General features: G+C 34.4%; 2 protein-coding genes across 3 annotated transcripts; one reads left to right on the top strand and one right to left on the bottom strand.

The window, feature by feature from the left end:
* Positions 1-37,284: 37,284 nt before the first annotated feature.
* LOC130934701 (uncharacterized) lies at positions 37,285-38,665 on the bottom strand. The gene is made up of 4 exons (XM_057864242.1): positions 38,592-38,665; positions 38,148-38,499; positions 37,977-38,065; positions 37,285-37,579 (listed from the first exon to the last, which is right to left on the bottom strand). The coding sequence occupies exons 1-4, from the start codon at positions 38,663-38,665 to the stop codon at positions 37,285-37,287; spliced, it is 810 nt and encodes a 269-aa protein (XP_057720225.1).
* Positions 38,666-51,273: 12,608 nt separating this feature from the next.
* Positions 51,274-70,689, top strand: LOC130932787 (E3 ubiquitin-protein ligase BRE1-like 1). Of its 2 annotated transcripts, XM_057862200.1 has the most exons (19): positions 51,274-51,782; positions 52,690-52,851; positions 52,968-53,052; positions 54,906-55,133; positions 55,231-55,392; positions 59,118-59,311; positions 59,385-59,468; positions 59,582-59,701; positions 59,831-60,017; positions 60,107-60,267; positions 60,355-60,426; positions 63,235-63,311; positions 65,891-66,085; positions 66,725-66,797; positions 66,932-67,018; positions 68,923-69,060; positions 69,133-69,335; positions 69,440-69,605; positions 70,133-70,689. In XM_057862200.1, exons 1-19 carry the CDS (start codon positions 51,657-51,659, stop codon positions 70,262-70,264), a joined length of 2,652 nt encoding a protein of 883 aa, XP_057718183.1. In that variant the 5' UTR covers positions 51,274-51,656; the 3' UTR covers positions 70,265-70,689. The 2 variants fall into 2 exon arrangements, with proteins under 2 accessions (XP_057718183.1, XP_057718184.1); XM_057862201.1 differs by lacking the exons at positions 69,440-69,605; positions 70,133-70,689 and having other exon boundaries at positions 69,122-69,335.
* The last annotated feature ends 1,400 nt before the right edge of the window (positions 70,690-72,089 follow it).

The raw sequence follows: 72,089 nt of genomic DNA, 5'->3' as shown, positions 1-72,089 counted from the left end.
ATCACCTCTGTTCAAAGAATGCATGTTGTTATTGCATTTACTATGGTTGCTGCTTAAACTGCATTTGGTTTATCATGATTAGTTTGTTTGGCATTTGGTTTATAATGATGTTTGATTCATTTTGATGCCTGGCTGTTGATTCATCATTGATAAACTTGTTGGATTGAAAATTTACTTTTGGCAGTTCCTTTAAATTGTGTAAAATATCAAAACTGCCTTGTTTTGTTCTTCAAATATTTTTCATCATGTTGTTTTGCTCTGATATCCTAAACAGGAAAATGTTTGAAAAATATTTGGATACTTTTTGTTGTTTGAGCAGTAAATCAGTTTATGATATCAAATGAGTTTTGATTATCAATTAAAACTGCTCATAAATCAAGCATTTAGCATCATGTATAAATATGCTAAATAACATTGTTACTTTAAGCTTGATTCAAATGTTACAGGTTAGTGCTTCCCTTGGTAAAATAGCATACATTAAGGGGGAGCCATGTGACATTTAGAAAGGGGGAGAAATTCAAATTCAAAGGGAGTATTCTTTACTCAATCTCAAAATTTCTTTCCATTTCAATTTTAATAATGTTTGTCATCAAGGGGGAGATTGATGAGTTTGGAAAACTCTAAACTAAATTGATGATGATCAAACATTATTAACAGCAAAATTATTAAGTTAATCTTGATTAATGTGTTAATTAAAATAATTTTGTTGTGCAGGTTTAATATTGGGCCGAAAACAATTTTCTGGTGCAAGCCCAAAATACATTCAGCCTTTGGTTTTGATAAAATATGATGAATATGGCTGATTTGATGTTACTTGGGCTCAAATAATTTTGATTGATCTAAGCCCAATTGTGTTACATGCTTTCCAATTGCTTTGTGCAAGTTCCAAATTTCATCAGGAAAGCAAATGTTACTATTGGGCCAGAAATTTAAATAATGTCACAAGCCCAATTTGTTGAGCATGCATGGTCCGAAAGAAAAAATGGGATTGGGGCACATTGATGAAAAACCCAACTCTTTGAATTTGGTTGCTTGCCTCCAACGGATTTCATTTCTCACTTTGGATGGAATTCAAATTTAATTTAATGCATTGGAAACATAAGAAAGAGAGAGAAGATTGATTTGATGGCTATTATGACTATGCACGCCACTCTAAGGGAAGTAAAAGCAAGCTATTCTCAAATTAATGTGTTTAACCACTCTACATTGCTTTTCTTCAGATTCTTTAACTCTCTCTCATCTCTTTCCTCTTCTTTCTTCGGTCCTTGTCCAGGAAACAATGGAAGAAATGTTCTTCAACCAAGAAAAGGAAGAGGCTGCATGCATCAAGACCATCAAGCTAATGATGGCAAGAAAACACACTAAAATAAAAATGAGCTGTGGCTGAGATTTTCACCAAATGTGGTTAGATTTGGTGAGGTAATCTTGAGCTTTTCATGCTCAAAAAGGGACGTTGAAGATTCGGCCAAGAGAAGAAATTCTTGAAGCATGGCTTGTCTTTGATTCTGATCAACCACCACAGGGAGTAGCAAGAGTGGCGAAGTGATGGTTGAAGGCAGAGATTGAAGCAGATGAAGTCATTATCATCATGAGGCATTAAGGGCCAGAAATCCATCTTGGAGAGCAAGCCAAGGATGGAGAGCCCGGATTGATGAAGGGTGATGATCAAGAAAGGACTAGAGGTAATTGCATGTTGGTTAATGCATGGTTATCTCTTCTCTCTCTGTGTGGCCGAACCGGTTCTGTGTTTGTTGAAGGAGGAAGAAGTTGGTTCGGTTTTGGCTTCAAGTGTGGAGGCTTTCCTCTTCTTTAAAAAGGGGAAACAACCACTGTTTGAAGCAAGGAGAAAATTTGAGAGTGCAAGGCATAGAGTTCTCAGAGCTACCTGAGCTAACAGTTTTTTCTTCTCCTTCAATGTTCTCTGTTTTGTAATTTTTCTGTTTAATTTTGTCATGTCTTGAGTCTCATGGAAAAAGGCAAACAAGTGAGGTTTGTATGAAAAAGCCATAGAGCGGAAAAAGGCAGAGAGTGCAAAATTAAAAGAAAAAGCCATAGATGTCTTAGAGGTCCTTTGTTCATCTATGTTGTGTATCATGATTCTGTGGGAATCCCCTTGTAAGTTGGGTTAGCACTTTACAAGTTGTAATCAGATTGATTATAGTGAAATTCCATCATGTTTGTGATGGAGACTGGATGTAGGCTGCACTGCAATTAGCAGACGAACCAGGATATATCTGGGTGCAATCTTCTTCTCCTTTCTACTCCATTTCTGTTTTCAAAAACAGGAGCAAAATACCAGAATTATCTCGTGCCAAGTGACGAGACAAAAAGAAAAGTCTCGTGGCAAGGGACGAGACAAAACAAAGTTGCTCGTGTCCAGTGACGAGCAAAAACAGAAAAGTCTTCTCTGAAGGTCAGCAAGTGTTTCAAGCAAAAAAGGGGCTAAGATTCAACCCCCCTTCTCTTAGCCACTGAAACCATCACTCCTTCCTTCCCCTCTCAAGCTGAACTATTGGCCATCAATGAATCCCTATGAGCAGAGAATAAAAAAATGGCCGATCTATTGTGTCAGAAGCAAAACAGCCAAAGTAAGGGAAGGAGAGCACAAGAACACTGAGAACAAAGATGACCAAGACGAACACTCGTCGGAAGCCAAGCCTATAATAACAACCTCCACGAAGCCAACGGTGAAGAGGACCAACCCTTTTTCAAAAGACATCATGAGCTTCCATATGCCCAAAAACTTTACCTTACTAATGACACTAAAACCTTATGAATGAATTGGCGATCCCAACATACATGTTACCAAATTTTACATAATGATATTCATGAACGATGCATCTGATCCAATACTCTGCCGCACATTCCCTACCTTTTTAGATGGTTCTGCCTTGATCTGGTTTTTAATTTACCTGCAGATTCTATATCAAATTTTGATGAGCTGGACGATCTCTTCGTCAACAATTTTGCCACGTCAAAGATCTATGTGCATGACTCAGACTACCTCAGCACTATAAAACAAGGAAATATGAAAGCCTTAAAAACTACATGGCGAGGTTCGCCAAGGCAACTATGGAGGTACCCAACTTCAACCCTGAAGTCCACTTGCATGCCTTCAAAAGTGGACCCCGCCTTGGAAAATTTCAGGAAATCATAATTATAATGAAACCGAATACATTGGCCAAGTTTTGAAAAAAGGCAACAAGTCAGATCGAAATAGAAGAGCTCCAACAAATCTAGAAAGCAAAGAGGCCTGACGCTAACAGAGAGAAGAAAAAGCGGAACAAGTACTCGAATAATAAAATATATCCAAAGCCCTTCAAACTAACACCAAAATTTGATACATACACCCCTTTTAACACCAAGAAATAAGAAATTATCAAAGACATCTTACATTCAAAGTTGATCAAACCCCCCAAATAAAGGAGGGACATACCAAGATCAGCGACACGTGGACAAGTCCAAATATTGCACCTTTCATAAAAGATATGGACATATACCACAGACGACTGCGTTATAGCAAAGGACCTCCTCAAAAAGCTAGATCGCCAAGGCCTGTTAAACAAATACATTGACAGCCGATGACACTGACGAAATGCAAAAGACCTCGTCTAACACTCCAAATCAAATGACAATCATAGAGACAAAGGAAAAAAGGAAGATGAAAACTCTAACCCACCTTGCAGAATTATTAACTGTATTTCTGGTGGTTTCGCAGGTGGGAGATGTAGCAACTCGGCCAGAAAAAGGTCCTATAGGACCATGATGTCAATCACCAACTCTGCACCGACCTATACTACCCACATGGATGTCCCAGACGTCACATTCAATCCTTCAAATTACAAAACAATAGACAAGAACCTAGACGACCCCGTGGTTATCTCACTTCAAGTCGACGAGCCATTAGTAAAAAAAGTCCTTATAGACCCAGGCAGCAGCGCCAACGTATTGCTTTATTCTACATACCAAAAAATGAAGTTAAGTGACAAAGCTCTGCAACCATCTACAGGGGAACTGGTAGGTTTTTCAGGTAAGCGCGTTCCAATCCGAGGTTATACATGATTACAAACAACATTAGGCAATTATCCTGATTGTAAAACTCTAGACATTCAATACTTGGTCGTGGACTACAAAAGCCCATATAATATTAGTCTAGGCAGACCTTTTTTAAATGCTTTTCATGCTATTGTTTCCACTGTACACTTGTGTGTCAAGTTTTTTTCACAGGATAACAAAGTCATCACCATCCACGACGACCAGAAGAAGGCCAGACAATATTATAACGCCAACCTAAAAGCAAACCCTTTGAGACAGGTCGACCAGCAGTATGTACAAGTAGTCTATAACTTGGAGAGTCTGCCTGCCTTGATAGACCTGGATACTCGGGCAAACCAGCAAGACCGCCCTATGCCTACATACACCTTAACAAAAATAAAATTAACAACTGTTGAAGACAAACACACCTATATTGGAGATGCTTTACAATGACAAGCAAAGGAACACCTTATCAAACTATTGCAGCAAAACATCAACCTGTTTGCCTGGACTCCAGCAGACATGCCAAGCATTAACCCAAATGTCATCTGCCACAAACTTACCATCAATCCGACCTATAGCCCAGAAAAAGCATCAACTTGGTACAGACAAGAAGGAAGCCTCCTTAGAAGAAACCTAGAAACTACTCAATGCTGGATTCATAAAGGAACTCAGATTCACAAGCTGGTTAGCAAATGTAGTCATGGTTAAAAAACACAATGGTAAGTGGAGGATGTGTGTGGACTACACTAATCTCAACAAGGTATGCCCAAAAGACGCATATCCTCTACATTGTATTGACAAATTAGTTGATAGCTCATCTGGTTTTTGTTACTTAAGTCTTATAGATGTATATTCTGGCTATAACCAAATACTTATGTATATGGTTGACCAAGATAAAACCACTTTCATTATTGACTATGGTAATTTTTATTATAAGATTATGCCATTTGGGCTCAAAAATGCAGGTGCAACTTATTAAAGGCTAATGGACAAAATCTTTGCTAACCAATCATACGAAATATAGAGGTATATGTAGACGATATGGTAGCAAAGACCAAATCCACTAATGATCATATCAATGATCTAAAGAAAATATTTCAACAACTCCGAATATACAACATGAAACTAAACCCGGAAAAGTGTGCTTTTGGAGTTCACAGCGGCAAATTCCTCAGTTTCATCTTTCATGCTAACCTACCGAGGCATAGAGGCCAATCCAGAAAAATGCTAAGTTATATTGGAAATGAGGAGCCCCAAATCAATTAAGGAAGTCCAACAACTCACTAACCGATTGGCAGCACTGTCACGATTCCTACCTCGGATTGCACACTGTTCACACCATTTCTTCAAAACATTAAGAAAACAAAAAGAATTCATTTGGTCAGACGAATGCGAACAGGCATTCACTGAGCTAAAGGACATATTATCCTCACCACCTATACTCCAAAAACTAGAGCATGGTAAACTTCTCTACCTATATTTATTTGTTACTAATCATGCTATTAGTTCTGTTTTGGTAACAGAAACAGATAAGCAGTAACAACAAATATACTTCGTCAAAAAATCTTTGCAGAATGCCGAATTAAAGTACTCAAAGCTAGAAAAACTACGTCTGCCTCTTGTCACAACAGCAAGACATCTACGACACTATTTTCAAAGCCACACTATCATATTCCAAACAGAATACCCCCTTAGACAAATCCTAACATGACCTAAACTCGCTAGAAGACTAATCAAATGGTCCATAGAGCTCTCAGAGTATGATATCCAATACCAAGCACGAGGAGCCATCAAGTCTCAAGTACTATCCAATTTAATGGCCGAACCTATACTCAACGAATCCCTTTCACATGATGAGATATGGACATTATACGTCGATGGGGGCTTTCAACATGCAAGGCTTTAGAGATGAGATATTACTCAAAAATGGCAAAGGAATGACTATAGAACAATCTCTATAATTCACTTTCCATACCAGCAATAACCAAGCAGAATATGAAGCACTTATAGCTGGTCTAAAATTAGCAAATACCCTTGGAATAACACACCTCAATGTCAAATGTGATTTTCTATTGGTTGTGCAATAAGTAACAGGTAATTTTCAGGTAAGAGATACATTATTAAAAAAATATAACTCTATTGTCAACAATCTTATCACTTGTTTTCTAAAATTTGAAATATTCCACATACCTCAGAAGCAAAACTACCGTGCTGATATTCTATCCAAACTAGCGACTGTTCGAAGCCTAACTCATCAGCCAAGCTTATCATAACTAACACTGGATGAGCCCAGTGTCCAATTAACAAGTGTGTTGAGTATTTTACAAGAAGAAGATTGACAAAAACTATTTATATAATATCTACAAACAGGAATGATACGAGAGAATATCCAAGACAAAAGATAATTTAAAAGGATATCCAACTTTTTTACAATGGTGGGAGCTGAGTTATACAAAGGAGGTTTCACAAGACCTTTATTAAAATGCCTAAACAAAGAAGATGCCAACCTCACCATGGACGAAGTCCACGAAGGTGTATGTGGCACACACGTAAGATGAAGGAGCTTGGTTTCCAAAATACTAAGAGTTGGGTACTGTTGGCCTACACTACAAAGAGATTGCATGAACAAGGTCAAACACTGCGACCATTGCTAGCATCACGCACCAATCATTCACAACCCGACCGAGTAATTACACACATCAGAGGTAAGCTGGCTCTACAGAAAGTGGGGGCTAGATATCCTCGGCCCTTTTCCACAAGCATCAGGTTAGGTTAAATTCGTAATTGTTGCTATAGATTACTTTACAAAATGGATAGAAGCTATGCCTTTAGCAAAAATCAATTCTAAAAAATGATATCTTTTGTGTGGAGAAACATCATATATAGATTTGGTATACCTCAGTCCATTACCACAGATAACGGCAGATAATTTATAGACCACAAATTCATAACTTTTTTACAAAACTTTAGAATCATTTATCAATTTTCATCTGTAGAACACCCCAAAATAATGGTCTAGCTAAAGTTGCCAATAAAGTCATATTGCAGGCACTTAGCAAAAAGCTGGACAAGTCTAAAAGACAATGGGCCGAGCTCATTCTAGAAATTATGTGGAGCTATAACACAACAGAACAATCATCAACTAAAGAGACTCCCTTCAGACTCATATATGGTTGTGATGCCATGATACCAGTTAAAGTATCACACTAATCCAGCCGAACACAAGGATTCACCGACAATGCAAATGCCGAGCTAATAGTGACCAAGCTCGACCTGGTAGACAAATTCCGAGATAAAGCACTAATTCAACAACGTGCAACCTAACTTGCTATAGCTCAGAAGTATAATAAGAAAATTAAGCCAAGGTCATTCCATGAAGGAAACCTCATGCTAAGAAAAAACAGAAAAAGCACAAAGACTACAAGGTCACGGGAAACTAAGCGCCAATTAGGAAGGACCTTTTTGTATATCCAAGGTAATTGGAAAAGGAGCATATAAACCGAAAACTTTAGAAAGCACCGATCTCCTAAGTACATGGAATATATCGTCTTTAAAATTCTACTATAGTTAGGTTTATAAGTCGGGCCAAGTGATGTACTCTTTTTTCTACTACCAGATTTTATCCCTAAGTTGGGTTTTGCTGGAAAGGTTTTAATGAGACACACCCCTCGCACCTTCAAATCATAAAGGTCTTATCATCATTCAATAACACAATTCTTTACTCCAATTCCATGTACAATTACAATTCATAACATAGTTCTATCTGCCGAGCAACAACAATAAGCATCTACTATTTATGTACATCAATCTGATACCTGCGGATATAAACAAGCCATGTATATCACATTCTAAATTTTTGCAATGTAACTCGAGACAATAATATACTATCATACCTGTATAGCAATGTCATACACACATTCATATATAAACGCCTTATAACTACAATCATTCACGCCAATATCTCACAAAACATACAAAAGCAAAAATATGCTTCTACCAAATACCAGTCAAATTTACACAAACCAACAATAAAGCAGTATTTGGCTGAGTTGCACTCAAGCCATCAGTTCTCCAACATACAAATACACGCAAATTAAAGCAAACCTAATTTACTACTAATTCAATTTTTTCACAAACTGATTTCATGGTGCACCAGGATTCTCGCCTTCTCTTTCTTGATCTTGGTCTTCATCCTCTATCAATTTTACACCAACTACGACCTTGCACGGGTCCATTGCAGTCAAGTCCATGTTCGGAGCCAGGAATTTCACTTACTTTACAGCTCTTTTGAATCTAGCAACAAACATCTCTAGACCATGATCTTTTTTCCCATTCTCCAATTCCGTCTTTTCAACACCCAATACCACTAACCTAGCTTCCAGATTCACTTTCTCTTTTCCCAATTTCTTCACTGTTTCCTCAACTGAACCTACCTTCTCCTCCAATACCTTAACTTTCTCTAATACTTCTTGAAGCTTGTTACCTTTCTCTACATTATCTTGAATCACCTGCTCCATGCTGGCTTTGTCAAAAACATCCCTTGCATGCTTCAGCTCCTGAGTACGACGAATAAATATCAATCGCAATTCCATAACCTACAAAACAAACACAAAAACATATAATAAACACAAAAATTGACAAAAATACAACTGTCTATAAATATTTCTATCTTAACCTACAAATATTGCGCAACGCCAACATCACCAACATCATGGATGTAACCACTCTACCCCACGAGGTCTGTGATTGCTTATTCTTCACAATGTTTGCTGACGCATATAGGTATATATATATGTAGCATAGATAACGAATTAGAATTAAAATGCGTAGTGCTAAAACTTTTTTTAATGCTCCCAACTCCCAAATGACGAGTTTTGGTAATTAGATAATTATGCTATAGTTAATTTATTTCTTTTAAAATTAACTACATCTTAATAATTCTTAAGTAATGAATTAGTAGAGAAATTACTCTAGATGCGTTACCAACTATTAACCCGATTTTTTCTTCCTCTCTTTCAAAGTCATGGCTTTCTCTTTCTTCTCTCAGTTCAACCAAACCAAGCTTCTCCTAATTAAACCAAACTAAAGGGAACTCTGATTAAACCCATCTTCTCTTCTTCTCTCACTACCGAACGCTACTCCAGGAGGAACCATGGTCACTGCTTCATACAATGAATGTTGTGAAGTGTTGTTGTAAGAGGAGGAAGCCACGAAGTATTGCCTTACCAGCTCATCCTTCTCCATCTTCTATACACATATATAGCAAAGTCAAGCCTTTCAATTCCTCCAGAAACCACACGAAGAGGAGAAAGGAAGCAAAAGTGGCGCTGGATCAAGGAAGGGATGGAGGAGGACGTCAACAGAATATATCACCATCTAGGAGAAAGAAGAAGATCATCGAAGGAACTGCAACCCAAAGCCAAAGAAGAAATCCTACCCTTTCTTCTTTCTGATTCCCTTGAGATTTTTCTCATTAGGTAAGAATCAGTAACTCTGTGCCTTATTGTTCTTTTAATTCAAAGATTTTATCCTTTGTTAAGCTTCAATTTCTATAAATGAGGACCAACCCAATCCAATTCATCCTATCACAAAATTAAGCTTCCTTCTCTTGCTCCAGGAGCAGCTCGACCATTTGGCCTTGTGAAATGACAAAATTCTCTAATTCCGTTTGTTAGGATTTTCTGAATTAAGGTAGTTAAGGACAGACCTTGGTTTGTGAATTCTCGAAGAAAGGTAAGGATTAGAATTGCATATTAGCTATGGGTGATTGTTTAGACGTAATTTTTTATGGATGATGATGAGTTAGTGTGATTGATGCTGCTGAAATTCTCTTAATTGGTTGAATTGTTGTTGTTAGATGTAGTGCAGATTTTTAATGTTGTGAAAGTGTGATTATATGATGTACAGTATGTAAATTTCTTATATATATAGAATTGAGGCTTTTGGACAAAGTTATGATATAATTTATGTAGATATGGTAATGAGTAATGACAATTATTGATTGGTATAAGTTGGAAGCTTAGAGGACTAAATTTGGTTGTTGAAAGTTAGGGGGCCTTGCTGCAGAAATTTTGAAATAGATTGGACAGCAACTTAAAATAAATTCTGGGAGCAATTTGGCCTGTTTTTATGAGTAAGACTATTTTTATAGTAAACTTCAAGAGGTCAAGATTCCTCCATAAATATTTCAGGAAATTTGTCCTAGTGGTTTGAAAGATGTGAATTTTTGAAATTTAGTGTTTGCTGCAGAATTTTCTGATTTTCTGGTTCTGTAGTATCAACTTCCAACTACTTAAACTTTTGATTTATTTAGTATTTTGAGTTTCTTTCAAAGGGATTTTAAAGATCTATAATCCTATTTTAAGTGAGTACAAATTTCATGTCCATATCTATTTTTTATAGTTAGTTATGTTTGCTGGAAGTTAGGCTGTTCGCAGAAAATTCAGAACCAATTTAAAGAAACAGGAACTGATATTTAATTGATCAAACGAGGTGCTATGGATCTGAAACTTGTTTGTCCTAAAACTTAGGGGTGTTAAGTGTATTCTCACCAAAATCTGGAAGTATTGAATTAGAATTAGATTTATCATAGATTTATCAAAAACAGAACTGCTTGTATTTTTTCAAAATTCTCTTTAGTGCGGCAGCAGATTTTATTAAATTGGTTATCAAATTCAATTCTAATCCAAACGTAGTAAAACTTGATTTAGACCTAAAGGTTACGTCTAAATTTTGGCAGAATGTATGAACTTAGTTAATCAAAAGTGTGTAAGTTGTCCCCAAGAAAATTTTAAATATCAACAGGTGATGCGGATGTATGTTTAGCTACGTGGTGATGCGAAGGTATGCTTAAACTGTAAGGTGATGCGGAGGTATAAAAAAAAGAAAAGAAAATGAGAAATAATGAATGATATAAGTTGAGAATTGTATGTTGAATGGGCCTTGTGCCAAATTGCGAATGCAAAAATACCCGCCTAACTGATAGCCTGAGATTGCTAATGTGAAAATGTTTGCCTAACTCATAGCCTATTTCTTAACTTGATACCAATATATCCTGACTAAAATGGGTTCTACCATGATGATAATTGTGCCTGTCTGACACGGTAAAGAAACCATATTTAGGGTTCGCCCCGAGTAACGTCGGGTTGCAGGTAGACAACCAACGCATGAGCTCATGGCCTGCGCTAGGATCAAGCATGCATCATCTCTTTTCGTTCTCACGACAACTTAGAGACAAAGACCTTAGGTCCCCTTCTTTACCTTGCTGAGAACTCTAGGTTCTCATCCTTCTTTTCTTTTTTTTCCTCCCCATATGGGATCGGCAGAGGAGTCCTTTGAGTTTCGGGTTTCTGTACCTCACCCATGTTTCAATCCCGGCGTGACGTACGTGTTCACTTTAGCTGGAGACCATTCCGGAGATTGATCTAGCTGGCTTTTACCCTTTTGAAGATCATTAGTATTACTTTCCCTCGCTTTAGTAGTTCTTTTTAGAGGGATATGATCTTTCAGTAGAGCAGTTCCAGTTTAGGGAACCCGTGTGAAGGTTGGAACTATCTTTCTTTTTTTTTCTATATATATATGTATATAACCTGGTGTAGTACTTGGTCTTTTTTATGGATGATATGTATCTCCAAGTTTAACTCATATGTATATTTGTGAATATGTATATATGTATATATTAACCTTGTCATCAACTGAATGATTTTTCATGATAAATAAGTTAATTACGCTGAATTGATAAAGGCTTATATTAACATCTACTTAATATACTAAAATTGGGTTTTTTCCCAACTAATGAAGGTGACGTATCGATCTCTTATGACTCCGTTTTCCCTCCAAAATTAACTTTCCTATTCTCTATTCTAAATTATTTTATAAAAAATATATTTATTATAATTATATTATAATTAATATTTAATGAATAATACATAATTATACTAATTTAGAAACATATCTTCATTATAATTATATCAAATCAATATTTAATGCATTATTAAACTAGTTATCAATTATCAATTAAAACTACTTTTAATCATTTTAATAATAATAATAATAATAATAATAAGAGTAAAGGACAAATCCGTCCCTGACCTTTTTTTGGCGGACATTTTCGTCCCCGAGGATTAGAAAATACTTTAATGTCCCTGACCCCTCGAAAAAGTGGACATATTTATCCCTCCGTTAGATTTGCTCCGTTTGCCCTGACGGAAAACGATGACGTGGCTCCCGTGGCGCTGACCTGGCCGTTACGGACTGCCACGTTGGATGGGCTTTTGAAAATAGGACGTATTAGTCCCCAGGGACCAAAACGTCTTCGTTTCTTTTCCACCCCCAATCTATGAAATCCTGTAACCTCAAAAAACACTGGTCTTTCACCCACACTATAGTGACTTCAGAAAACAACATCATGATGAACAAGAACATATCATTAACAAGAACAATACATGTGAAAGTGAAAGAAATAGAGAGATTGAGAGAGAGGATAGCATTGACTACTCACCACACCACTCACCATCCATCAAGCTGTGCCAAAACCCATATGATTAACAAGAACAACACATGAATTCTTTCACAGGAATTGGAATGTAGTGTGGTGTGTTGTGTTGAGTTGTGTACTCCAATAAATTGGGAACAAAGTTGAGTTGGCTGCAACAATAACCAAACTTGTACACTCCATTAGGATTTAGGACATGATGGACGAGAGTAAGTGAAAAACTCAAAAACCAAGCAACCAATAATGCAATCCCATTATCATTACAAAGCTTATTAGTTTCTCCAACTTGGAGAACTTTACTTTCTTTTAATCACAACCAACATTATGAATTTTCAAGCTGCATTTGCACTTGCACACAGCAAACACTGATGATCAAGGTTCTGAAAACCGCTTCCAGCCTCAATCTGCAGCAATTCATCATCAGCATAATAAATAACTTAAAACAAATCCTAATTGAATTCATGGACTTATCCACTAAAAAAACTAAAAACAAAAGAGTCCTAAACCTAAAATTTTCCGGGCCCTCCCGACTTAGAAGCCAGCAAATTCAGATGTCCAGAAAGGTAATTTCCTAGCCTCGCCGCCGAAGCTTCTCCCATGGCTTGTTGCTGCTGCTGATGCCGATGATGAACGAACAAAGAAGCTTGTTGCTATTGAGACACCGACACCGCCGCCGACTGCACAACCATCTCCAGCGGAGGAGCAGCCGCTACGAAACTCCAAATTTGTCCTTTACTCTAATAATAATAATAATAATAATAATAATAATAATAATAATAATATATGATAATGATAATATAATTGCACCGGTCGTTAAGAATATTTGAAGGTAATCATAAAATGACCAAATTTTATGATATTAATAACGCACATTAATTTTAAATATTTTTAGTCATTTTAACTATATTAATTTTAAAAATATTGATATAATTCTAATTCTTAATATAATAATAATAATAATAATAATAATAACTTGAAAAATCCGTATATAAACTATTTCAATTACCCATGTATTATTATTAAAATTCTATATGTTCCTAAATATAAGTTTTGAAAAACATGATATGGCACGGGTTATTAGTGTATAGTTGTTTAGGTTTGTTTAGGAAGATATAATAGAATTTATATTTTTTAATTTTAAGACATATATTTCTATTTCAATCTGTGTATATCAGGTATAATATTCTTTTTCATTGTTCGAGATTTCTCTATTTATGATAGAAGATAATGATTCTAATCATGATATGATAAAATTATATAATTTAAACAAAACTAATATATGATGTGTAATTACTGTATATAATAAAAAATTACCTTAATAATAAGTAATTTACATATTTAATAAGCATTCATTCCAAACTAGCACACCAAACAAACATATAGATGCATATGATGCATGCCTGTCCTATGATTGATGAGTCTCATCTGTTGGTTATAAAGGCAACCCGACAAGTCCTGGTAGCTAACTATTGGACTGTTCCTCTGTCGGGCATCCCCAAAACTCAAGTAATTCTCAATCATAATCATATAAAACATACCAGTATTTATCCACGGGGGCGAGCTCATCCGGAAATTTCATAGTGTCCGGCCACACTTACGACATAGGGTCAGCAAAGTATCGAGTCTCAACTCGGAGCCCGTGGTAGCAAGTCACTGCTTTCACCGAGGAAAACTCGTATCACAGATATTTGGAAGTGCAATAACCACATTATCAATCAATAATCATACAATCATAATTAGCCATAATTCATTATCAAATATAGCCATCCGGCTTATAACATAAACATCACTCCCACCATCATCATCAGTAAACTCATATAATCATTACCAGCCATGATTTATCATTAATTCACCTCTTTTTTCATCGAGATGTTACCTTTCTCACGGCCCTAATTACACTTCACCACTCAATTTCCACCTACTAGGCTTTAACAAGCGTAAAAAGGGTTTTGAAAGCCAGAGGAAAGCATTTAGAATAAAAAATGAAAGTTTTGGAAAAACAGAGGCTCGTGTATGCTACCCTTGCTCACGTCGTGTGTCACCTTTCGCGTACGTGCCCTGGCAAAATTGGACCTCTCGCGTATGTGGCACTGGTTCGTATCGCGAGCTGCTCAACCCGAGAGCATTGCTCGCGTCGTGTGCCATGTTGTCACGTACGCAACCAAAGAAAAATACACGTCCACATACGCGATCCCTCTGGACAGTATCCAATGGTTGCGTCACGTGTGTTCCTCGCATACGCATGCATAGCAGAAGTTACAAAAAGCTGCTAAGTCCAGAATCCCTATTTTGTATAGCAAACTTTGATCATGCATAACTTTTTCGTTTTAAAATATTTTTTCTTTGTTCTTCGAACGGTGTAAACATCTCGAACCAAATTTTCTTTCTCGACAAATTTGATAAAAATCGGAGGTCGGGAGGTCAAGTTATACTCTACCAAAGTTGGTCAAAATCATAGTTTTCATTAAACTTTACAAACCTCCACTTTCAAAAACATACCAATTCCAAACCTTTTAAAAACCAACCCAAACCTTACCATATCAGCGTCAAGCACTCCTAAATCACAGTTTCAACCTCCTTATGCACCCCACAACCTACTAATTCTCCTCCTTCATCAATCTCAACTCAATAATTCAATTTCAAACAATATATAACATAAAACATCAAATATTCATATCAAATACAATATCAACTTTACCACCAATATAGTACCAACAACAACTTCAAATCATTAACCATTATACATATACTAAGTTACACACATAATCCATACAAGCCTCTATCACAACCTCCAAAACCATTAACCACAGACATAATAAGCAACCTCAACCAACAACAACATCACAATTCAATTCCTATCTTAAGGTCACTAGCAGAAGTTTTCACGACACATTATATTTTAGATACGAGAAACCGAAACCATACCTTGACCGATTCTCCGGTAAACTCAGAACACCTCAAATTCACCGTTTCTCAAACTTTCAAGGCTTCAACACCTCACCAACAGATTTCTCAGCCATAAAATTCCACTCCAAGCTTCCAATACCTCAATTTAAGCTCTAAACCACATGTATATATTACCTAATACACATCATTGAAATCCATACATATAAACTCAATACCTAATCATATATACCCAATGAGTTTACTATGGGTTGAGAATTCTTATTGTATCCACGGACCAAATAGACCAAGTCCAATAATTCTCGCAAGTTAATTCGAATCTAAACACTGAATTACACAAAATTCAATACCATCACTAAAAAAATTCGAAAATCAAGGACTGGGAAACTGGTGAAAAATTGTGACTTATCTCTTAAATAATGTAGTGCCCTTTGTAGAGCTAGACACGCTGGTCGCGTGGCCGCAAACAGTGCGGTGATTGGAGCTCGGAGTGAGAAGTTATGTTGGATTGAAATCAAACCAAGGGTTTTGCTCTTTTCTTCCCTTCCCTCATGTGTTTCAGCGCAGCATGCATGAGGAAGAAAGGTAATAAGCTGAAGCCCATGTGTTTAAGTATATTGGGCTGAGCCTTGGGCCCAATACGAGCCCGGTTCACCCGATTCAGCCCGTTTGGCCCAATCTTGAGCTAAATTCTTTAAAATTATTGTCAACATTCTTGTTTTAATTAGCTCTATCATATTAAACTATAAAATTCAATTTTTTTAATTTTCTAGAATAAATATTAATTTATGAGTTAATTATTTATTAATTATCCAGGTTTTACACCCTTCAGCCTTCACATGACTCGTCGACCCCTCCTTGTCCACATTTTTCGTCCTGAAAAATGCGCGCAAGCTACTTCTTGTAACCTTTGGAGCTCTCTCAACTGTAAAACAAGCAACAAGTATATATTACACATTACATTTATCAAGGCTATACTTAAAAGAATTCTTATGTTACCTATATACTCGGAAACTGCATCCCTATTTGTTTCCCACTCAAGCAAATTAGCAATAGACAGTAACCTAGAAGACAAAATATTGTTGACTAGAAACTCCACCACCATCTCATTTTTATACTCCATCATTTCCATTCCTAGCATTTGCCGAGGCCTTGGGCACTAATAAAATGGAAATTTTTCTAGCAAACATTCATCTATATACCATAGAAACTCATCCTCGGAAACATTTACTTTCATATACATTGATTTAAAACCCTTAAAAGAAGATTTATACAAACTGAATATAGCTTAGTTTGGTGTACTTGCCAAATTTAACCAACCCCCTCTCTTCATATCGTTAGCTTGAAATAGAGCGAAAAATTCCAATGAAGGTTTTACCTCTAGATATGTCATCAATACTTCAAAAACCCTCACAAAAGCCAAAGAATTAGGATGTAATTGCGACGGTGCATATTTCAACTGCATCAATACACCATGTTCAAACTTTGAAAAAGGGAACCTAACCCCAAGCTCCACGAAACACAACTATACATAAAGAAAAACTCAAACCCATCGCCCCTATAGTATACACGATTAGTAACAGTACAAGGTAAAATCTTAATTTTCAAAACTTCACCCTCTCTAACCCAAGTAGAAGAAGCACCTAATTAGGATATACTACGCTCATCATAAAAAAACAGAAACCCATTCCTTAACAAATTCAGCAACCCACGAAAATAGATCGTATGGGTATCTTCCTCAACAATATTATCCCTTCCTTCACTTGTATCTTTTTTCTTTCTCCCTTTCCCTTTTCTTTTTGACTTCCCTTTATTTTCAACTCCCCTTTCCCTTTCCCCATTTTTCAAAACAAGAAAAACTACCAACGATAGAGTATAAGCTCACTAACCTTTTTTACTCATTTTCAAACAACTCTCGAACACTTCAATAGGTAGCCAAGTATGCAGAACAAACAATAACTAAACGCTTCTACACCACGACTACAAAATCAAATCTACTCACTCAACAAATCAACGAGCCCCAAGGAAACTTTTCATATCCCACTTAATCAGCACCGTCAATCGTGATTATTAAAAATGTAACTAGTCATCACAGCATTGGTAACTGTTTTCGAGGGCATTCATTACACACATCTTTTTAATTCTTTCCCTCACCCTTATTACCCACTTCTGAGATTTTAAATTATTTAGTTATCCAAAAAAGAAATCTTACAAATTCTTTTTACACTGGTTAAGTTTTATCTCCCAATATGACCAAACCCAATATAGTAAATCAAATTCTCATTTTCCACCCAAGCTTATTTTTTCCAACACACTATTGTTCATAATTTTTCTCTTTTTTCAATCCAACAAGTTGAGCTTGGGGGCTGCTATCGCTCAGATTTCGAGCTATAGGTTGGAAGCTCAACCTGACTAAATTGAAAATTTTCACAGGTCAAACTTGGGGGTTGTGATCCGTTAACTATAATCTAGCCCAGTTATACCTATAACCCAGAATCTGAGCAAAACAAAATAAACACGTGCCAAGTTAAAAGGAAAGAACTTTCTTTTCTAACGAATTCATCCGCACAGAGTCAAATATCACTCAGAAGCAGTTACCATAAAATTAGGCCGATATACTCAACAGTTAGGCAGATATGAATAACCACATATAGTACAACAACTTTAAATAAGAAAACCTAAACAGGAAAAAGGTATACTATTCACTCTGAATATCCTCTTTATCATCTTATACTCATTCTAACTTGAGCATTGGAGTGTCTTTGCAGGTACCCACAGCCGCCGTTCTAGAGAAGCTGACGCATACTTCATCCAATCCAACGAAAGACGAGTCCAGATATCAAGCAGGGCGATCTATACCTTGGGACTGGCTGTCTACACAAGAACACATTTGAAAATCAAACTTGGAACTTTTTTTTGTTGACTACAAAACATTAAGAAGCAAACAAGAAAAGAAAACAAACTCTTCTAAGACAGAGAAAATAAGAAAAGCAAACAAGAAAAAACAAACGTTTTCCCAAGATTGTAGCCATTCAACATGATTAACCTATAATTTTAAGGCATATTTTATCATGATATGTGCCGCTAAATTCGTCGTTCTTTCAACTTGCTTGAGATCAACATTCCAATTCCAAAGTAAAACCTCATGAATCCTATTAACTAAACCATTCTTCGTACTATTTCCTGAAGGGCTTGTATCCATGGTTGAAATAAAATCATTCATACTGTCTCTTTCACAAATTACTTATCAAAAACCACATTCCCAGGTTAGAACCAATCTCCGTCAAATTACAAAAATCTCAAATCTTAAAACACTTCTTCTCCTTCCTCCTTGTGGGTGGTGATGGCAAAGTGATGGTGTTATGTAATTGGAGAGTTTCTCTCCATCTCTTGTGTATTTATCAAGGTTCTGAAAATTAGACCAATCATCAAACCATTCTAGTTACTGGTTCATTGGTTTATTGGTCTAATTGATTCAACTGGAATAACCGTTTTATAATAAAATAATAAATAAAATATAAATAAACACACTAAAACAAATTAAAGTCTAATATAAACTTTAAATTATCATCCCAATTTAAAATATTACATCAACCAAAATCTTAATTCTTGTAAAAGTACAAAATCAAAAGTTAAACAACATTTAATCTCATCAATTATAACAATATAATGCTCATTATATTATTAAGACAGTCACAATTTATGCACAATTTTAACAAAATTGTTAGTACAAAAATTAATGAAGATTAATAAGGATAAACATAACACTGATTATAATGAACAAGTAATAGTTTCACAATTTTAACATGGACAGAAGCGATCTTGGTGGATGATCATGAACAAGAACAAGCTCTGTTGAAAGAAACAAAATGAAGAACCAAAAAGAAAGGAAAACTTGGAATGCTAGAATACTGTGTAATTGCTATTTAGAAAATGAACATATTAACAATGCTATTGAGTTTGCGCACACACACATACACACGCACGCACGCACGCACGCGCGCGCACACACACACACACACACACACATTCAAGACTCATTCCAAGACTCCTTTTTAACAAAACTAATCTCAATTGATATACCAGATATATATTTCCTATAACTAATCATAACAGAACTTAATTTCACTAAGTGATTTTACTATCTTTTGTACCCTTTACCCAAATAACAAATTAACCAATTTAGTTAATACACAGCTCCAAACACAGCAAGTAATCTGCTTCATACACTCCTTAAAAGTGGTCCCGAATTATTTGCAATAAGAGTGAATTATGCTTCATAAATAACTCAAATTGTTGAAATCAGAAACATGAAAGACACTATTTAGAATCTACACATGCGTACCAATTTCAAAAAATGCATAATTGGAAAACTTTATCAAGCATGGCAAAGCTAAGTACTCAAAGAAAAATTTTAATTGAACACAGAAACACAGCATAACAGAGCACAAAATACACAGCACAACAAGGAAGAAGACACAAAATAGTATAGTACATCACAACAGTAGTGAGCAGAGCTAATCAATAATCAATTAAACATTCAATAATCAATATAATTTCTGAATGAAAAATAAAAACAAAAAGAAGAACAAGAACTAACAGTGAGCAGAGAAACCATTACCTTCTTCGATCTGAGCAGTCTGGGCAGAGTACAAGGGAAAGTGGTTGAGCACCATGGACAATGGCGACCAGGCGACAAGCACGACGACGGACGGCGGTAGAAACGTGGCTGAGAATAGGTAGACTAGACGAAGGATGCGAAAAACGAGGAAGAAACTGCGATTTGGTGAATAAGGAAAAGAGTTAGAGACTTGGAGCACGATGATGACGACGAGCAGACGAGGATGGAAGCTCCTGAGTGCGACAGACGGTGAGAGTTGAGAGGAGTTAGAGTGAACAAAGGTTAGAGAGCTCAAGAACGATGATGGCGCGACGGACGGCGGCAGTGTCTCCCACCTTGACGCAGTGGTGGAGGCTACTGCTAGGTATTGTTTTTTGTTTGCGAGAGAGTTTCAGAGGAGAAGGAGACTGAACGCTAAAGGCTTTTCCCTTTTCGTTTTTATACAAAACGCAAAATGACACTGTTTCAAGACAACCAACCGGCCCCGGTTCAACGATTTTTAGACGATTTTGTAATTAGCAGTTTTATAAGTTGAACCAAATCTAAAGACATCCGGTTCGTGGTTGAACTGATCAGACTAGTCGGTCCGGTTTTCAGAACCATGGTATTTATAGCCAAATGTGATCTATTGTCAAGTCTCCATCACTTAGCGAGCACAATGTTCTTTTGGCTATGTCATAAGCTATGAAGTACAAACATTTCATTGAATTGTGCGTCCGCATATCAGACACATTTCAGACACGACACTCGTCCAATATGTGTGTCTGTTGTATTCAACCGTGTCTTAATAAAAAAAATTTGAATCCAGACATGTTTGAACACATCTAAATACTATCGCATGTCAACATGTCCAGTCTTATTCTTAACATATATTTTTCAAATAAATTTTGAAATAGTATATATTATTATTTATTAAAACAAAAAAGTATATTAAATACTTTATATAATTAAAATAAGATATTAAAAATAATTAAAAATTAATTTATGTTTTAATATAAAAAAATATCAAAATATCATTATGATTTATCTAGAAAATACTTTATATTTTATATAAATATGTGTCCACGTATCTTATAAGATTTTAAAATTCGTGCGTTAGTGTATTCTGTGTCGTATCGTATCTCGTGTCCGTGTTATTGTCGGTGCATCATAAATCCCAAGCCAAATAGGACTAAGTTTAATTTTTTTATATTGATCTTTCAATTTTTTATTACAAAAAGTTATTTATAATTATAGAGTTTAAACACAGCCAGGCTTATTTTTCTATTTATGAAAATCATATGGCTATGAACTCAATTAATATTAAGCATATAATCAAAACAAATAACTAACTCAAACTTATATCAAATTGAATTTAAATCCTTAGCAAATGAGAGTTGAATATATTTATTTTTAATTTAAAGAAATAAATTTTAAACTAAATTTAATTAGAATCATTTTAAAATTTTGGAATAATATAGGTAGGATCATTAAAATGTGTTAAATTTATTGGTCTAGTCCATTTATCCATTTAAACAGACAAATTTTACCATTAAAGTTAAACTCGTTTAAATTTCAGGTAAAACGGGTTAAGTTCGATTAACCCGAAAAATATAACGGGTTAAATAGGATGCTTATTTACCTTTTTTTTTACGTTTTTCAAAAAAAAAAGTTCGCATTTTTGGGCTTTTAGCCAATATTTTTCTTGATTCGACCCAAAAATACGATCCATTAACTAAAAAAACACTGTTATTTAAAGTTTTTGACCTAAAAGTGATATTTTTTACCAAAATATCTTTTAAAAGTTAAAATAAAAGAGCAAACAGCCCAACCTATTTAACCCATCGAGCTTGCCATAAATAGTCTGAACTGAAAAATTATGGTCCGTGAATAAGGCGGGCTTAAACGAGCCAACCTGTGAGCTTGGATAGATCAGAATGATCTTTTGAGGTTGCTGTCCAACTGCCGTTGGTCCTCATACATGGTAGGAGCTTGACAAATATGTTGTTCTCCAAACTTACGCACCTCCCTACGGGATTAAAATGAGATTGTTATATGTTATTCGACAATCATCATGATAAACAACAATAAACTTATTTGAGACATCAAAATGTAGCTTATCAATATCCAAGATTCTATCGGAGTGCAATCCAAAGACTTCAAGGACATTCATTTGCAGATTGTCTGTAGTACACATGATACTTTGCTTGATCATACTCTAAACCCTACACTCGGTACTCTTTCGAATGATATAATTCTTTAAACTTAGCGTGACAGTCTCCCTACTCTTAAATCTATGACCACTGCGTTGTCGACTGTGTAGTAATCATCTCTTCCTATATTGGAAATATAGTTTCCTCATGCATCGCATCGAGATTCAACGTGCGATAGTGTCTCGCTACAGTTGACAAATTCGGAACTAGTTATGAGATAGGCAAAAGATATTAAACTGATCTACCTACCGGAGTCTCAAGTACAAACTGCTCCTCATCCTCAGTAGAACTACTTTTATTACTGTTCACAATGTATTCTTCATTTGGCTCATCAATATCCACGTCCATATTATCCACTAGACTAACACAGTGCAGAGAGAGTGATGCAATAGATGGGTCATCTTAGACAAAATTTGAATGTCTAATACTACTACCACCAGATTAGAATTTTTAACCCAGATAGAAAATCTAAACGATGATTGGGCATAAAAGGATATGATTATCATACTCAAATATAACCCCGCCATCACTGTTTATTATGTGACAATTAGGATATACACTCATAAAAATATATTTACCACTAGATATTTTTACTAAACTTGTTGAAAAAATGGAGAAGAAGGATTGATATATTGTGTGAGAAATGCTAACACTTGCAACTCCTTATATAGTTTATTTGAATTTGTTGTACTTTATCTTGTTTACAGTGTAAACGATTTAATTGTGGTCATATCACGTTACTGTGATCGATTTCTTTTTACACGTATCTTGTTTACGAGATACATTTAGCATGTAATTTTTTACGTATCACGGGTGCACCCGTCTTACGTGTTTAAATTCTGTGTCATATCTCGTTTCACAATCAAATTGTTTACACGGTAACGAAGATAATTAAGATTGTGTTTGTTTATAAAGACAACACACTGATATATGGACACAGAGACGCAAAATCATGTTTGGCAAGTGCAACATATATATATACATTGTATCTTGGGATACTGAATTAGTGTATTATTTATCTTTTCTGAAAGGAAGGACACAAAGACATTGAACAGAGATATAATTTATATTTTTTTATTATCACTATCAAATTTTTATAATTATATTTTTTAGGTAAAGTTTACCAAACCCTCTCAATTTTAAAGGGTAAGTTGTCCCTTGTTACATGTCACAGTATTCTTCGCTGAAATAAGTTAGCTTATCATAGTTAGATTTAACCTTTTATTTAATCTAAGTTTTCATAATCCAACTAATTTACTATGGTATAATTCTTTTTGTAATTTATAAAAATTATTTAAAAAAATCTCATTTTGTAGTTTATTTTTTTAAACCACGTATTATTAATCATTTTCAACAAAAAAAAATCTCAAAAGACAAAAAAAATATAAAAAAATTCAAATGACATTAAAAATTCTCAAAATACTATATCTTGAGAGTTCTCTCTTGCTTCCTTCGTTTTTTTAAATAATTCTTCATACAAAAGTTTTATGTACAAAAACGGACAATTTGAGAAAAAGCAGTTAAATTCAGTGTTACTGATAACAAGAGAAAAAAATAAAAGAAAAAAAATTATGCAATCTATACCCAATTTGAAATTTAAATTCAATTGGATGAAAATTAAAGAGGTTTATTTTATAAAATATGTTATTATCTCAAAATTTTCTATAATTTTACGTGCTTGTATATATCTCAGTTTATTTATTCAATAAATTTATTTAACATGCATGGTTCTAATTAAATTGTAGTTAAAAATAAATTTTATTGTGATGGAGGATTTTTAGTAACTACCAAATATATTATATATGAAGAAAATTTTTTGAAAAATATGAAGGAAACAAGAGAGAATTATCAAGATATAATATTTTGAAAATTTTTAATATCTTTTGAATTATCTTTATATATATATATATATATATATATATATATATATATATATATCTTTTGAGATTTTTTTGTTAGAAATGATTAATAAATATGTGGTTTGAGAAAAAATAAATTACAAAATAAGTTTTTTTAATGATTTTTATAAATTATAAAAAGAATTATACTATATAGTTAATTAGTTGGATTGTCAAAATTTAGATTAAATAAAAAGTTAAATTTAACAATGATAAATCAACCTATTTTAACTAATAATATTGTGACATGTAATAAAGGATAATTTATCCTCTAAAATTTGGTGGGTTGGATAGAATTTATATATTTTTTATTATTTTATTTAAATTTTGTGTGAAAAAAATGAAGATAAATTAAATTTTTTATTATTTGTTCTATTTTATATTTAGTTCACCACTAAATAAAATACAAAAACACTAATTTTTATGTCCTGTTCTGAGCGTCTTATTTTATTTTATTATCAAAACTAAACTAACTATTTAAACATTTTATTCTTGTATGGATACCTGAAAGGGGTAGTTCGGTTCCTAGGAGTCGACGCCGAGTTGTTATTTTCAGTGCTGAGCTTCACTCTGAGGGAATGTCCAATTGCGTAGAGTGTGAGCAAGAAATAAGGGGGAGTGTACATGCAAAGGCACTCCGAAACTTAAGTTAGTATTGAGAATTCAATATGTCTATAAGATAGAATACCATACCTTTATAGGTGAAGTAGCGTCGGTTACATTTTTGTTGGTCTTCGGAATTGAAGAGCAATGATTAGGTTTTAATGGGTGATGACGTTACATTGGACGCTTTAAGGTGTAATCAGTTGGGTCTGGTTGTAACGTAACATGCCGATTAATGACGTTGATTGCCGATTAATAACGTAACGCCGAATTATGCTGCGTTCTGCCGAGTTATGACTTGATATTTGTAACGGTCGGATCACATTTTAAACTAAATTACTTATATCTATAAATAAAATATTTATTTTAAAAAAGTTCTGTTATATTTTTAAAAATTGAAAATATTATTTTTTATTTTTAAAATTTTAAAAATTTTTGAAAATGTTCTCTAAAATCGAGAACAAAAATGACTGATTAAACTAGTTTTCTCCCTAACACAAAATAAATAAACCGTTCACTCCCTAACATTTTTTAAATTAAATAGTCCGTAACTTATAATAATGATTTAATGTTAATTTCTATTGCTAAATAAGGCTACATTGTTCTTATCTTATTAAACTAAAAGAAGAAAATAATTAATAAATATTTGATCGTTGATAAGCTTCATTAATGTTATTTATTGTATATAACTTAGTTAAGCAAATGTGCAAAATAATTATAATTAATAGTGTAATGTTGTTTTATTCATGCATCTAATTATATAATATCAAAATAATTATTTTTTATATTGACTGTGTGAATAGTAATCCAAACATAATTGTAAGATTATATAAAATATTTTACATTGTCAGTGCATCAAAATTAAACTCAATTAATAATACATGTTTTATTTTATTCTGATTAAACCATTGCTTAACCCGATAAAACTAATAAATCTTTGAACTAATACTTTTTAGTTTATTCACTCGCAGAAGAGACACGAGTTAATACACAAAATGACCTTTGAAATTTGGGGTAGACTCAATTTAGTCCCTGAAATTCTAATTGACTCAATTTGAACCTCCAATTTTAATAAGTGACTCACGTTAACCCTTCTGTTAATGTCCAGTAATGGCATTCTTACCTGGAACGTTAACTGACACGTGAGCCTAACACCTAGCCTTATTAAACGACGTCGTTTCTTCCTTGGCATGTAATCTCTCTTCAAACGACATCGTTTTAGCCATTTTGGAGTTAAAATTCAACAACGCTTCACCAATGATCAAACAACTCAAACAAGAAACTCTTCTACTTCTTCTTCTTCATTCTCTCGCATGCACCATACTGTGGAAGATCAATATCGCTGCTAGTGTATGTCGTCGACAAAGCTCATCGCACGCGTTCTCGTTTGCTAGGAGGAGAAAGAAGAACCCGCGCACCACCGTTTCTCCCAAAAAGGTTAGTAACGCAAGCATTCTACATTTGGGTTCGATGTTAGTTTTTGTGTCTTCTCTTGGTCGGGGTTTATAGGCCATTGATTCGTGCTCTATTTGATGCTCAAATGGATTTGGTGCATTGTGAAATTAGATAATTTTAGTTATTGATCCTTTTCTGTTAGGGTTCTTTTTTAAAAAAAACTGGTTATGGTTAATGTTAACTGTGTTACAGAGAAGAAAGCACATCCAAGTTAATGAAGTCTACCACTTCTTTATGTACCAGTTTCTCCTTATAGATGATTTTAATAGCTAGGCTTTTACTGTGATTAGTGTTAATTGTATTTTTTTGACAAATTAACTTGGTTAAGTTTTCTATAATGATATTTTTTCTGAAAATATAAAATGAGAAAATCATGAATGAGTAAATAGATTATGTTTGTCAATGTGTTAATGCGTAGCTATTAATTATAGATAGCCGAAAATTGTGTAGCTATTGTTACAGGGATCACTTTTGTATATGAATTTTTATGTTTTCTATTCTGAAAAAAGATTGCTTGGCATGTTAATGTAGAGTTAGCTGATGCATGATATAAAAGGCCTTGGATATTGAAGTTAAGTTGTTAATTATTTGAATTATATTTGTAGATGGGTAATTTGATGACCATTGTTTATCATTACGGAGGCAGCTTTGTTACAAAGAATGATGATAGTGTAGTTTACGAAGGAGATAATACAAATGAATTAACTGGACTAGATGAAGATAGATTGGATCTATTTTCACTGAAGGATTACTACAAGGAGTTCGGTTATGTTGACATTGTTGAATGTTGGTGGCTTATTCCTGGTAGACCTTTAAAGAGTGGACTGAGAGCACTTTCACATGACAAGGAATTGTTAGGGATGTGCTATCTTGCGAGAATGAACCAAGGAAGCGTCCACTTATATTTTGAGCATGGAGTTTCCCAACCTCATGATGATGAAGTACCTGAGTTAATAGAGTTACTCCCATTGCTCCCGAAGAAGACAAGGATGCACTTATCACCACACCAAATCTAATAAGAAGCCCAAATGATGTCTCAGCTACAAAGCCCAATGAAGAACCAGCAGCCAAACCCAACCTGAAGCACTAGCACAGGCCCAAGGAGATCCACCAACCCAGGCCCAACCCGAATCACCAACCCAGGCCCAACTTATCTAAACCCAAGCCCACCTCAACCAAATCCACCACCACTAACATGAAACCCAAATTTAAACCCAAACTCACGACATCCAACATTGCCAAGACCAACAACACATCATTTAAATTTGCAACCAAACCCAAACCCAAGAACAAACCCTCATCATCTAAAGTCAAAACCACTTAGCCTATAAACAAGCCTCAACCCAAACCCACTTCAGTTAATTCTGCCAAGACCAAACCTATTACCAGATCATCTGCTAGATCAGCAAGTAAAATAATAGAAAGTCAAGATGGTGGAGACTAAACCAACAGTAGTAGTGACTCATATGATTCTGTAGAAGACAACCTATATAGGCCTGACCCATTTGAAAGCTCAAGTGACTCTGATATTGATGGTGGAATTTCTGGAGTAAAGAAGAGGAATTTGAAGTTCAAGCATGCACCGGGGTCTGTTTGGAAGAAGGGGAAAGAGAAAGTGTTAGTGGAAGATGATGGAATTATAGTGGATAATTCTGATGAGGAAATGGACTGGTTACAAGTGTTAGGGAACAACGATGGTTCACATTATGATGCTTATGATCCAATGCATGATGACTCTGATGGAAAAGACTCTTAGCAATCAGAAGAGTTAAATCCCCCCTAGATTTTGAAGATGAACTAAGTGACGAAAAAAGTGATGACATCTTTCTAATATTCTCACAAGGTGCTCAGTTTGGATAGCTGATGCTCCAAGTTGGAATAAAATTTAATACTAAATAAGAATTTATGGAAGCTGTGCGGGACTTCACCATTCAAGAGGGGAGGCAAATAAAATTTAGAAGAAATGAAAGCTACATGATGAAGGCAGTTTACAAGTGAAAGAATGAAGAAGTTAAATGTCTATGGGTTGCATATGCATATAAGGACCATGAGGAGACATGCTGGCAGTTAAAGACGTCCAACAATGAGCATGTTTTATGATGAACAAAAATAGGGCAGCAAATAGAAAGTGGCTTGCTCAGAACTTAGTCAAGAAGTTGAAGAAATACCTTAACTTGAAGCATTGTGTGGCAACGGCTTATTTCAAGAGGAGATGTGACCTGAATTTGAACAAGTCCTCTTTGATTAGAGCTTTAACAGATGCAAGGAATGCGATATATGGTGATGTAGCCGTACAATATGGTAGACTTAGAGACTATGGTGAGACATTGATTAAGAGCAATCCAGGGTCAACAGTCAAAACTGGAGTGATTCCACAGGTTAAAGGTGACCCAATATTTCAAAGAATGTATATTTGTCTAGATGGTTGCAAAAAGGGGTTCAAGGATGGATGTTGACTATTGATTGGTTTAGATGGAGCTTTCTTAAAGACGGAGTTTGGGGGACAAATACTTTCAGCTGTAGGGCAGGATGCCAACAATCATATATATCCGATTGCTTGGGCGATTGTAGATTTAGAGAGTAAGGAGAACTGGAGGTGGTTTCTGGAATTGCTTCTTGAAGACCTTGGTGACTATGAACAAGATAAACGGAGCTTTATATCGGACATGCAAAAGGTACGTAACTTGAGCTTTATAATAATAATTTCTTTAATGTTACACTTGTAGAATACTTATGGAGTAAATTATACAACTTGTTTACAAATTCAACTTGTTTCAATTATAACTGGTAGAGTACTTAAGGAGTAAATTATACAACTTGTTTACAAATTCAACTTGTTTTAATTATACACTGGTAGAGTATCTAAGGAGTAAATTATACAACTTGTTTACAAATTGTTATACAACTTGTTTACTAATTACACATTGTTATAGACCTGGAATACACAAAACATGATATCTTTTTTCTTTTTTTGCGGGGTTCAATAATAGTTCATTAAAATTATTTTAAGGATCAGTTTGAGTTCATGAATTGTATTTCGAGCGCCAATATGAGGCACGATATTGAAATTGTTCTTACTGTTTGGTGTAGGGGTTGATACCAGCTATCAAGGAATTGCTGCCTACGGTTCACCACAGGTTTTGCGTATGGCATTTATGGAAGAATTTCAATAAATAATGAAAGAAATTGAAGTTGAGAGGCATGTTGTGGGACTGTGCTAGGGAAATTACCCGCCACGAGTTTGAACAGAAGATGCTTAGGCTAAAAAGGAGAAATGAAAAAGCATAGGCATACTTGGACAAGTGACCTAAAGAGTTATGGACAAGAACATTTTTCAGTCACGGACCGAAGATAGACAACATTTGTAACAATGGCTATGAGGTATTTAACTTAAGAATCAAGGAATTCAGAGCAAAGCTAATTATAACACTACTAGAGGAGGTTCGGATGTTTGCAATGAGGTCAATTGCCAAAAATAAAGTGAAATTATCTCACCATATTGGCAAGCTGCCCTCAATCCAACAAAACTGGCTGCAGAAGATCAGGAAAGACTCACAAAAATGGACACCTATATGGTGTGGAGATGATGGCTATCAAAGGTTTGAAATTCACGGGTGGCCTACTAACATGGTGGTTGATTTAAGCAAAAGCATCTGCACTTGTAGATTCTGGTAGATAACAGGTCCAACATGATTTCTTACTTAACACTTTTAACTTGTGCATTTAAGAGTTTTAGATTATGACTAATTAAAATTTGAATCTGTAGGCATGCCGTGTGTCTATGCATGTGCAACAATTTCAAGGATAAATAGAAACCCAGAAGACTTTTGTCATCATTGGTTGCACTAAACACAACCGGCATTTTGCGGCGGTTCTGGGGCCATATTGCGGCGGTTAAACCAAACGCGGGAAGATAGGCCGCGGGTAAACGGTTAGCGGCGGTTTTAGCTAACTGCTGGAATAACCGCCGTATAATAAAAATGGTTTCGCGGCGGTTAAGTGGCAAGGGATTGAAAACGCGATCGTTTTGCGAAGGTTGAAAACCGCCGCTAAATACCAAGAAACGTACAATATGCTTATTTTGCGGCGGTTAGAAACCGCCGCCAAATTCAGGATTTCCATTAAAATTCTAGGTTTTTTTTATTATTTTGCCTCTTTTGAAATAATATGTTTATTTAACTTTAATTTTTTAGTTACCAATTAATTTAAAGAACTTCCAACCAAATAAAACAACTAAATAACATAACAAACCAAATTATATATATGCAAACATAACTTATATAATGAGATTGTCATAAGTGCATGATTCAATATAAAGTAAAATTTTATAATTTGAAGAAAATAAACAAAAAGAACTAATAGTGTCTAATAACATTGATTGAAAGTCATTATTTTTGTTGCGGGTCATGGTTGCCAGACAAAGATGGCCTTGTGCACAACGAGGTCGGCGTACTGCCCAAATAGTCCAGTGCTGCAGTAACGTCAGGTAGCAAATTGCCTCCTTGCTGTTGGAATATATATCCCAAAACCTTCTCTATCGAATATCTCTTCGCCTGCTCTTCTTCTATCATAGCAGTTAATTTTGCAATCCTCCTCTCATGCTCTTCATTTGACTCACCAGAACCCGACGATTGTCCAGTAATGTTACCAAATACTTGGATGGAGTTTTTTGGTTGGTTTGACGGTGGGAGCTGCAGAGTGGTTCTGTGTTGAGAAGGTTGGGGCTTAGATTAACAAACGGTTTGAATGAGAGATGAGATTGACATTTCCTTTGGGAAAGGATTTCAGACTTACGCTAATATTGGGGGGGTCTGGTGAGCATGCAAACTGTTGAGATTTGGGAGGGAAAATGCTAAACTAAAATTGACCTATTCATTTAATGGGAACCGTTTTGATTAAATGATTTTTTAGTTTTTATCAATTTAAATCAGCAACTAAAAGCACATGTGTTTCTTTAATTTTGCTTTTTAGTTATCTTAATTTTTTTATGAATTAATTTGAAAATATTATTTAATACTTCCAGCAATATTATAGGATATGGAAGTTAAGATTTTTCAACTTAAAATATGCTTAAAAATAGAAGATACAAGATTCAATAATTTGAATTCTTTATTTAACTACTCAGTTATAATAACCCTTACTGCTAAATACTCTATAAAGATGTTACTTCAAAGTAAGAAAACGAAAACCTAATAATAACTATTAACCTGCAGGATTACACATTATCATCATCGCATTATTTCTCAAGCATTACAGACTTATCTAATGCTAAATCTGTTGTGCCCTTCTCTAAAGAGTATTTATAATTAACTTTAATCTATATTTTTTATTTTATATCCTTACCTTTAAGGTTAATTCTTTAATTCAATCATATGCACCTCCAATGTACCTCGGTGTTGTATTCTTTTTGTTGTGGTTCATGAGTTAATTCTTTAAAAGAATTTTTTTTAGTCCCACACCCTGAAGTTTTTTGTTTTGTTATCAGGTACTTGAAGGATTCATTTTCCACATCAAACACTTCATAACAAGACACATACATTTGTATTTATAAGGTGTAGATCACAATAGATTGAATAGATCTTTGATCAGGTTAGCCTAAATTTTATCTCACCCTCGTATATATTTTTGACAGTTCATTTTATAGTTGTTTTCTTTTTGTATTTGATCTTTTTATATATTTTGTTAATTTATTAATTTATGGAATATTAATCAATTTTTAAATACCAACACAAAAAGTATACATATGTAGATAGTTTCTAAAAACACATTTAAATTACAGACCACATATGCACATAAAACCATACTTAATAAAAAAAAGAATTTATATAATTTAAAATTTTTTTAATCCCTCCTACCCAAGACTTAACAATTTATAAAAATTTTATGAATTTATTAATATTATAATAAATCGGTATTGTATTTGTCTTATAATTAAATATACATATTAAAATGCCTTCATGTATCGTTTATTTTATACTTCTTTCCAATAACATTCAAACCAAATATTAGGTACCAAAATTTAGGGAAAAAAGGCCCAAGTATAAAAAAAAATTATAAAACTACTTATATATAAGTATAAAAACAATATACACATATTCTTATATAACTTATAAAAAGTACAACTTAAAAGTATAATTCCAATAAAAATTTTATAATATACTATAAATACAACGCATCAGACAAATTTAAAAACAAAAATATTAGAGGCCACAGTTTAATAACTAGTAAAATTTATAAAATTATCTGAAATTATAAGATTATCTCACTTAACAATCTCAGATTCATTAACTAAACCAACAGGTACTTATCCGGACAAATGAGCTTTTTCAATTCATGTAATCTTTCTTTGAAATTAAAGATGCATAATTTATTTCTTCTCTAAATAATCTTTTAGCAAAAGTTAATCCCAAAAAGAATCGGAAATACACTGAAAATAAACGAACCTTAATCAACACCAAGAATTCCCCACCAATTTATGGAAGAAAACGGGGTAAGATGGTTAAATCAAAACTAACAACGAGAGACACCTTCAAACTTACCATCAAGCATTAATTAGGATTTTATAATATTTCAACTTATATAATACCTTCAGGAACCAATTTCAGAATACAACCTGAGCTCATAATTTTTAAAATTCACTGGAAAATAAACATGCAACTGAAGAAGAAGTGGCTTACCGGAGAAATTCTGTGAGTCAATGCGGTGACAGATTGAGCTCGGCGATAGTGTTGTCACGGAGGCACATGCCGCCTATAGTGACCTCGTAGAGATAGAGTGAGAGTTTTAGGAGAGAGACGCCGGGACCAGACCTCGTTGCGGCGAGAAGATCTCAGTCAAAGATTCCTTGGCGAGGAGAAGAATGTGCGTGGTAGAGAAGAGCGGCGACGGCACCCTATCTCTGTAAAATACCGGCGGCAATTGTGAGCTCTACCCAAGGAGAGTAAAACGCCCAGTGCTGGAGCAACTGCATGCGGTGGGTGGATGATGATTGTTGAGGACGAGTGGCTGAATCCCAGGAATGGGGAGAACTTTAGGATTAATGATTAAAAGAGGGTGAGTGATTGAGTGGAGCCTATGGTTGCTGTGTCAGCCTTTGGAGTTTGGAGGCTAGGGTGTCTTTTGGTGTCAGAAAGGAAGCTGCAAGGAAGAGTTAGGCTCTGTTTGGTTTGTGTATGTACTAAGACAGAGACATTAAGACATAGACACTTGAGACATAGACATTAAATATTTGTGTTTATGTATGATGTTTGGATATAATAAACATGACATTAGTGTAGTGTCTAATGTTATGTTTGGTTAATAAAACACAAGAACACTACATAATTAGAATGACTATTTTGCCCTCCTATTTTAAATTAAAAATTCAATAATTAAGAAAAAAAAGCCAGAGAGGCAGAGCCCCAAATTGATTCCAGGTTTCTACTTTGTCCTTCTAACCTCAAGCCCCCAGAAATCTCCTTCTTGTGCGATCTCCTTCTTCGCGGTGATACTTTCTCCCTCAAACGTCAAGCCCCCAGAAATCTCCCTCTTGTGCGATCTCCTTCTTCGTGGTGCTCTTCCCTCGTGTGCGATCCCCTGGTTTGCGGTCTTCTTCTTCTTCTTCTTCTTCTTCTTAATTGTTGGTCTTAATTGTTGCGAGTGTGTTTGATAGGTTCCGTTTACGAGAGGGAAAGAGGAAGGCGGCTCATTGATGAAAAGCCTGTGTGTTGAATTAGTGTCGAAGAAGAAGCCGTTTCCTCCGCATTTGGTAGGTATCTACCATATCATTCATAATATTTACAGCTTATACTATATTTTTAAGAGTTAGGAGTTTGCAATTTAGGGTTTAAAGTTTACCACATTTTGGGAATACGGTGCTTGAAATATCTAGCTGTTGCAATTTTGGAAATACGGTGCTTAAAATAGTAGTAATTGAAAAAATTTACTTATGAAACTTTACAAATTAGTGGATACTTTAGTCGATACTTTTGATATATTTAGAATTTTATGGTGATCAATTGTTGTGATGATAGTTCGTTGGGCTTAACTTGGTAAGTGCTTCATAGGATGGAATATTTCTTCTTCTTGTTCTTCTTTTCCCCTTTTGTTTTCTGCTGTAATGTAATCAATGCAGAAATAACACTTGAACAACAGCATGTACAAGTTATTCATAAATTCGTTTATCTTGGTGAAACAACCACACATGAAAGTTAGGGTTTGCTTTGCTTGTTGTGTACTGTGTTCAACCGATTGATGGCTTCAACATCTGTCCACTTGTTTGTGTTGTTATTTTTCTTGTTTTCATATGGCGAAGAGCAATTAACTACAGTTGTTGGCCTGATTTGTGTCAATACTCAGTATTGCAATTCTTAATGCTTTGCAATTACAAATATCCATATTTTAATTTTGATCTAAATATATTTAAGTATTTAACTTATAATGCTGAGTAGATTGAAGTGTTTAGGTGACATCTTGAAAGATGCATTATATATTGATATTAGGCTTCATGTTGTTGATGCTTTTTATTATTTATTATTATTGGAAATGTTGATAAAATCCATATTTATAACCCATCCATTTACCAGTGAATTCATGCTAATACTTTGAGAATAGAAATTGGTGTTTGAGCTATATGCTTTTTCGTGGTAATGCATTTAGCTTAAGCTGTCTCTTATTTCAATCTTTGAATGTGTTTATTGAATTTCTTTTTGCATGAAATGTTTGTGCCTGCTATCAAAGGATCAGGTAGTTATGAACAATAGCAGAAATGGTTGGCTTTGGCCTATAAGATGCAAATAATTGGTTGGTATACACAAACAGAACTTGGTCATGGATCAAATGTTGAACGGCTTGAGACAACTGCAACTTTAGAACAAATATTACTTTATCAAGTTGTAATTTTTTTCAATTATGTGGCACTGTATTTGTACAATGAACACCTGAGAAACAATAGCATAAGAGTTCCATTGGTATAGTTTTAGGATTCAACACAATTGTTATTGAAAATTGTATGAATTAAAAATTGAATGAAAAGTGATTTCTTTGAAATTTAATTTGGCCTGTTGTTTACTTTCAGCAATGAGTATTTGAAGTATATTTTGTTTGCATTGCACTAATATGTAACTGGAGAATTTGAAACTCAAGCTGTAAACATCATGTATGAAATCAATACAGGAAGTGTAGTATTTTACTGTACCTAAAAATTGATTCAAATTTTGCAGAAGTGCACAACTTTGTTGTGCAAAAGTAAGCTGCACAATTAAAATTTAACTGTACCTAAGTACAGAAAATTAACAAACAGAATGTAGAAATTAATTTTAAATATGCATAAGTAAATAACTTTAAGGACAAAATTACATAATACATTCGAAAATCGACAACAGAATTACAGAATTTGATTGCAATAATGCATAATTGCACAGTATAAAATGTAAATTTGCATAATATAATTAATAAACACCTGAGGCATAACTTAGGTGCATAAACCAAAATATCAACACATATTGTTGCAGATTACAAATTAAAGTCAGTTCATGCATAAATTAGGTGCATATATAGCTATTGCACTTTAATAATATAACAATTACCTAAACCCTGTTCAATTATAGCAAAGTACCCACAGTATTTAGCAATAGACCTTAATAAGATAACAACTAATTAAACCAACAACACTAATAATAGCTAAAAGTTTTCCATTATATCTCGTACGAATGCTGCCTTTTCCTTGTCCAAACTTCAAGGTTGCCTTCAATTCCGGATTCTGTACAAATTTCTTTGCAACTTGCACAATCTTCATTGTGTCAAAGCCAAGACTCTTTAAAGTTCTGCCCAGATTCACTTGGTCATTTACCCCACTCATTGCATTTGCTAGTACTTGCACATGCTTTCCTTGATCTTCTACTGCGGACTTAAAAGTTTCAGCCAAGTTTGATAGGATTGCAGCATCATTGGTTTTCTTAGTTGCAGATTGACATCCTTGATTTCTCTCACTTGATGAAGCAAAAGAAGTCGAGAAGGTGTTGGGTAATTCACTCTCAGCAGCCCCTAAATCCTCCATGTCAATATCTTCGCTGCCTAATCCCAAGCCACCAGCTGTGGCCGCAGCAAATGTAGATCCCGGAGTAACATCTTCTTCAGCATCTTTGCCATTGCATGTTTCAACACCGGTAGCTCTATCCTTACCAAAAATATTGCCAAGACGTTCAAACAAGGGAAACGGCTTGCCGGTAGTGTAGAAGGTGACGTTGCGACCCTATACCATAAACCAAAGTCGACATTAATAAACATAGCAAAAATGAAATTCAGATTTGTAAATTTAAAAATCTTGCAAGAGGAGTGATTAAAAACGAAAAACATACCTTTCCCCAAGCTTCCAATACTTGCTTGCTATCAACTTCAACACACATTTTTTCCGAATTCCATCCAAAGCTGCTATAACCCAACATCTCAGCCACATACATATATTTTTCTTTTAGTCGCTTGTGTTTATTTCTGATGTGCTTCACAGTGAGGCCACATCCAGGAAACTTTTTATTCATCTTATTTGCCAGCTTTTGAAATGCCCCGGTTTTAAATTGACCGGCATCCGCCCTCTTGCCTTCAACAACCAATTCCTCCATGAAGACCACAAATTGTTCAGTTTCCTGTTCAGTCCACTGACGTGGTATGGAAGCCATTGATGCTGGATAATGTAGTTGCACAATAAAGGAAAAAGAGCACCAGACCAACAGAATTACTATCGAAATTATAAATTAGTTACAGCAGAATCTTTATCAGCATTACAACAGACTTACAATAACAACAACTACAGAATAAATATCAAGTGACTAGCAGAATTTTAGCAAAACAATACTGGCTAGCAGATTTGTAACAGAGTAACACTACAATAAATTAACAATTGCAACAGAATTTAAATAATCACTAGTAGAATATCAACATAATTCAACAATTTCAACCAAATTAGAACACAACTAATTAAACCTAGTATGCAAATACATTACGCCTTAGAAAAACTCAAATAATTCAAGAGAAACAATTTATAGTACACGACAATTGCAAATATGATAAAACTAGGAAAAATTTGAAGCTCTATGCTCCATGTTATCCTCTCCATATTTCCCACATCTCAGTTGCTAAGTCCTCACGCCATTGAGTCCACTCATGGCTACTTTCCACAGCATCAATTACGTCAGCTTCATCAACAACAGTGTCATCTCCAACGGGTATATGCTCCAGTAAAAGAGTTGCATCTTCTTCGGGATCAACATCCATGTTCATACGAATAAAATTTTGTAACAAACAACATGCAATAATAATGTGGCTTTGGATTCTAATTGGATAGAATGAGGGGCTTCGTAGAATTGCCCATCTCTTCTTAAGCAGCCCAAAGCACCGTTCAATCACATTCCTAGCCGATGAATGCTTCTTATTAAATAACTCTAGACGATTTTGTGGTGCACGGGTGACCTTGAGCCCACTCATTGATATGATGCCGGACATTTCTATAAGGAGATAAAAATCCTCTACTATTGGTATAGCCAGCGTCCACTAAATAATAAGACCCTAAAATGGAAGGATGGAAAAATTATAAGGGGGTATATCGTAATTCTTTAATAGATAGCTAATGCACTTGTCAAGAGATTAATTTAAATATACCAACAGGTATTTTCAAGCCATTACGTCAAGTAATGGCATCTCTAAGTACCCTTGAATCAAATGCCGATCCTTCCCAACCGCTAAGGACATAGACGAAATTCATGTTCCGATTGCAAACTCCTAAGACATTGGTGGATATTCTAGATTTCCTTGTCCGATACCTAGATTTATCACTCTTGGGGACTGTGACATCTATGTAAGTGCCATCTAATGCTCCTAGACAACCCTATCAAATGGACAAAACAAAATAGTTATTATATACAAATAAAGTTGACCAATACAAATTTAAAGTTTATGCAACACCTTACCTTAAACCATTTCCATCTGGGATCTATAGAATCCTCTGGTACATGGTCTGCCTTTGCAAATAATACACTTTGGACACGCAAAATTGAACCTAACACCTTATGAAAATACCTACTAACAGTTTCATCAGACCTATAAAACCTAACTTGTACACTGCGATTTTTGGTATGATGAGCTAATATAATCAAGAAAGTTGCTACTTGCTCGCCTATGCCAACATGACCATCATCATCTAACCCACCTTGAACTTGTAGCAATTCACACAAATTAGCAAATGCATTCAAACTCATTCTTAACTCCCATATGCAATTTCTATCTCCACCCACCCCAATGATGTTATCTAATGCATCTCGCCTTAATGCAATGTGTTCACTCTTCGCCCAATTAAAGAATGACCCCTCCTTCTATTCCTAATATACATATATAAAGTAACTAAAAGAAACAACATCATCGTGTCAGATTGCGTTCTCATGATCCAGTAATATCCAACACATAGCTTAATTTGTTCAGAACGATCCATCATTACTTCCTAAGAAACAATAAAAAATAAATGCATAAAAATAAAATAAATTCTAAAACCCAGTTTGACAACACTCAAGAGTAAACTTTTCTTTATCATTTTAATTAAACTACAAGTAGAGAAAACACCCATTACATAATCACATACTCATATTAGCAAGCTAACAGTTTTTGATACATAAATGGAGAACTCTTAATTTATTACAGTTGCTAATTTTTTCTGCACTATAAATCGAAAATAAAATTCAAGGTAAAAATATACTAATAAATATCAAAACTAAGCAATCAACCAGCTGGCTCAGATTCCATGAACAAAACAACAAATAAATTATTGGGATCTAATTAAATATAAGTCATCAAGTGGAGATACACAATGCTCCGTTATGATAACAAGTTTACAATTGGGACTAAGTATAAGAAGCTCTCACATGGACTCAAATTCATAATTTTGAAACATCAAACTGATTTAAATTGAACCATAATACTATGACATTATCTTTTTATTTGTTACCATCACTTATAATTTATTTTATTGACCAAATCAGAGAAAACAAGATAACCCAACATAATACTCCAGCTAAACTCTAAACATAATATTCCAACCGAACCCCATTAAAAATACATATCCAAAACAGAAGATTACCCAACACATAAGTGTTAAAAAAAATGGATATCCAATACAGCAACATACAAATACAATATGCATACAAACAAGAAGATTACGATTATTTCAAACCTTGAGCTGAGCTTTCTAGCACAGATGAAGGAGAAAGATTGTGATAGAATAATAAAAAGCTTCAGCACATCGAACAACACACACAAGTGAGGAAGATTTACAAAGCTGCAAAAGCGAGAAAACAGAGGAGAAGAGGTTAGAACTAGTTAGGGTTTGTGAAAAGGAGAAGGAGATTTTCATAGAATAACAACAAGTTTCACAAAATCAACCAACGCATACATACAATGGAGAATCCACGAAGGTTCAGAAAAGCAAATGACAAGGGCTGAGAACTGATTAGGGTTTGTAAATAGAGAAGGAGATATTTGGAATTTTAAAAAATTGATGAGGATAAAATGGTCCAAAAATAAAATTTCATATCTGTGTCCAAGGCTTTTGTTCCGTGTCTCACCATTTTATTGAGACACTAAAAATATGTATACTGTGTATGCTTATGGGTATGCGTGTATCTCCAATTTTTGTGTCTCACTAACCAAACGCCAGACACGTTCTACCGTGTCTATGTCTTGCCCAGACAGACACACTAACCAAATGCAGTGTTAGGGAGTAATGTCGATGCTGCAAATCCCTTTTGAAAAAAACGGTACCGTTTGGGAAATTTTTTAACCGAACCGGCCAAATCTTGGTTTGGTTCAACGGTCCGGTTCCTAACCGGTTTGACGGTTAAGAACTTTGAATAATATCCTCTTAAAATCTTGAAAAGATTATTATTTTCATATTGCACAATTTATTAAATTTATGCACTAGTGGTCACAGTTTTTTTAATTTGAAAAATATCAAATGAAGTGAATTCTACCGTATCCTTCTAGTTCTAAAGGGTAACTCATGTCTTATTATATGTTTAAAATATTTTTTGATGCATTGAAGAAGTTTCTTATAGTTAAGTTTAACTTTTTATTCAATCTAAAATCTGAGAAACTAACTACAACTAATTATGGTATAATAATAAATCAAATTATAAAAATCAATTGAAATATTCTCCTTGTTTAATTGTCCTTTCTCAAACCATTTTTATAACAATATATAAAGAGAATAGGAGAGTTTGGTGTCTAATTTTCGGTTTTCTATCTTAATCCTATTAATAAACAATGATTAATATAACTGCTATCTTAAAATTTGGTCAAAAATATAATTATAAGTTAATTTTTCTATTTTTTTCATGACATTATTTTTGTTTACACATAATTTCTACTTATACTTTATTGTTTTTTCTTGATCTATAGAGTACATGTAGTACTATCCCTTTCTTTATTCTGCTTGATAAAAATTATAATAATGAATATGTGTATGAAGAATGGTAAAAAAATGATGAAAACAAAAATAAAAAATTCTGAAAGAATAATGAAACTGATTTAAGATATTGATTATAAATTTAAAAGGCGAAAATTTTTAGCATTTAAAATGATGCAAGAATAGGAGTTCTCTATATTTTAATTTTTATATCTACTTCAAATTAAATAAAATTAAAAAATAAATAAATTTACAAATATTTATAAATTTTTATCTTGATTATTACATATTAATAATAATGTAATAATTTTAGTATTATACATAAATTAATTTAAATTTTATTATTCTGTAAACTTAAAAAAATAATTTATAAAATGTTTATCTTTATTTGTATTTATTAATAATTTATTATTTATTAGGGAAATTTTTAATTTTTATCTCAAATTTATAATTTAAAAATAATATAAAAATTAATTTCATAAAATTATTAGAAAAAAATAACAATATAAAGGTTGCTATCTTTAAAAAATAAATAAATTTAATAATATTTATAGATAACTAATCTTTACATAATAATGGTACATTTTTATATTGATTTTGTTACGCATAATAATAATTTAATATTTTTAATCTTATTTTTTAATTTAATTTTTTTTTATTTTATACAATTTCCATACTAAACAACTTTATTTTTTTTATAATATATTTTCAACGATTATAATTAAATTTATAAGTTGAACAAAAATGATAGTGCTTGATGAGCTGCTGGATTTTATTAATTATTTCAAATGAAGAAAATCTCAAAAAATTTAATAAAACAAACTTGAAAAAAGCATTTTTAATCACTTTTTAATTTTATTTATCAACCCGCATATTTAGTCATCATTTTCAATCAAAATAGATACCACGAAGATGATTAAAAGGTCCAAAGTTAAAATGCAAGATATTTTAAATTTGATTACTATAATTTAAAATTTGAATAGAATAGTTCTAATAATACGTTAATTTTAAAAGATGTATATATTTATGTATAAAAAATATAAATTTATTATTTTGGAAATACTGATATTAGTCTTTTTTATTTATAAAAAATTTACAAAAAACAAGTAGAAGTAATAAAATATTTAATAAAAAACATTAGCTACACATTTTTCTCCTTAAGGTACATAGACAAAAATGTTATTTAATAACAATGTCAAAACCATAAAAAGATTAGAATAAGACTATTGGTGTTATATTTTATTTAAATATTATTGGTCACATCTACTCTTATTAAAATAGTAGTAAGTGAATGCAAGATATTTTAAATATTGTCACTCTTAATTAATTCGTTATATTTTACTATTATAATAGATATTGATAAAAGCTGGATTTCAAAGTCATGGAATAATATGGAATATAGGCAAGGATTGAACAGTTTTTTGGACTTTGCATTTGCGAATGCATCTTCTGATGGCATGATAAAGTGTCCATGTGCTAAATGTGAGTTTCAACTTATGCAAATAAGAGAGGATACATACGACCATCTGTTGTTATGACCATTTTCCTCTGGATATACTATTTAGCTGCGTCATGGTGAGAAGTCGGTTGAAGAGAGATATGAATTGGGATGAGTAGATGAAAATTCGATATCCCAAGTGAATCAAATGCACAAATGGTCAATGAGGCATTCAATTTTATGCTGTAACATGGGAGTGAAGACACAACAACAATCGAACATGCCGAAGATGATGAAGACGTGTTGCCATACTTATATGAAGGTCCAAGTCGTGCAGCGCGGGATTTTAACGATCTACTGACAGATGGAGTGAAGGAGTTATATTCTGGATGCTCAAAGTACTCCAAATTATCGTTCTTAGTGAAGCTTTATCATATTAAGTGTATGTGCAGTGTGAGTGACAAGGCAATGACTATGATTCTTGACTTATTGCGGGATGCATTCGAACAAGCAAAACTTCCAAAGACAGTGTATGAAGCCAGGAAGACAATAAGAAAGTTGGATATTGAGTACACCAAGATAGATACTTATCCAAATGATTGTATGTTGTATCAAAGTGATGATGAAAACTTGACCAAGTGCAAGCAATATGGGTATTCATGATGGAAGCAGAAGACTAAAAAAGGCTCTATTGTTAGGCTCAACGTACCCGTGAAGAGAAATGGGAAACCTATAGCAGCCAAGACTCTTCGTTACTTTCCTGTCATACTACAACTGCAACGGTTATTCATGCGCAACAAGACATCAACTGAAATGTTATGGCATAAAGAGGCGCGTAATAATGATGGTTTGCTTAGGCATCCAAGGGACGCTGAAGCATGGAAAAAGTTTGATGCAAAGTATACTAACTTTTTGAAGGATCCACGCAATGTTCGCCTAGCCTTGGCGAGTGATGAATTTAATTCTTTTGGGAATATGAGCACAAAGTATTCAATCTGGCCTGTGATTCTTATTCCGTATAATCTTTCGCCCTGCTTTGCATGAAACATACATCTTTCATTCTATCCACGCTTATTCCTGGGCCAAAAATGCTAGGTAACGACATAAATGTTTACTTGTAGCCTTTGGTAGATGAGTTAAAGCAATTATAGGATGGCGTTGAAGCGTATGATGCAAAAGAGGGAAACACTTTCAACATGTGTGCGGCACTAATGTGGACTATCGGCAACTTTCCAGGATTGGAAAACCTATCTGGCTAGAATACACACAGTGGGTTAGCGTGTCCTATGTGTAACTTGGACGCTAAGCCACATCGGCTGAAAGATAGTAAAAATGATGTTTCATGGGCCATCACCGCTTTTTGAATCTAGGACACAAATACAGACTAGACCGGAATAGATTTGACGGGCAGGTCGAAGGTAAAGATCCACCGAAGAAGTTATCCGGAACAGATGTATTGAGCCAACAGTCTAATGTGCATATTTCATTTGCGAAGATTTCAACTGTGACATCCAAAAAAAGACGCAATGGTCAGGATGGGGATGAAGATGACTCGCATTGGAAAAAAAAGAGTATTTTCTTTGACCACCCATACTGGGAAGATCAGATATTACGTCATAACTTCGATGTGATGCATATAGAGAAAAATATCTGTGACAATGTGGTCTTCACCATCTTAAATGATAGCAGCAAATCAAAATACAATCTTAAAGCCTGCAGAGATTTACAATGCATGGGTATAAGGTCTAAATTGTGACCGGGCGAATGTGGTAAATATCCTTTTGTAATATTTGCGATGTCAAATTCACAGAGGGATGTATTTCTGAAGACTCTGTAGAATGTGATCTTTCCAGATGGCTACTCTAGCAATGTTGCTCGTTGTGTTGATTTGCAATAGCGCAAGTTGTTTGGGTTGAAAAGTCATGACTGACATATTCTGATGGAACAATTACTTCCAATTTTGATGAAGAATGCACTTCTGAGTCCGTTGTCCAATGTGATTGCAAATTTGTCATCATTTTTTCGAGAACTTTGTGAGAAAGCCATAAACCCTATGCAGCTTGCTGACCTTCAGAATCATATTGTGGAAACCCTGTGTCAAATGGAAATGATTTTTCCTCCATCATTCTTTACCGTCATGGTTCACTTTACGGTGCATCTCATTGATGAGGTAACTCTTGGTGGACCAGTACATTATCGGTGGATGTATCCAATAGAAATGTTAGCTTGCTGATAAACCCCTTTAATACAATCAGTTGAATTAATTGTGTATATATTGAGCGTTATGTTGTATTTATATAAAAGGTATCTAGGAAATTTAAAGCAATATGTTCGTAATAGGGTACAACCAGAAGGCTCAATTGCAGAAGGCTATTTATCTGAGAAAATCCTGATTTTTTGTTCTAGATATTTGGATAATATTGAGATTAGAATCAACCGACTAGGGCGAGTTGATGATCAACTCGTTGATGTTACACATAATTCAGGGGAAACTATATTCCCAGCTATTGGAAAGGCATTAGGGGTTGTTTCACATTTTGAACTCACTCCAATGAAAAAACATCAAGCACATCATCATGTGCTAGTCAACTGCGATGTCGCGGTTCCGTTTGTCGAGTAAGTATACACATGTATTTTTAAAACACCAATATGACTCTTTTCTCCTAGTGACTGACAAACCCCAATTTGACGGTTTATCTTGTATTGAATTTAGGGGATTTTATCACCTTTTATCCACATTTATTCAATGAAATAGCATGGTTTTGTATATTCTCCTTTAATTGTGCTTAAGAGTGAAAACATGCTTTTTAGGTCTTAAAATAGATAAATATAATTTACCTTGATTCCATTAGATGCCTTGATATGTTTGTTAAGTGATTTCAGATTTAGGAGGCAAAGATTGGATTAAAGGAATGAAGAAAAAGCATGTAAAGTTGGAGAACTCATGAAGAAATGAAAGAACCGGAAAGCTGTCAAGCCGACCTCTTTGTACTTAAACGACCATAACTTGAGCTACAGAGGTCCAAATGATGCGGTTCCAGTTAGGTTGGAAAGCTAACATCCAGGGCTTCGAAATGATATAAATTTTGCCATATGTTGCTTCGCGTTCAGGGGCGCGCACGCGCACTTTGCGCGCGCGCGCCGATTCTGTCCGTGGCCCACTTTAATGAAATCGTCCCCAGCGGTTTTAGGAGCCTTGTGGGCCCAATCCAACTCATTTCTGATGCTATTTAAGTCAAGTATTGAAGGGGAATCAACATACTTTAGATACTTTTGATCATTAGCTTAGTTTTAGGAGTTAGAGTTAGTTTTAGAGAGAGAAGCTCTTACTTCTCTATAGGATTAGGAATTAGGGTTAGATTAGGATCTTATAATTCTAGGTTTAATTCAAGTCTCCTTCTACTTCTACCTTCAAGTGGTGATTGCTACACTTTGGTTCTTCTTTCTATCCCTATCCTCTTGTTGTAATTTCTCTTATTTTGTTTCTAGGTTTTGTAATTGAGATATTCTTGTTCTTTTGTTTTCTTTTAATAATGCAATTTGAGATAATTCATGTGATTGTGATGTTGTTGATTGTTGTTTTGTTAATTCTTTGTAATTGTTGGTTGTTGATTCCTTTTATTCTTACAAATAAAAATGCTTTCTTTCATTACCCTCCAAGTGTTTGATGAAATGCTTGAGAGGATGTTAGAGTAGGATTTTATGTTCTTGGCTTGAGAAGGTAACTTAGGATTTCTTGAGTCACTAGTGTCCAATTGATTGCTAGTTGATAGCCATTAACTCTAGCCTTCATTAATCCAATTAGTGGAAAGCTAGGACTTATGGACTAGGATTCACTTGACTTTCCTTTGTTAATTAATTTAAGGATGACTAAGTGGGATTAATCCTTGCAACTACCATACTTGTGGCTAGTGATAATGATGAAGACCCTTGACAACCAAATCTTGCAAGTTTTCTTACCATTTACTATTCATGTTTCTCATCTAAAACCCCAAATATAACTCACAACCAATAACAAAACACTTTATTGTAAATCCTAGGGAGAACGACCCGAGGTCCAATACTTCGGTTTATAAATTTAGAGGGTTGTTTTAGTGACAAACAACTTTTTGTATGAAATGATTAGTGATTGGTTTAGAAACTATACTTTACAACGAGATTTTATTAGTGAAATTCTAAACCGTCAAAAATCCAATCATCAGTGACTAGTTGGACTAATTTTTTTTCTCTCATAAAGTACATTTAGGGAAAAGACAAAGCAAAGCTTACGGGCTCAGACAAAGTCGCAATCTAAGATAGACAGTGTTGTGCATGCGAAATTTCCTCGGTGGTTCAAGCACGAGATTGATAGAACATGAACCTGACCAATGTGTTTTTAGCCTAGAATTTATTACTTTATGAAATTCGATTTTAATATAAAGCATGAATGTTATGTGGCTCTAGGTTCCAATGGAAAGTACGCTTCATTCGAAAGAAATGAAGTTGCTTACGTGCGGTCCCATGATTTAGGCAAGACGTTTTGGGGCGTACAACGTTAATGGTACAAGTTTAGAACAATCACAAAGGAAGACGGACTGAAAACCCAAAATAGTAGAGTATATGTATCATCTAATACAAGAAGTTATACAAGCATGCGTGATAATAGAGTGGCTGTTGGTAGTGTTTCGTATTACGAAAAAATTGTGGACATAATTGAATTGAATTATAGATGTTATTTCACAGTGGTATTGTTCAAATTTATTTGGGCTGATACCACTACCAGTAGAGGCATCAAACAAAACCATTTGGGACTTACCAGCGTTAATTTCTCTCGTCTGATACACATTAGTGATCGAGAAGAAGATGAACTGTACATATTGGCCTCAGAAGCTCAGCTTGTATACTATGTGGAAGATGAAGTAATTAAGGAATGGAGTGTTGTGGTTCATGTAAAACCATGAGATTTGTATGACATGGGAGAAGAGAATGAAGAAGCTGAAGTTGGTTTTCTCCACAGCCAGGGTTGAACATGTCAGCAGAAGGTGACATTGGAGATTTACAGTTGATAAGGGAGGATGATATAGAAGACCCCACAGAAAATGCTTTAGAAAATATTGATGATGTTGCGTAATGCTTATATGAAGAATTTTAACGTAATTTAAAAAGGATCTTTGTGTCATGAACTAAGTTAAATAAACTCAACGTTGTACGTTGTTTTCTTTAGTTATAAAAAACTTGGTGTATTTTCGATTTGCAGTTAAGTATTTATTGTATTGTGAATTTTCATGAGTAAAAACAGATTTTCCGTTTCTTTCAACGGTTTTTTTCGTCAAAAGATAGTTTACATTAAATCTTTAATGTTGTTTCAGTTGTTGTTGTTCTTAATGTTGCAGTTTTGATAATCTTGATATCTAATATTCAATATCAATTCCAATAGTGTTACGTTTTTTAAACATTAGTGAACATAACATGACGGTGAAACAAGATAAATGAAAACTAAAGACTTTTCATCATCCTCTGCGAGCACAACATTCGCTATATAGCTTCTGCCTGAGAAGTTTGCCCAAACCACCAACAAGGGAGATGGTAATTGTCGATAATTTGCGTTTAGTTTTAAAATTGTCTGAGTATATTGTCGTCCATTTTTTTTCTAAGTCAGTATCTAATGAGTTGGGAGTTCTCAATTTCTTCTAGGTATACTTATTTTGTTGTATGCATGTTGATATTTTTAGTATTACCTTAATATTCTGGAGAAATAGTTCTTGACAGTCTAGATGGGAAAGAGTCTGATTCAGAAGATAATTTAGATAATATCTCCTCTGTTGGAATTGACAGATCCATGCAGTTTGATCTCAATAAGGTTTTGGAAGAAGACAATGAAACTTTAGAAGACCAACAAAGAGAAGATGATATACATGTTAACAAAAGGTGCTTTAATCTGAAAAAAAAGTCATGACATGGAGATAAAATATCAGATCCTGTAAAACGTGAAGGCCATAGATTATTGACAGAGTATTTTTAGCTAGGTCAATACGATGTTGAAGAGAAATTTTGATCTTTTATTATAAGAGTTACGTTGATTCTCTTAATTTAATGATTTGGGTCGCAATTTTACATGTTTATCTACTTTTAGAGTTTCTTGATTTAGGTTTAGTAAGACATAACTTCAAAGAGGAGTAACTTTAATTTATGCTCGTTAGAACTTTATTTTAACTTTATAAATTCAAACTATGACTTTATTTTTTTATTTTACATGTATATTTGAATGCAAATTTAAATGACAATAAAATAAACGTGAAAATCTTATTAGTAAATTTGTTCGCATGAGTTAACATATATAACTTATTTAACTTGTGAATTTTTTTACGTAAAACAAATCTAGAAAAAGTGTTACGAGTTTAAGAAATAATGATTTAAACATATGTAGTTTAAAATAGTAGTGTTAACTTAACTAGATTATATCCAGATGGTTATTACTAAAGAAAATATTAAAATATGTGGTTATACACATTTTGCGGCAGTTGGAAGAAAATCGTCGCAAAATGTAAAATGATAATTCAACCGACGTTACATATAGCGGCGGTTCTAGAAAACTGCTACTAAATACAAGACTGATTGCAGTCCCAGCCCTAACCGCCGTGATATGTGTCGCAGTTTGTCATTTTGGACGATTTTATAAAATCGCCGCAAATTTTCCGCCGCTATCTACCAGAATTATTGTAGTGCTCGACTATGGAGGCATATAGGGCTACATACATGAATTCCTTAAATCCAATACCGGGTGAGAAACTGTGAAAAAAAAATGAATACAACAAGTCTCAAGCACCTAAAACTAGGAGAAGGTCAGAAAATTTTAAAAAGAAAAGGAGAAAGGACGCTGATGAGGAGCCTTTGAGCAGTAAAAAATCTAAAACTACACAGTTAAAGAGGGTCTGCCAAAAATTCACTTATACCTACCGTGGTGTTAAAGGACACACTAAAAGAAGCTGTGCTCATAGAAAAGTTGATGATATTACCTATGCTCTTCCTGTTGCAGCAGCTGTTGTAGCTAAATCCAAATCCCAAGATTGAGCTAACACAAATGCACCTAATGATGCTGCGACAATTGCTGGTATACAAACTGTGGATGCTCCACAAGTTTCAGAGATTGACATCACCCAATCCACTATTTCACAGCCAGGAATTATAGAGCAGGTAACATTATATAATACATTAATTAATTACATGTATGAAAATATCACGTGTTTATTCATAAACTATCAAATACTTCTAATTACATATAGGTGCCTCCACCTCCACCTCTACTCACAAGGTTATATAAGCTACTGGATAAAAGAAGAGCAACTCCGGGTGTGGACCCAATACAAGGAACTAGTTCTGAGATAGCGTCAAAGTTGACAGAATTTATGGAATTTGTCTCCACTTCGGGTTTCAAAGCACCAAGAAAAAAATAGAGATTAAATTATATTGTCTTTTCTGAATGAATTGATAAATGTAATACGAAGTTGTGTGTTTTGAGGTTGTTTTGTGACTATTTTGTGGCTGAAGTTTGTGTCAGTGGTTGTTCATGTCTTTTGTCATATCTTGTATAGGACTATGTTTTGGAACTTTTTAAATAGCGCTTTTGTTTTGTATCTGTAATGATGATACTCTAAACATCACTCTTGGTTTATCATGTGTTACAATGGTCATTGTCATGACTATGGTTGACCATGAAATCAGATTCAAGGTTTATTATTATGATTTATTTTGTAATTTAGAGATTTGGTATATATATGACAAGTTAATTCATTAATGTTATTTACAGATTGATAATATACTTGATCAGTCTCTTGTTTATCCTTATCATTTTATTTTTACGGATTTAGTCACAACTTCTAATTTACAGAATCATACATATTTGTAATATCCTCACTGAATTTGCAGGTTTAGTCACAACTTACAATTTACAAAACAGATTTGTATTGAAAAAATATATAATTATAGTGACATTAATTCAATTTCATTCATCACTTTTCTACATCTAAGTCATAGCCAATGACTACAACTACAAACAAATCAAAAGAAAAACTCAAAATACTATTTTATACTTTTAAAATCCTAATTTTCAACTTCTATTGTACTAATCTTTAAACCCATATTCATCTTCCAATACTCAATGCTATTTTCATTTTCATGTCTTCTTTTTTCTCACCATTTGCCCACATAAAAAGTCCACACAATCTCTTCCCTGAGGTTTGTCACAACAACAAGCACAAAATAAATCATGCATGTATTACAAAAAGAAGATGTAAATTAAAGAAAGAAGCAATTCAAGAACTTATATTATAGTTTGGGCATCTAAAAAATGGTATCTTTGGATTTGCTTCTGTTCCAGACCAATAAAGAATGAAACGCATCCCACAACCACACCAGTGTGAAACTTTTTCAGCTCTAACTCGATTTGAATTCTTTTCCAAAAGTAAATGTATTATTAATAGAGATTAACAAAAAAATTAACATAACTTATTTATTAAAATTTAAAAATTTAAATTAAATCAATTAAAATTTTAGAGGTAAAATTGAATCTGTTCCAAATTTTAGGAGTTATTTTAAATATTAACTCAAGATAAACACGGGTCTGGTTTTTAAGGTAGCGTTTGTTTCCAGGTACTGAGACAGAGACTGAGAGACTGAGACTTAATATTGTGTTTGTTAGTTCAGAGACTGGTACTAAAATTTCTGTCTCTGTCTCTAAAATTTCAGTATTTCAGTACCTCCAAAAAGTAGAGACGCAGGGGACTGAAATTTTTAGAGATGGAGACTGAAACTTTAATAACATTTTATACCTAAAACACTTTCATTTCAATTAATTAATTCTAATTTTACCATTTGTACAAATTAAATTAGAGTTTCATTCTTGTTTCAATTCCTGTCTCTCATTTTGCACCAAACAGAATACTGAGATTTGTTCCAATTCCTGTCTCTTAGTCTCTGTCTCTCAGTCTCAGCCTTTCTGTCTCTGTCTCTCCACCAAACGCTACCTAAAAACTTAGAATATTCCAAATAATCAAATCAAATAATCCCTCCGGCGACGTTCATTCACTTTGTACAAATGCCGTTTAGACGTGTATAAGAAATTACGAAATTATCCTTCAAGTCCTATGGAAATTACACGCGATGCCATTTCTTCACAGAAAAATACAAATACTTTAAAACATTAACTTTCTCTCTCCTCCTTCGCATTCCAGAGAGAAAGAAAATGGCTATGCAGAGAACTTAATTGAGAAAGGACCAACAGAGAAGAGGGAAATAGTAATAATACACGCGGAGACTGAAACCCTAGATTTCTTCCTTACAACAACATGGTCTCGAAGTAGAGAGTTAGATATATAGACAGCTATAAAAACTCATCTATTTATTTTCTTTTTTTTATGAATGCTCCTTGTTTGGGTGGGGTTTGAATTAGGGTTTTGTAGGATTGTTTAATTTGTGTTTGTCTTGGAATTATAGTTTCTGATTGTATCTGGGAATTGCTGGCGCACTATGTGAAGGATTTGAATTAGGTTTAATTGGATTCTGTGTGATGTGAGTGGTGTGAGTGGGCGTGTCTAGGGTTTGTGTGTGTTTATGTTTTCAATGGGCAGCATGGGTGAGTCAGACAGAAAACGGCGTCACTTTAGCTCCCTGTCACCGACGGCAGCACCTGCTACTGCCAAGAAGCTGCCCTTCTTGCCCATTTCTGAAGACAAAAAGGTGAAACCATTATGATCTTTATTTATTTGTTTGTGTATCTAAAACTTGTGCTTCAAATTTTGCAGTTCATAATGTTCCATGGATTTTCTTTTTTTTCCTTTCTTTTCTTTCGGGTGCCCCCGCCCGGGGGGGGGGGGGGTCCTGAGTTTCCTTTCTGTCCTTGTAATTTTGGTGGTGACAACTGACAAAACAGCAATTTTGGTGGTGCTTTTTCCAATGAGTTTAAGCCCTTTGTAAATTGTATTTTTGTCCATCCTGATCTTTCATGTAAATGCCAACTAGCAGGGTATATTAGCTTCTTGTGTTTTGCTTAGTTAATTTATATTATAGCAAATGCTTAATAGTTATAACCATTTGCATTGCCTATTTTACTTTTTGACACGCATGATTGTCTTTCGATGAATAATTAATAGACTAATAGAGTTACAGTTTACACTTGCCAATTTACTCTGTTGATTATTTGCAATACCCTTGTTTTGGCTTTTGGATGCTAAGGATATAAGATATATGTTTTAAGGTTGCCTTTTCTGATCCTACCAATTCTTTTCTTTCCACTAGAACTGAGGATTGTTCTGCTACTCTTTATTTGCAGAGTTACTACTTACATTGCTATATGATCATTTGTTTAATTCCTTTGTTTGCTTGAGTATCATTAGTGTATACTGCCGAATAATTATGAAAGAGAAGTGTCTGTGTAAATGCTGATTGTTTTATCTCTTTATGAATTCGTGCTTATCTATAACGATTAAAATTCTGAAAACTACATCGTTGGACTTTATTTGAATGTTGTTATGGACTGTATTTAGTACTTCATATAGATCGAATTTAACAATCATGCATATGGGAAGAACTAAGGTAATAACCTGCATGGGTAATTCTAATTGAACTTATGGCTCTCTTATTACAGCTTGATATTGCTGTACTTCAGTTTCAAAATCAAAAGCTTATGCAGAAATTAGAAACACAGAAGCTAGAGCATACAGCTCTTGAGAATAAATTTTCTCAAATGAAGGAGAGGCAACAGTCATATGACTCTGCTTTAACAGTGGTTAAGAAAAACTGGGAACAGGTAATTTATTTTGTGTTTCATTTTTTACTCCTTAAGTTCAAATATTCCATGCTTTAATTTGTCTTACGATTTATATCACAATCACTTGCTGGGCAATATCCGCTTTCTGCACAAAGCTGGTTAATGACTTGGCATCGTGTTCTGAACGCTCGAGAGAGTATATCTGCAACTTGGATTCAAGATACGCTGACGTTGCTAGCGGTGAGGTCACTTGATCTTTCTTATTATTTTATATGATTTTTTGCTGCAAGACAATGCCATGTAGTCATTCATTCAATCACATGTATTTTGAAAATACTCATTTTTGGTTTACATTATTATCGTGCTGTAGTTTCCCTTTTTGCTAGGAAGGATTATAAAATAAATTTGAAGTTGTTCCATTGATTGCTAGCAAGTTCTTTCATAGAAGTAGTTATTTTAAAAGGCATAGTTACATAATACACCTCTTTCAATTTCAGACTTTTATTACTAATCCGAAATTGCAAATGTAAGTGGGATGCAACTCTATTGGGGGTTTTAATTGTTGGCCTTCATAATTATGATCTATAAGTATCATAGTTGTTAATTGCATCCTACATCATGTCATTGCCTTGGTAGGCATCATAGAGTGACAGGTGAAATCAAACATTCTGGGCAACAATTTTTTCTTTTTTTTTTTTTTGGGGTGTGTGTTTTTTTTTGTTTTTTTTTTGGGGGGGGGGGGGGCGGATATTACACAAAACTATGATCAAGTCACCTTTGAGTTTAAATAATGTCTGCTTTTTGATCCTTTTAATCTGAGTTTGCTATTTTTCCTCATTCAGACTTCTTAGGTTTCTATTCTCTTAATCTGTTGAAGTTCCAATTTTGCCCTCACTTAAAACTGAAGAAGTTATAGTGTTTCCTTAACTGAAACTCATCTTTTTAAATATACCAATCACAATCAATCTTTTGCATTTCCGGAAACAGAGCAACTAATTCTTTCACCAAGCAGGTGCACCAATAGTTCCCATTAAGGATTCTATATCTCATGTTCAAGCTTTTCCAGCCATGTCCATCTAAGTTTTGCAAGTTAGTGGTGTTATTATGAATTTTTTGTTTTGCCTTTAATGCTGAATCATCAAATTATTAATGCTGATTAATTTTAAGAATCAACTATCAAGTGACAGATTTTCTTGACTGGCCTAGTTGATTATTCTACAAAGCTGCGTTTGTTTCCTGGATATGACTGTAATTGGGGGACTGAGACTGAGTATTGTGTTTAGGGGAATGGATCCTCTCAATTTTTTTTAACAATTGAGGGAGTAAAGTGTAATCTCTCACCATTAATTTTATAAGTGGGACAAAAAATAAATATGAGAGAGAGAATAATGAAGGGTTAGAGATTACACTTTACACTCTCAATTTTTTTTAACAATTGAGAGGATCCATTCCCTTGTGTTTGGTCAGATACTAGAACTAAAATTTCAGTCCCTTTAGTACCTCAAAAAAGTAGGGACCCAGGGGATTGAAATTTTTAGAGAGAGAGACTGAAATTTTTAGAATATTTCTTTCTAAAAATACACATTTAATTATTCAAATTCTAAATATACCCCTTGATCTCCATATTTATCTTAAACCAAACATGATATTGATTCATAACCGAGTCCAGTACATTTTATACCAAACACAATACAGAGACTTAATTCAGTCTCTGTTGTCGGTCTCTGTCTCTCAGTTTCCCTTCCAAACGCAGCTCAAAAGATTTTCAGAAACCATGCAAGTTCTTGACCTCAACCATTGGGCTATAAGGGACTTATGGGCTGGGTAGTTCTTTTTTTTTTTTTGGGGTCTTTTCAAGTAAATTTTGTTGTCATTACTAGGGGGTGTGTACTATTTGGGTGTAAATTTTGTGCTTTGTAGTTCATGGTATTTTGTTTTATGTTTTTTAAAAATGTTGTTCTCTGGTGTAGTATTACCAGTTGTTAGATCTCAGTTCTTTTTAGGATTAGATTTATAGTTTCAGAATTTGTATTGACATCTGTATGTGGCTGGAAATGTGGTTGGTTAACAAGGTCATTTGATCTGCATTGCAGATGATAGTCCATCAACTGTTCATGATGTTTTTCTCAGCAGACTGATGCAAACTGGTGCAACTGAAAGCTCTTCCACTTACAACTGTGCAAACCAGGTGGAAGAGCAGAGACAATTGAATTCCGAAAAAGAACAAAGCATTTTGAAAAACGTTGTTACAACTATTCATAAATTTTGGCGTTTGAAGGATGGATTGCATACTGCAGTACTGAAGAAGCTTCCAGGAGATGGTAAGATATGAGTATATTTGTATGTGATTTATCATTTATTAGGCTTATTCTGTTGGAGCAGTTTCTTAGCTTTCTTGGTTACATTGCCTGTTTATAGTTTCATACAGGCAGAAGCTTTCCGCTGATTTAGAAGGGGAAGTTAAAAATTTGAGGTCAGCATTCAGTGAATTGCATTTAAAGCACAAGTCTTTAGCAAGTGAGTTCCAAGCTCGTAGAGATCTTGATGCCAAAAATAAAGCAGAACTTTGTAAATTGAAAGGTAAATTCTTGTGATTATGATATATGATATATATTTATTTTTATCTCCACTTTATTTCGAGTTGTTTTTGGTTTTTATTTTTTCTGTCGTTGTCTGGGGGATGGAGTGGGTCAATTTGTCAGTTGTCGTTATACTTTTACAACGTATAATTGGATTAATTTAAGAGATAAAGAATAAATGACGTGTGAATAGGTAAAATTTTTTTTTCCCTTTCAATATTAATTTTTGTATTTGACCATAGAAATTTGAACCAAAAGGAAGAAAGTAAGTACTAGGAAAATATCTTCTGGTTTATGGTAGCGAAAATGAGAACAACATGAATAAATGATGGTCCGAACTCCGAAGATGAAATTTGTTGAGTTGCATGTGCAATGATATATAGGGGTACGTAAATTATTTTTATCCTTTACAGTAGAATCAACTAAAAGGAAGACAGTAACTAAGGAAAAATATCATATTGTTTAAGTTAGCATAAAATACAACAAACGAATGTAGAAAAGGAAATGTTAAACTCAATATTGTTGCAATATTTAATACTTTCTTTACAATGAAATGAAAATTAACAATTTTCTGAAATGGCCTTAGTGACAATGTTGGAGCAAAGCCATAAAAAGAAACCCAAACACAGCAGGTTTATGGGGGTGAGGTGGCATGGGTGCCATTTTGGTTTCTTTAGGTGAGGAGAGAATGAAGGAACAATACATGGAAGGAAAAATATGCCATCTTTTTTATGTGTTTTGAGGAAAAGGAAAGAAAGTGAAAATGAAGAGACAGTAAATGTGTTGTGTTAAAATGACGTATATTCCCTTATTGTACTAAAAAATAGATGTCATTTTATTCAATTTTTAAAGGATTACACAAATTTAAGAATTATTTTGTAGCAATGTTACTAAGAAATAAGATTTAGTAACATTTAAATAATAATGTTTTCCCACAAGGGTGCTGGTGTAGCTGCACACTACAGCGCCAGGAGAACGGAGAACCCAAGTTCTACTCTTGGAGAGAGCACCAGTTGGGAGAGAAAGCTTGACTATGCTCGAAAGGGGATTAAACCCTTTCCCGGTAATAGGGACGAGGAACGCTCTTTGGAAACCAAAATAATAAAAGTTGTTTTAAATAGTTGCTTAAGCGAAACTAAATTTGGTGTGGACACTGCCATTTTTGTACAATTGATTTTGTTGGGGATATAATGGTGAATTGCTTCTTTCGCCTTTTTCTCTCATTTTTCTGCACACTTGGGACTTGGGAGGGTGAAGTTTTTCAAGTGGGCATTCACACCTTTCTTTTTCTTCCTCTATTTCTCAGTTATCCCAACTTCAGTGTAAACTCACTAATCCGGTGGTCCTCCTGTACTCTTCCTTTCCTACTTCTCCTCTTGTACTCATTCAGCACATTGTGTTTATGGAGTGAAAGGCAGCACACTGCCTCAAGATTGTTGCTTTAATGCTAATACCAATTTCTTCATAAGGAAAATCATAAAGAATTGCTCTTAAGTAGGACATGTGTGGTGCTTGTTAGGGATGAATAGAGGCTGGGTCATTGGTGCTCTGTTGGGGCTTACTAATGGAGTGTTAGGCCCAGTTTGGGTAAACAACTTAATTAAGTTCCTTTTGAAAAAAGATCTTAAACAATAAATACTTATATTAAAAATAGCTTATAAATAAGTTATTTTGTATTTGGTTTTTTAGTCCTAAAAGTGCATATTTTAAAAGAAGAGTAATAAAAAGCTTTTTATTATAAGAGAAGTCTTTTTTTTTAGCTTCTCCATAAGCACTTAAATAGTTTTTTAGAAAGTTACAATTTGGTTTTGAAAATTGCACCAAACACTAATGCTGTAACTTTTCATAAGTTAAAAGTTAAAAAAGGTTACTTATGGACCTATCCAAACTGGTCCTTAGTCCTAGCATGGATATAACTGAGCTAGGCCAAACTTCTGAAAGCTTTTTTAAATGCGCATTTAGGCAATTGCAAATTGCTGGTGGTTTAAGTAAATGGAGATATATTTGCCATTTGGAAATTGCAATAAAATTAAACTTCTACGGCTCCTTGAGGAAAGAATTATTTAATTTATTTAACTGGAAATATGAATCTATGTTTTCTACTTGCATATCTGATTTAAGTTTCTTTGGTATTGAGGCAGGATAAACTTCTATACCAAAAATAATATATTTTGAATTTCGTAATTTTATTTTAAGGGAAGAATGGTTGGGTAACAGTTGAGTTTAGTTTTTATTTTTAACTTCTGTTTTTGTTTTTATCAATTAGAAGGAAATTGGTTGAGTTGCCTCCGTGTGACGTAAGGTCATGGGTTTAAGACGTGGAAGCCACTGATATGTAATTATCAGATTAGGCTTATCTACATTACACCCTCTGGATATGGCCCTTCCCCAGACTTACGTTCGGATGGCGGCTCATGGCGGTAAGCCGAAAATCCGCTTTGCGGGAAATGGCGGACTACCTAAACAATACATGTATATGCACAAAAAAACATGCAGAAACACTCTAAAGGTAATAAATTATAAAATCTAATCACTTTAAGCAACTTTCTACTCATAAGGCATCCAATTAATACAGCAAAATAAACATAACATCAGTCATAATACACCATAGAATATAAGAGGCATGGGCAGGGACATTATAGTCACCGGCTTGTCTTGAACCTATGTAAATTTAAAAAAAATGGAAATAGAGGTTTATAATGTAATTTATAGCACCGAACTTATGTAAATAAAAGGGGAAACAGGAAAGTAAGAAAGGGTAGGAAGAGTCTGGAACAGAAAATAAGTTACAAAGCAGAGAGAGGGAACCCGTGGCTTGCAGCAGCGGCGAGTGGCAGCGAGCAGTGAGTCAGCGACGACTTCGCCAGAACACAGAGAGAAAGGCAGAAAGGGAAGACAGAGAGAAGGAGGAACTAGAGTTGGACAGTGCTGCCTCGCACGCAGCCCGTGGTTCTTCCGGCAGCAAAGCAGCCTGGAGCAGAGAGGGAGAGGGAGAAGAGAGTTTTTGGACCGTCAGAGAGGAAGAGGCAGTTTTCTGTAAAAAGGAGGCTGAGGAAGGTGAGTTGTAGCCTTTTTGGGTTCCTAAATGACAAAAATAATCCTCAATTTTTTCAAAAATCCAAAAAACCCTGCAATTTCCGCCATTTCTATTGCGGTCTGCCATGTTGCCACCGCAATTGCAGCCGGCATTTCACCCTCCATGAAAAACTCATTGCGGTAACCACTGTATGGCGGCATGGAAGAAATCCGCCATCCCATAACATTATAACGCCGCCATACTGCTTTTTCAAAACATCGATTGGGCTGCCCTTTTTTTTTTTAATTTTTAGAAGGAAATCGAACTGCCTGGTGCATTGGTATGATGTAGTTTTATAGAAGAATAGATGGAAAATTTGAGGAAAAGGAACACCTGGAAAAAAATGGGGAAAGAAGTAATTTTCTGGGGAAGAAATTGAAGAATTATTCCAATACTTAAGAAATGAATCTTGACAATTATCATTTGAGAAATAAATCAAACTTTATTAGGAAAGAATCTTAACGGCACAATATAAATGGAGTCGTGAATGTAAGCTGGAGAACTAGAGTGGAGATGAGTGTAAAATTACACTAAACTTCAAGGTCTTGGGGTTCAAAGTAACTGAGGTTCACTGTAATTTACCCTTTATTGTATTCAGCCAAGGTTGGGATATGATATGCAGTTTATTTGTCTTGCTGTTATTTGTTTAGGGGAGCTTGAACGCATTCTTGCAGAACTGGAAGAAAGCAATAGCAAACTTTTTACTCTTAAAGCAGAGAGAGATTCAGCAAAGGGGGCAGTTCTCCCTGTCTTAAATGTTGGAACTGCGCATGTTGCTAGTGATAAAGTCAGAGACAAGCAAAAGGATTTGCAAGATATGGAATCTACTCTGAAGGACCTATTGGTAATGTTGTTGAATTCTTTGGCCCTTTTCTAAAATTCTTGGGATATCAAACCGTAATTATTGGGTTTCTCAGGACCAAGGTTCGTCTCGATTAGTGGAACTGAAAGGTCTTCACGAGGAAAGAATAAGAATATTACAGCAGTTGTGCGATCTACAGGTTGCGTTTATTGTTTGTACCTATGATGTGTTTGGTATTTTCCTATTATGTTTTTCAAGGCTATGTTTTAAATGTATTCTGTTACAATGTTTGACTTGGAGTTATTTCATCAGAACACGTTGAAGAATTTGGATTGTATTACTTCTTCCCATTGCTTCCAATTGGTTAGAGATCAGATAGAAAAATCAAAAGCCGAAGTTCACGAGTATCAGGCTTTATTCGAGAAACTACAGGTTGTAACTGGTTGTTACTTATTTATTTATTTAATTTAGATTTAGATATTTTGACATTGTCGTATGAGGTATGATGTGCTTCTTATGACAGCCCCTTTTGTTTCCATTGCATTTTGCTTATGCCTCTAGGTTGAGAAAGACAATCTTGTGTGGAAGGAGAGGGAATGGTACATTAAAAATGACTTAGCAGATATTTTTCAAAGATCAGTGTCAGTTGCTGATTCTAGAGTGGCTGATTTACGGTCTGAGATACAGAAAAAGATAGATGAAAGAAATGTGATTGAAAATAAACTGCATGAGGAAGCAAGAGAACCGGGTTTGGCTACTTCCTTTGTATAAAGCATACAATGTTATGTTGTGTGGTTTAATTGTTCATAAATGGTAATGAATTTCTATTTGCTTCAGGAAGGAATCAAGTTATAGGAGAATTTAAATCTTTGCTTTCTTCATTTCCTGAGGAAATGGAATCTATGCAAAGTCAACTAAGCAAGTATAAAGAATCAGCTTCAGATATCCATTCTCTGCGTGCAGATGTGCAGTCTATTTCTAATATTCTTGACAGGAAGGTTGGTTTAGTTTATTTATGAACTGCACTTTTTTGGCTGCATAAATCAAGGGCCCTGAAATGTTTCTGCCCTCTTTAATAATGACAGGTAAAGGAATGTGATGTTTTCACTGTTAGGGCTGCTGGTCAAGCTGCTGAAATAAAGAGGCTGCTTGGTGTGGTATGTTACTTATACTTGATATAAAAGAATGTTAGCTGCTTTTGGTTTGTGTGGTCTTTTAATTCGTCTCATTCAGGTTGTGCTCTATAATGAGCAATTACTTGATATGACATTGTATTCTTCCAGTTCTTGTTCGAAGTGTTTCATAAGGTTAGAAAGTAGAAGACAATGTCTGCATGTATGTGTGTGCGAGAGAGAGAGTTAAAGCAAAAAAGAGACGAATTTAGAAAACTGAGGTAGAACTTCAGAACTTATTCGAATGAGTGAATCATTACAAGGGAAGTATCTATTTGGTGAGTCATGTTGTCTGGCAAGCTATACTGGGGTTTATACCGTGGTACCTAGACCAGGTCCTATGTAGTTTAGACTAGTTAACAGCCATGTTGAAAAAGATTTCTGACGGTTTTGGCAGTTGTTTTTCTCCACTGCCAGAAGTGCTTTGCTTATGTACTGTATGAACAAAAAATATTGGCTAACTCAGGGTTGTTGAGATACTGAGAAGTCAACAATGCCTAGTCTGGTGCATGAATTGTTACTAGGTTTATCTGTTCAGACATTAACTGGTTCTTTTGTATCTATTTGAGGATTCTTCCCATCTAACTATATCCTTATCTATCAAATAAAGAAAAAAACAGGATAGTATGTCCTTGCATGGCCAAATTCTTTGTAGATAATCTAGGTAGATCCATCAGAGTTTATTTGATGCAAAATACTTGCTTATATAGCCAATGGCTGACTTGTTATGAGGTAACTTGACAACGTGGAGTTATTGTGTATAAGTTCCAGCTTGCATGGGTGATTTCCATTGGGGATTTTACAGGGCTTAAGAAAAAGTGTTACATTCCAAAGTTGTAAGTAGCATTAAGGTAGGTAATATGAGGAAGTTGCAACAAATTTACATTGAGTTAACATCTAAGAAGAACAATGAGGAGTGGGGCCTAGGTGAATAGTTTGATCAGTGGGTCATGGGACCGGACTCTGTGTGTCTGACCTAGGATTGTTTGGGAGTGTTGCTGAACTAACTAAAATTTACTGTCTTAGGCTTGAGAACCAACAGAATGTGTACGAGGAATGGACTGTTATAAATATCAGAGTTCTATACACCTCAATTGCTTTAAATAGTTTATACTTAATGGATGTGAGCAGAGGTGCACCTAAATTAAGGTGAAAGCAGCAGTAAAATAAATGAAACACGTGAAAGTATCTCACAGTAAGACCCACTCGTCACTATCACTCCAAGAAGATAAAGCAAAAGAAATTGAGCACCAAATACATATATTGATAAAGAAAATCATTAATATATAGAGGAATACAAAGAAGCAGAGGAAAAGAAATCTCCCAAACTAAGAATACATAGAAAATCATAACATCAGTGAATTATGGCTCTACAGAGTCCATATGCTTTACGTGATAGATGCTCAATGCCTAATTTTATTCCAAACAACTCTTCCTGGGTATCTATCATTAAACGTTTAAATTGCGCTATAGCCTCTAGCCAAATACTCTATATAGTGGCATCTATTGCACATTGCCACTAAGAGTTTGCCTCTTTCTTTCTCCCAGAACCTGCAAGCCTCAAACAAAGAATTCCACAAAGAATCAGCCACATGGCAGTGCAAAGACACGTGAGACTATTTCTGAATTTATCCAAACCCAACACACACGCACATAAGGGGTAATGACCTTATGTGGCCTCCTAACCTGCAAATTGTCATTGGTATTAGTTCTGTTAAGCACAACTGTGCATATAAAGGATTTGACTTTGGAGGTAGATTTGGATTTCCATTTTCCATATGGGAGTTTATAAAGGAGGAAGGAAAGGTTTTGTTGTTGAGGATTGTGATAGAGACTTGAAATAAGATATGTGGCCTCCTAACCTGCAAATTGTCATTGGTATTAGTTCTGTTAAGCACAACTGTGCATATAAAGGATTTGACTTTGGAGGTAGATTTGGATTTCCATTTTCCATATGGGAGTTTATAAAGGAGGAAGGAAAGGTTTTGTTGTTGAGGATTGTGATAGAGACTTGAAATAAGATTTACAAGTATACTGTTCAGATGTATCAAGTGACCACAATCTTTTATCAGGGCTGGAAGACATAGGAGCATTACTATTTTCATTTTTTATTTTCATAGTTTTCTATTTTAAAGATTTTTCTGAAGGAGAATAAGAAACACGGAAAATGAAAACAGAAACCAATCAGGCCATAAGATGCATAAAGTGGGTGCAGGATAGTGCAGGATACATTATCAAGATTGTCCTATATGGAACATGTTTACTAAGGAAATTAAAATAAATTAGGACATGCTAATTCTCATTATTGGTTCTTTGTATTATTTATTCCCATTTCATTTCACTTTTATAATAATAGGGTTGTTAACTTGAATTATCACATGCAAGATATAGATTAAATTGTTAGTTCTGCCTCGGACATAATCAGTTTGATGTGTATGAAAAATGTATTGGTTAAGATATAAAACCAGTCTTGTCTTTATCCAAGATCATAAACTGTTGAGATGATATAGCATCCTAGTTTCAATAACCAAATGGTATTGAATTTTGATTTCGTTCCATTCTGTCATCTTACTACTAATGTAGGTGGGAAGTTATATATAGTGCCATTCGCCCTATAGACTAGTGTGAGGTGGCATGTTAATATATAATTCCATTCATGTGCTAGTAGCTTTAGGTTTTGGTGAGATGGTTCATCAAAATGCACAAGGTCATATAAATTGGATAGGATCACATATGTAAGGTGAACAATTTTCTTTTCTTGTAAAAATGCATCTGCCTTTCCTTTTGATGTAGGTTGAAGAATTGAGAGAGAGTGAGCGGGATTTGAAGTTGATACTGGAAATGTTTAGACGTGAATCCATTGATTCAAGGTTCGACTTCAAATTCTCAACTTGAATTTGTATGGTCTATTATGATTGATATGGTTTATATCTTTTCGTCAACTTTGTTTTAGCGTTATGAGAAGAATTTGCTCATGAATATTTTCAGAAAGTTCTAAAGAAGGAACAAATTTATGTGTCTATATGCTCCTAACATTTGATAAATGGGATTATTACCTATATGTTTAGCACTAGGGATGGCAGTAGGGATCTGTGCATGGAGAAATTTGTGTCAATCCTCACAAAGAGGGCTGAATGTGGGATTTCCCCCTGGGGATTAGGATGGGGGAGTAAATGCCCCCTACCCCACAAAGTGATTCCGTTTGGATGGTGACTATGCCTTCGCTCAATGGAGATATTGGTCCCATGGGTAATTTGACAATTTTCATATGCTCACCATACTTTTAATTGAAAGAAGAAAACCACAACCACCTAACTGGACCTAGTTAATGGCTTATGCTCTTACTTCATACACAATCAGTAAGCTTGTACACTCACCTATAATATTCTTCTGTGCCCCCCTTTGTTTCTCCAATTATTGCTGACTGATGACTACCATCGACTGACATCAAACAGTGACTGGCAGCGGCGGATTTAAGGGGGGCCCTAAGGTGACCATGGTCCCCCCCCCCCCCCCCCCAAATTTTTTTTAAAAAAAATAAGTACTATTAGTTTATTATTATTATTATATAATTATATATATATATATATATATATATTATATTATAGATTAAATATATTTTAGTATATTACACGAAAAAAATTTACATGTTAGTAACTTAATATGTATAAATTATAATGTGTATTATAATATATTAGTAGCAATTAACAAATAGGTTTAAAAAACAATAAAAAGCGTATAAATATATTATTTATTGAAAAAAAAAGGTTTGGATTAATGTAAAAAAGCAACAACTATAAAAAAATTTCTTGTTTTGACTCTTTATAACAACAGTAATAACTGAATAGACTTTTTGTACAATAAAAATTATTAAAACAAGATGGAAGACGAATTTTTAGCAGATTATATGATTGTATATGTTGAAAAAGAGAATGCTTCAAAATTTATTTCAGATGGTAAATTGATAATTAGTTATATGAAATATCGTAGAACAAATTTAAAAATACCAAAATCCTAAAGTATGTAGTTGAATGTTGATTTCCATATAATATAATTATTAATTTTGACCTATATATTATAAATTATATTTTGTTGACTTTTTGTTATGTTATATTTTAATTTATTTTGTATTTAATTTGGCCCCCTCTTATAAAATTTCTGAATCCGCCATTGGCGACTGTTGAGGACATGAGCCATCAAAAAATGTTGTGAGCCAGTCAGCCAGACTCCACTTGAGAGTTGGCAAGCAGATTGCAAAAGCAAACTGCAGAAAACTGCACAGAAGACTGGGTGATAGAGGTTTTGCGAGATTTTTTCTGTTGCTTGAATGTGGAGAGGGATGGAGGGAGGTATGGGGCATGGAATGGTGAAATGCTCATGCCATGTTACCTCTATTTGGCACTCAAGGGTTGACGTCCCTTAACCTTAATTTCATAACAAGGATTTGGGTCCCTTGAATTATTTATTAGGGATTTCAGAGTAGGAGTGGTTGCCCCCTCTTGGTGGTTTTTTGGGGGGTGGGGGTTCTTTATTGCATTATTCTTATGTATGTGACTCAGACAAGGCCTTAATCCAGATCTTAAGTTTGCCGCATAAGTGGGTTTCATAGAGTTCTAACAAAATATTTTGAAATACTATAACTTTCCAAACATTTCGAGAATGTTCCATAAAGAATTAGAATGTCATTGGAAAATTGCCAAAGCACTTAGCTGCTAGTGGTTTGTGCTCTGACACTATGAATGTGCTTTTTTTAAAACCGATCTTTGAACCCTTAACCAGGCACATTGACAACAGCTTTTGATATTAAGCGACTTCATTGACCACCAAGATGAAAAGGAAAGGCAGGCAGCTGTTAGAAATTTTATCTTTTTTAGTGCCCAAGATATTGTGATATGATTGTACCATTGTATGTATCGGGCTTATTTTGAGGTTCAGTACAAGTTATTTCAAATCCTTCCCTTCCTTCTCCAAAAGCTTAACTCACAAACACAGTCTAAAGGTGTGGTTTGACAATCTACTTGCAAGCACACTGTGCATTAAATACATATTCTCTAAGAGGACAAAAACATAATGCAGTTGATTATCATTTTATCTTTGTAAAGTTTCGGTAATCATATTGGCGGAAGTCACATCAGAAGTGAACAGTTAGGTGATATTCCTGGAGCACGTCAGAATTCCAGGCTTGCAGTGGAGAGATCAAGTCAACTTGGATTTCGTTGAAGCCTTGCAAATTGCATTGACTCATTGCTGAATGATTTCAAAAACTGTTTATGTTAATTTAAATTCTTTTGGAAAAATTAACATATGCATCACAACTATGTTCAATATTTGGTTGCGCCATAACAGTGAAAATTTGTGAGCTTTCCTCTTATTGTGGGTTATTGGCATGCTTGGTCTGATTAGTGCTTGTAACACAATACGTGGCAAACTAACTGATCTGTGTCTGCAGGGATATCATGGAAGCCCGTGAGGCAGAATACAGAGCATGGGCAAATATTCAAAGTTTGAAAACTTCTCTTGATGAGCATGGCTTAGAACTGCGTGTTAAGACAGCAAATGAAGCTGAGGCCAAATCTCAACAAAGGCTGGCTGCTGCTGAAGCTGAGATAGCTGCCATGAGACAGAAATTAGAAGATTCTAAAAAGTTAATCTCTTACTTGATTAGTTATTGAAATCTGCTATCCCCGGGTTAATTTTCCCCCCTTTTTTTGGGGGGGGGGGGGGGGTGTTGGTGGTTCTTTTGCCCTTGTTCCTTGCAGTTGTTTTCCTCTATCAACCATAAAAGTGGTTGATGGAATATTATGTTGCTGTAGTAGGTGCTACAGTTGCTTTTTCAACGTGATTTGTTGAACTTTTTTGTGCACACAAAGCATTTATTTTTTTTTCTGTATGAGGAGTTTTCTGAGCTCTCAGTACGGAAGGTATATATATATATATATTCCAAAAACCTACATTTATATTCTCTGAATATTTATTTATCTATTTTGCCAATTTGTATCCTTTTAATTATTTTCTGTCTTCTGATGTTTCATTTCTAATTTCTAACTTCTCTTAATGAATTCTTTTGCAAGGATTAAGGTTTTCTCTTTTATTTTTTTTTCAATCAGTTGGATGAATTTCGTTATTATTTATGTCAGTAGGGTGGAATTAAATGCTTCATGTGAATGCCATTGACAGGAGCTCTATAAAGCTGTTTCTGTGCTCTATTGAAATTTCTTTATTCTGATATTTTAGAATTTCAGAGCTCGTTACTCATTCTTCTGTAATATTTTTATTATTTCAGGGAGATGTCTGAACTGTCTGTTGTATTAAGATCAAAAAATGGAGAAAATGAGGCCTACTTGTCTGAAATAGAGGTCGGCTATTTTGTTTCAGTGGTAGAATGGAATTCTCTGCGCATAGGACAATGGTTGCTTAGAATTCAGTTTCCAAATTTGTCTAGCTCTTACAATGTTAATGTGGTCTCGTTGGTGCTATGATTTTTCTGCAGTCTATTGGGCAAGCATATGATGAAAAGCAGACTCAAAACCAGCATATGCTGCAGCAGATTACTGAGAGGGATGATTACAATATTAAGGTAACTTGGTTTTCTTCTGTCTTGAAATCTGTTGTAGTTTTATGTAAATGTAATTCCAACATTATAATAACTTAATAAGGTTAGTTTGTTATCTCCATACAAGCAAAAGCTTGCCATAGATCTAGTATCAAGTGAAGAAGAAACAAATTCTGTAAATCTGAGATGAACTTCTCAGTCTGAATTGTGATACTCAGATGTAGGGATTATGTCCCAACCTAATATAACAAACAGTGGCGTAAATTGAACATTGTGACACAGATTTGGCCTCTGTCCTTCTCCCAAACACAGGAAACCTAGTCAATGGGAAACTGATGCAGACCGAACACTCACCTAGGATATTAAAAAAAATATTCCATAAAAATTCAACCAGATGGCAGTTCAAATAAAATCTAATATTGGTTCTGGATTTGCTTCCACATAACACAGACATCACATCGGAAATAGCCTTCTATGGCTTTCAAGATTGCAAATTATCATTGGTAATATTTCTCTTATGCATAGCTGTCCACAGATATTTGATTTCAGAGGGAGCCTTGGACTTTAAAATGAGTTTATCAATGTACAAATAGGTTGTATTAAGGGAATGAGTTGGGAACTGAATAGAATTTGCATATATAATTATATGCGTATAACATTGATCAAGAGACCACTTATTTAAGTTGTGGGACACTTTATCAAGGAGGCTCAAAAGAAACAACAATTATGAGAACTTTCTTTTATTGAAGTTATGAAAGAAGCTGAGGCTCCAAGAATTATTGGAATCCTTTGCACTGTTGGAATGGAGTGTTGTCAGTTGTGTAATGGAAGTCAATAAAGATGAGGAAATGATAGATTAGAGTGCTTTCCGACCCAATGGTTCTTCCAACAATTAAACCAACCATTACCTACCCTAAGTAGTATAGTAGAATTCGTGGGTGCTAGAATGAGTAGCTTTGGTGGCAGTATTAGCATCTCATCTATTTTTGTCAAAGCCATACTCTTGATAACTTGATCCATAAATGATGAGGCTCTAAAGGAAACTCTTATTCTCATTCAGCTGAAGCAATGTTTTTTTACATCAAAGATAAGATTAGCATGTGCCAAATAAGAGCACTTACTTAGGTCTGTTGAGTGCTGGATGCATAATAATAATTAATATAATGGGGTTTCATAACTAATCGGCCAAATATTTAATTACTAACAGGGAAGAGTTTGAAGCTAAAAAGCTGACCCAAGAAATGTAAAACTCAAAATTTGAAACCCTATCACTGGCGCCACATAACTAGATATCTGTGTACACTAAATGGTTTGGTTACTGATACTGACAACGACAATCAGAACAAAAGCATTGTTGGTTTTCTTACTCTAGTAAAAAAAAATTTTGTGCATATTTTATCTTATTCCAGAATTCCAGGGCTGAGATTTGTTGCTGACTGTTGAGTAAATGGAACATTGAATGCTTACTTTGAACTAGCTGGAAGTCAAAAATTAGATTCGAGTCTGGTACATGTTGACTCTAAATCTTTAAATCTGTAGGTTCAGAACAAACTTCTTCAATATGTTGTCTATCAAAAAACTTGTCAGTCACGGATTAATTAATACATGGTAAATTTCGTTTGCCAATACTTTCTAAATTGAAAGATGATGTCCTAGTCATTGTAAATCGTTCACTACCTTACCCATTTGGTCCTACTAGTTAGTATATATTCAACATTTGCGAATAAAATAGCAAACCGACATCTGTATTCATATCAATGCACATAGCATAACTTAACTTCTCTCCCCCTCATGTTTTTCCTTTCAGTTTTAAAATATTAAAATGTTTAGATATCTTTTCTTTTATTATTCTATCTTAATATGAGTAAGTGCATATATGAAGAAATCATGGCTTGCATTGGGTGCCTGCTAATATTGTTATGGTGCAGCTTGTTTTAGAAGGTGTAAGGGCAAGACAAAAGCAAGATTCTTTGGTCATGGAAAAGCGGGTAATGCAACACGAGATCCAGCAAGCAAATGTAACCCGAAATTTATATGATTCAAAAGCTGCGAGAATTGAGGACCAGGTACATAGATCTTGATATAAACTGCATTTCAGATATGAATTTAGAGTTGATGTCTTATTAGTTCCTATGCAGTTGAAATTTTGTTCAGATCAAATTCAAAGACTAATAGAGGATAAGATGCAAAGTTCTGTCACTTTGGAAAACACTCATAGAAGGCTGTTGGATGTTAGAAGATCATCTCAACAGGTTAAGAATACAGTTACAGAGGTGCAATCTAAATCTGGTAGTAGTCGAGTTACTTGTATGGAGTTACATGTTGAACTTGAGAAAGAAAGGTATTTCATAATGTAAATATTTCGATATTTGTATGCTTTAGACAGATTGATTGGAATGCTTTAATTAATTTCTCTTTCTATACACCATTTCATTCTTGTTCTAGATTTTCCAAGAAAAGAATAGAGGAGGAGCTGGAGGTTTCTAGGAGAAAGCTTTCGCGCCTTAAAGCACAGAATGAAGGATGCTCGGTGATTGAAAGACTCCAAGAGGAACTGGCAGAGTACCGGGAAATTGTTAAATGCAGTATCTGCCAAGACCGAACAAAAGAGGTACATGATTTTCTTCCTCTTTCTGAATGGATTGTGAGCTATTATGTTGGGTAAAATTTGTAAACATGCTGGATAGAATAGTCTCCTATTATAGCTGGTAAATACTTGATTGAAGTCATCTTTGACGCTCCTTGGCTTTATATTCGAGGATGGGAGCTTTATTTTGTACGAGAGTATTTAAATAATTTTTGTCTATCTATGTTGAAAGGAACAAAGGTTTTAGGATTTTTGGGATGTCAATGGGTTATTTAATGTGTACAACATGGACATGAAAACGATAGCAGCTGCTAAAATTTATTAGCAGCCCACTAATAGTAGGTCCATGTGACCTTAAGGACAAGGTGGGATATTATGTTGGGTAAATTGTTAGTAGTTAGCTACAAAAGGAAGAGGGGAGAATTATATGAACTCTTGGAGTTAAAAAACACTAGAATTTCCTCTAGTAATTATTGAATACACATTAGTTTTTTGTATTTTGGTTTGTGTTTTACTAAACTTGTCTTTCTTTTTCCTTTTTTTTTTGTCAGGTGGTAATTACAAAATGCTACCACTTGTTTTGCGGTACATGTATCCAGAAAGTATCTGGGAGTCGACACCGCAAATGTCCACAGTGTAGCACAAGCTTTGGGGCTAATGATGTTAAGCCTGTATACTTGTGACTGGAAACTTGGAGTTCTCTCCTGTGGGTTGGCGGCCAGACCATAGTTTTCTTTTGAATTTTCTGGTAAAAAAGAAATGGGGTATGAATACTCAACAGTTGATAAGGAACTTTGGCAGGGAATACTGAGTTCCTGTCCGGTTTTGATTTAGATCAAAACGGATTCTTTTTGCTGGTACTTTTTCTTGGTACCATCTGTACTTTGTTGAATCTGGAATATTTAGATTTAGAGTTTAGTATAAAGAACTTGGAGCCATAGGAAAAGTGATAATTGTTCCATGCAGATTTATCATAATACATCTTCCGATGCGATTTGGAGAGGTCATCAAGGTTGGCCTTCGCTGTGCGATTAATAATTCGAACTGTTGTATTCCTGAAACATGGCAAATTGCCTTGGAAGTTGACTCTAGAGAGAAGATATTCTGACATCTGTAGTTTGATTGCTAGAAACACAAATTTTGTCTTGGGATGCTTTTGTATATACGTTTGATTTGATTGTATAATTTGTCGTTCAATTCCCTTTTTGATAGCCTGTAATCCTTGTAATGGGTAATGCTATGCCAAACGATTTTTGCTCGGTCTGTATAGTTATCATAACTTGATTCTATAAATTGTATAGAGTCTTGTTTCTTATGTGTTGTATTGTTGAAGCTTCGGTTCTGCCAATTGGAGCAATGGTCTCTGTGGGGGCGTCACTTGATATGTATATCCAAAAACAGAATGTTTGGATGTGAACTTGGTGCTCACGGGTACATCGAGTCCGTTCTGGTTAATTGTTTCTTTTTATTTTTTTTCATGGTGAAAAACCATGTGTTTAGTTATTATGGTTTCGGCCTTCATTTCTGATTTAACAGGAATTCAATGTGTTGCAGATAAAAAAAATCACCCTAAAATTTTTCTTCTTGGCTTAGCTCGAGACTAAGAACACCGATGACCTGAGGACTCCTGGCCCAAAAGGCATCGGGTTCTCTTGCATAGAGAGCATTAAGGTCGAATATCGAGTAGTATTTGGAACTTGAAAATGGTTAGGGAGTGGCTACAGTGGTGGTAAGATAATTCGTGATGAAGGAATAAAGCTGGGTTAGGACGAACTTTGTGTCCTTGTGCTGTCATTATCGAAGATAGTTTAGACTCACTCTTTGCCTTACTTGGAGTCTTTTGAAATTCTAGAAACATACTAGTTTTGCTAGGATTTTAAGGAATGAACTCTTTGGTCCTACAAATGGGCCCAACGGTAAAACTTGGTGGAACTGAACATGATAATGATGAAGTACCATCCATATCCACAAACTTAATATAAAGCTCTATTACATGTTGGATATCACGCTCTTTTATATCGGACACTAGCTGTCATCCAATGGAAGAAATTGATATTCTACTTGTGTGTTTAATTCCAATTATTTCGATATACATTAGAATAAAACTTTTAAGCTTTATCAAAGATTACAACCACCAAGTAAGCATAATAATGGAATAATTGCATACAAGACATGCACTATCATCTTTACATATAATAGTTTTATTTGGATAAACACGACTATATGTTCACTAGAATTTGAGCTTGAGAATACATTAGAACTAACGAATGAATTATTTAGAAATTAGGATTTAGTATTTGTAGGCCAGTCATTTTTTTTCCTTGACCTCTTGCTATTTCACAGTTACTACGCGCAAAATTGGGACACCTTATATTGTTCTATTTCACTTTTTCTGACTGCGAAATTTCGTTAACGCCTTTCTTTCCAAGACATGCAGCGAATGCGAAAATTGTGTTAATGTGTTTGATTAATGTCATGACCAATTTTTCATAGTGACCGTGAAATTGG

The sequence above is a fragment of the Arachis stenosperma genome, chromosome 6 (genome assembly GCF_014773155.1).
Source record: "Arachis stenosperma cultivar V10309 chromosome 6, arast.V10309.gnm1.PFL2, whole genome shotgun sequence".
In the NCBI taxonomy this organism is placed as follows: domain Eukaryota; kingdom Viridiplantae; phylum Streptophyta; class Magnoliopsida; order Fabales; family Fabaceae; genus Arachis; species Arachis stenosperma.
The sequence above is the reverse complement of the archived record's forward strand: the minus strand, read 5'-3'. Positions and strand labels throughout refer to the sequence as shown.

Coding starts and splice junctions, on each gene's coding strand:
- LOC130932787 (XM_057862200.1), top strand. CDS start 51,657: ATGTTTTCAATGGGCAGCATGGGTGAGTCAGACAGAAAACGGCGTCAC. Junction 55,134..55,230: donor GAAGAAGCTTCCAGGAGATG/GTAAGATATGAG, acceptor GCCTGTTTATAG/TTTCATACAGGCAGAAGCTT. Junction 66,798..66,931: donor CCTACTTGTCTGAAATAGAG/GTCGGCTATTTT, acceptor ATTTTTCTGCAG/TCTATTGGGCAAGCATATGA.
- LOC130934701 (XM_057864242.1), bottom strand. CDS start 38,665: ATGGATCGTTCTGAACAAATTAAGCTATGTGTTGGATATTACTGGATC. Junction 38,500..38,591: donor ACGCAATCTGACACGATGAT/GTTGTTTCTTTT, acceptor CATTGCATTAAG/GCGAGATGCATTAGATAACA. Junction 37,580..37,976: donor CGGACAAGGAAATCTAGAAT/ATCCACCAATGT, acceptor GAATGTGATTGA/ACGGTGCTTTGGGCTGCTTA.